General features: G+C 40.8%; 8 protein-coding genes across 17 annotated transcripts in view; 2 read left to right on the forward strand and 6 right to left on the reverse strand.

The window, feature by feature from the left end:
- The window catches only part of obscna (obscurin, cytoskeletal calmodulin and titin-interacting RhoGEF a), a 34,212-nt gene extending 32,806 nt beyond the window's left edge, over window positions 1-1,406 (reverse strand). The window contains exons 1-5 of the mRNA XM_019880156.1: window positions 1,148-1,406; window positions 784-1,050; window positions 451-714; window positions 85-351; window positions 1-9 (exon numbers count right to left, since the gene is read on the reverse strand). The exon at window positions 1-9 is cut by the window's left edge and continues 261 nt beyond it. Of these exons, the coding sequence (XP_019735715.1) occupies window positions 1-9; window positions 85-351; window positions 451-714; window positions 784-1,050; window positions 1,148-1,391 (1,051 nt within the window). The 5' untranslated portion in view covers window positions 1,392-1,406. The remainder of the gene's footprint in view (window positions 10-84; window positions 352-450; window positions 715-783; window positions 1,051-1,147) is intronic.
- On the reverse strand, window positions 1,406-2,555 carry LOC109521997 (obscurin-like). The gene is made up of 4 exons (XM_019880151.1): window positions 2,315-2,555; window positions 2,112-2,216; window positions 1,600-1,886; window positions 1,406-1,417 (listed from the first exon to the last, which is right to left on the reverse strand). The coding sequence occupies exons 1-4, from the start codon at window positions 2,508-2,510 to the stop codon at window positions 1,406-1,408; spliced, it is 600 nt and encodes a 199-aa protein (XP_019735710.1). The 5' UTR covers window positions 2,511-2,555.
- Window positions 2,517-3,706, reverse strand: LOC109522025 (obscurin-like protein 1). The gene is made up of 2 exons (XM_019880206.1): window positions 3,012-3,706; window positions 2,517-2,934 (listed from the first exon to the last, which is right to left on the reverse strand). Exons 1-2 carry the CDS (start codon window positions 3,049-3,051, stop codon window positions 2,570-2,572), a joined length of 405 nt encoding a protein of 134 aa, XP_019735765.1. The 5' UTR covers window positions 3,052-3,706; the 3' UTR covers window positions 2,517-2,569.
- Window positions 3,707-6,758: 3,052 nt separating this feature from the next.
- Window positions 6,759-15,099, reverse strand: LOC109522009 (IQ and AAA domain-containing protein 1). 4 transcript variants are annotated; one of them, XM_019880171.1, is made up of 20 exons: window positions 15,037-15,099; window positions 13,740-13,806; window positions 12,538-12,865; window positions 12,337-12,456; window positions 11,675-11,854; window positions 11,519-11,590; window positions 11,151-11,356; window positions 10,990-11,074; window positions 10,826-10,924; window positions 10,679-10,754; window positions 10,474-10,580; window positions 10,281-10,358; window positions 10,120-10,181; window positions 9,024-9,106; window positions 8,342-8,449; window positions 8,074-8,273; window positions 7,639-7,725; window positions 7,384-7,561; window positions 7,057-7,295; window positions 6,759-6,972 (listed from the first exon to the last, which is right to left on the reverse strand). In XM_019880171.1, exons 2-20 carry the CDS (start codon window positions 13,748-13,750, stop codon window positions 6,856-6,858), a joined length of 2,436 nt encoding a protein of 811 aa, XP_019735730.1. In that variant the 5' UTR covers window positions 13,751-13,806; window positions 15,037-15,099; the 3' UTR covers window positions 6,759-6,855. The 4 variants fall into 4 exon arrangements, with proteins under 4 accessions (XP_019735730.1, XP_019735729.1, XP_019735731.1 ...); XM_019880170.1 differs by lacking the exon at window positions 15,037-15,099 and adding an exon at window positions 14,558-15,030; XM_019880172.1 differs by lacking the exons at window positions 6,759-6,972; window positions 7,057-7,295; window positions 15,037-15,099 and adding an exon at window positions 14,558-15,030 and having other exon boundaries at window positions 7,437-7,557.
- Window positions 15,100-15,749: 650 nt separating this feature from the next.
- On the forward strand, window positions 15,750-28,497 carry alkal1 (ALK and LTK ligand 1). 3 transcript variants are annotated; one of them, XM_019880204.1, is made up of 7 exons: window positions 15,750-16,354; window positions 16,685-16,818; window positions 17,017-17,289; window positions 23,751-23,804; window positions 24,371-24,454; window positions 25,977-26,050; window positions 27,991-28,497. In XM_019880204.1, exons 3-6 carry the CDS (start codon window positions 17,019-17,021, stop codon window positions 26,039-26,041), a joined length of 474 nt encoding a protein of 157 aa, XP_019735763.1. In that variant the 5' UTR covers window positions 15,750-16,354; window positions 16,685-16,818; window positions 17,017-17,018; the 3' UTR covers window positions 26,042-26,050; window positions 27,991-28,497. The 3 variants fall into 3 exon arrangements, with proteins under 3 accessions (XP_019735763.1, XP_019735762.1, XP_019735764.1); XM_019880203.1 differs by having other exon boundaries at window positions 15,750-16,818; XM_019880205.1 differs by having other exon boundaries at window positions 15,750-16,818; window positions 24,374-24,454.
- Window positions 28,498-36,420: 7,923 nt separating this feature from the next.
- On the reverse strand, window positions 36,421-47,091 carry mindy4 (MINDY lysine 48 deubiquitinase 4). Its single transcript, XM_019880178.1, has 18 exons — window positions 46,779-47,091; window positions 45,865-45,984; window positions 44,786-45,015; window positions 44,443-44,710; window positions 44,161-44,360; window positions 44,036-44,088; window positions 43,415-43,521; window positions 43,221-43,337; window positions 43,043-43,134; window positions 42,777-42,878; window positions 42,578-42,641; window positions 42,311-42,376; window positions 40,907-40,974; window positions 40,730-40,793; window positions 39,711-39,872; window positions 39,117-39,300; window positions 38,328-38,400; window positions 36,421-37,399 (listed from the first exon to the last, which is right to left on the reverse strand). Exons 1-18 carry the CDS (start codon window positions 46,836-46,838, stop codon window positions 37,351-37,353), a joined length of 2,079 nt encoding a protein of 692 aa, XP_019735737.1. The 5' UTR covers window positions 46,839-47,091; the 3' UTR covers window positions 36,421-37,350.
- Window positions 47,092-48,662: 1,571 nt separating this feature from the next.
- nexn (nexilin (F actin binding protein)) lies at window positions 48,663-59,999 on the reverse strand. 4 transcript variants are annotated; one of them, XM_019880163.1, is made up of 15 exons: window positions 59,866-59,999; window positions 58,491-58,820; window positions 58,206-58,403; window positions 56,685-56,769; window positions 56,462-56,610; window positions 53,982-54,182; window positions 53,725-53,895; window positions 52,656-52,847; window positions 52,121-52,312; window positions 51,367-51,411; window positions 50,495-50,689; window positions 50,109-50,330; window positions 49,345-49,533; window positions 48,908-49,265; window positions 48,663-48,769 (listed from the first exon to the last, which is right to left on the reverse strand). In XM_019880163.1, exons 2-15 carry the CDS (start codon window positions 58,782-58,784, stop codon window positions 48,756-48,758), a joined length of 2,505 nt encoding a protein of 834 aa, XP_019735722.1. In that variant the 5' UTR covers window positions 58,785-58,820; window positions 59,866-59,999; the 3' UTR covers window positions 48,663-48,755. The 4 variants fall into 4 exon arrangements, with proteins under 4 accessions (XP_019735722.1, XP_019735721.1, XP_019735720.1 ...); XM_019880162.1 differs by having other exon boundaries at window positions 53,725-53,898; XM_019880161.1 differs by lacking the exon at window positions 48,663-48,769 and having other exon boundaries at window positions 48,888-49,265; window positions 53,725-53,898.
- A 6,298-nt stretch (window positions 60,000-66,297) lies between these two features.
- The window catches only part of tab3 (TGF-beta activated kinase 1 (MAP3K7) binding protein 3), a 9,122-nt gene continuing 6,390 nt past the window's right edge, over window positions 66,298-69,029 (forward strand). The window contains exons 1-3 of one of the 2 annotated variants that reach the window (XM_019880186.1): window positions 66,298-66,489; window positions 67,086-67,277; window positions 68,389-69,029. The exon at window positions 68,389-69,029 is cut by the window's right edge and continues 605 nt beyond it. In XM_019880186.1, coding sequence (XP_019735745.1) covers window positions 67,176-67,277; window positions 68,389-69,029 — 743 coding nt within the window. In that variant the 5' untranslated portion in view covers window positions 66,298-66,489; window positions 67,086-67,175. Of the gene's footprint in view, window positions 66,490-66,595; window positions 66,877-67,085; window positions 67,278-68,388 lie in introns of those variants that run through there. The other variant, XM_019880188.1, reaches the window with a different exon arrangement.

Raw genomic sequence — 69,029 nt, forward strand, 5'->3', positions numbered from 1 at the left:
TATGTAAATCTGTAAATGGATCAAATAAAGGTCATTGAAATGACGACCGCCCAGGTATTTTATTTGTACTGCTTTTCAACCCACCATGTACAGTAACTTTAGCCTTGGTTTGGCTGGTGCCCAGATCACAGGTGTACTGCCCAGCATCATCTTTGCTCAAGCAATGAATAATCAGTGCCAGGGACCTTCCGTACTGGCACAGCTCATGCTTTTCATCAGGTGTCAGAACAATACTATTCTTCCTCCAGACTGGGATCACAGACACTTTGGAGACTTCACACTGAAGGCAGACCTCCCCTTGTTCTTCCCCAACTGCATCCTCCAGAGGTCTTAGAAATACCGCAGGGCGCTCTAAAGACAATGGATGCGGTAACACAAAACATAATTTTAGCGTTGGTGGGAATATTTGTCAGAAATAAAAAGTAGAAGAAAACTGTTATTTTGGCTAACCTTTGACCTTTAAAGTTGTCGTCTCCGAAAGAAGGCCAGCTCTAAAGGTGACCCGGCTGTGCTGCGGTCTCAGCTTCTTAATGAAAAGGCTGTGCATGGTGCCCATGTGTTGGATCCTGTTTGTGGCGCTGGAATACAGGCGGACATTGTTGAGGAGCCACTCGACGTTGGCAACCACATAGTTGAGTTCACAAGCAAAACTGGCGACGCTGTCTTCTTCAAGTTCCACTGGTTCAAGGTGTCTGACCAGCTTCAGCTTTCGCACTATGACATAAAAAAATACAGATCAGCTCTCGGCTCAATAAATAAAGAAATCATATTTAACCGACATACCTTCGACTTCCACGTGTGCTATGCTCTGCGAACCCCCCGCCATGCAGCGATACTGCCCTCCATCCATCCCTACCAAGCCATGGATTGTCAGCTCTGCACGTTTCCGATCTCTCCTCATGCTGTACTTGTTTGAAGCCTTCAAAGCTGTACGACCTTTAAACCACCTCACCACCCTGGGGGAGGGGGCAAACTCGCAGCTCAGAGTGACAGAGCTGTTCTCCTTGGCTTCCACATCTTCCAAATTGCGGACAACTTGGAGGGGCCGCTCTACAGGGAGAGACTTACTTTACCAAATGAAATCGATACCTTCACCCTTCTACTGATCACAGGGAGGATGTACTTGGGGGAGGGCTGGTCCACCCACCTTTTACCGTAAGTTCAGCAGAAGAACGGCTCTTGCCAGCGACAAAAACCACAGGCCCCGACATGGAGCTGTCTGTGGAAGTGAGGCAGAGGCTGTGGATGGTACCCTCCCTGTACATATCCACCACTTCGCTGGGCTCCAACACTTTCCCATTCAGGGTCCATCTCGGCGGCCTTCCTGACTTCAGGCTTGTCTCCACTTGGAAGAGCGCTGGCTCTGGTTCTGTCACTTCCATTGAGCTCATGCCCCGAACAATGCTCATAGCCTGCTCTGCATGGACAGTCACAACAAACAGCACACATCTGTTATTGACATACACTGTATATTCTGAATAATGATCTCTTTTTTTTTCCTATAAGAAAAAAAAATGTTTGAAATGAAATCAAAACATCTACTATGTCTTTCAATCTTAGTGATTCAACTGCATCTCCATACGTGTGACATGTGTATACAGTGTCCACATATATCTCACCCTCAACTAGAAGCTGACAACTGGTTTTGTCATCTCCTGTGTCACAGGTGTAGGTGTCTTCATCCGAGGAGCAGACGTCATCGATAGTGAGCTGCCTGTAAACGTCTTGGCTGACAAGTTGGTACTTTTTGCTGGACACAAGCTCCTTTTTGTTCTTGTACCACTTGACTTGAGCGTTGGCTCGAGATACTTGGCACTCCAGCAAGCCTCTGTGGTGATACATGGCTATCTTGACTCTCAGTGGACGCACTATTTGGACTGGCAGCTCTGATGAATAGAACAGCAGGTTGAGTCAGGTACACGTAGCAAAAAGCAGCACCATATCTGTGGTGTGTCAAGATTGAATTTGCACTGTCCTTTCTTTGATGTAGTGGCACATACAGTATATTGCACTGACAAAGTTTTATATTCGATGCACTATACATTTTGTGTGAGTTCCTATAAAATTCAGATGACCCAATGGGACAGCTTTTGAGCCACCGACAGACTCACCTTTGACTGTAAGTGTTGCGTAAGATGAGACGCGTTCCGCAGTGAATCGGATTTCTCCAGCGTGCTCCGGCCGGACCGACTTAAAAGACAGTGTGTGGGTTTTACCTGAAACCATTTCAGAACAAAAGGAAAACCATTATGCCTTATTTGAGGGGATTTTTTAAAAAACAGATTCACATGACATGAATTAATGGGTCATTTACCCTGATGTCTAATCTTAATGTTGTCACCAGGTCGGATTCTACAGTCATCTCTGTACCACCGACCATCCACATCCACTTGGTTTACTTCACACAAGAAGCTGACGGATTGACGTTCCATAGTATCAACATCCTGAAGTTCCTGGACAATGTGGATGTCCCGAGCTGGTCGGAAATTAAAGAAACAAGTCGTAATCATAATAAAATTCCTGAAAACATTGACGTTTTCATGAATGGTTCATATTAAAGCCATTCAGTTTAATCTCTATTCGGCAGTACTAATGAAATCTGAATCTTGAACTTGATCCTGTCATTGTTTTGGACTGTATTGGTGTCAGTCGGTTGTCCAAGCCTACCTCTAACAGTGAGTCTGCCGGAGGTCTGAACGCCATTTGCCTGGAAAGAGATCAAGCCCACATCTGCCAACGCCACTCTATTTAATATGAGCGAATGCGTCTTCCCGTGTGTGCTGATGCGACAGTTGGGCTTGGACTTGAGCCGCATGCCATCCCTGGTCCACACTCCCTCGATGTATGACAAGTTCAGGGTCACCTCAAAGGAGCAGCTCTCGCACTCGGACACTTCTACATCCTCCAAGCCTCTCATCACCTGTAGACGGTTCTCTGAACCATGAAAACAAACATGTTTGTGTATGCACGCAATGATCCGCGTGGGCAATTGAATTCAATGAAGAACTTACTTGCGGCTGCTACTATTCCTCCAGGTATATTGTCTGCCATACTTCTTACAATCTAAATGGTTTTGTTCTGATTGATTGAAACCTTTCAGCCTGGCACTGGAAACACATGTGAGGTACAGGTTAGTCTCTGGATAATGGAGCTACTACTGTATGTTGTATTTTTGCTTTTAGCTAAATTAGCTAGCATTCTTCAGTAATTATAGAACCCTGAATTGCTCTATATTATGGCAACGCTTTCCAGAGGTCACTCCTTGATAATAATGAAGAACTGACTTACAGAATCTACATTGACGAGATCCAATACAGGACCTGTATCAAAATTCTGTCACGACAAAACTAATTGTGCCTTATTGACATTGTTAGAAAGTTTGATAGATCCACTCAACCACATCTCGATAGAGTTCACCAGACTTAAGACGGAAGCCCGTTCAGTTGCAAGAAGATTACGTCATGATCTCAGATGAGTGACCCACTAAAGTTATATATGGGGGTTTTTTTTTTGTTTGTTTGTTTGTAGGTTGCAGTTGTAAAACTGTAATGCTACACACTGAAGGGTGTTTCTACAATGTATTTCAGTTACCTTACTCAAGTACACAAGAGGAGGCAAAGAGGAGGCATCTTGCACGACACCCACACCAATAAAAACTTTGTCATGTGAAATATGAACCACCAATATATTCAGCTTGCAAAAATCAGATGCCATGGTTTGAGAACTCTACTGCTCTGTAGATCTTGACCAGTTGCCGCTAATGTTGATTTCATATCTGCACAATTGGCTTTGAGAGTTTTAGCCAGTAAAAGTCTCAAAGGAAGCTTATGGTGATATTGACATTTTTACGATTGTTACAAAATCCAAGAGAGCCACATAAAAGTCAGTGCACATGGCATTACTACCGCGCGGTGGATCCCCGCGGTGGCATGCTCGGCCTTCCCGGTAACGACGAGTAGTTTAATCTCTGTCACCTCGCTTGACTTAGCTCATCACCACCAATATAGACTCAGCTGTGATGCTATCTCCACCAGACTGAATGCCCTCAATTGAAAAAGGGGAGATTAAAAAAAAAAGCAAGAGACCAAATGAGAGTAGACTGAATCAAATTTGAGAAGTTGGAGCTGATACCACTATCAACAAGACCAGGATGTTTACAAGGTTCTCCAAATAGGGCCAGCTGCAGGACAACTCGGGCAGAGTAACGACAAACCACTGGATATAAATTCAAGATAGCTCAACTTAACGTCTTGGCCTAACATCGCTAGACAAATATCATATTCCAAAAAGTGTCTTTATAAATCACAGATAGGCTCCCACAAAACACCAATATGTTCAAATTTCAATTTTAAAATAGAATTCGTCCCTCCCTTCTGGTGTGGAATTTTGTCAAGACACATGCCAAGAAACAAAACACCAGCAGTGATGTACGCACCTTTGACTCAGATGTATTCTAAGGGAAATCCATCCTCACACTGGCTGGACAAAACAAAATATCTTTGTCTGAGAAGAATAGATGTATATAAAACACCATCACAACAAAAACGCAAACATCTTTTTCAACAAAGCCTACTATGTAAACAAGTGAGCATGCATACATTCGCACTCTCCGATGTGACAGGCTTCGGTACTTTTTTCCCCTTGCTGGTGTGATAGAGCGATTTAGTGAACAGCTGACACATCCCACCCCACATACTGACCTCCAAATAGCTCTCTGTCAGTATGCAGGCAAAGATAGCTTCAATCGTGTGAAGCAAAATGTGACTGGGATCAATAGGATCAGCACAATCAACCAAAATGTATAATATTGGTGAGATAGCAGGCAGAAAAGCTCATGATGAAATTGTGCTTACCGTGTTCACATACCTGGGTAGTGTTATGATGATGATTTGCATACCTCCTCAATTAATTTCTTCCAGTTCATTTTGTATTTGTACCTATGTTCGAGTAGTTTGACATGGGGGGGCGGGGGGTTAAGTGGGAGGATATTAGAGTATCAAACACAAACACAGGTGGAACATGCAAATTCAACACAGAAAGGCCTGAGCCTAGATTTGAACCCAGAACCTTTGACTGTGAGGCATTTGGGCCAAAAGTTTGTACTTTGCCGCCTTTCATTTAGTTTTTCTTTGGAATTTCACTGACACTGTTTTTTAATTTCAAAAGGAATGACGATTTCTACTGTAAACTAATATGAATGAGGAAGAACACTTTGTTTCATGCAACTTGTTATTGCAAACAAATATTGATCACGTTTGCTGGAGAATGTTGCAGGTATAAATCTGAGCTCAGGAAAGGCAGCAGCATGCGCCACTATAGCAAAGCCAACGTTCAAAAATGACGTGCGAATAATTGCAGTCTCCTTTGTTTGTGTTCGAGCAATCTGTCAGTGTCCTTAATGTTCATGTTTGACAGCTCAAAACGCATGCCACCGATGAGGGAACCACCTCCACCGTCACAGTTCAAAGGTTATGAAGAAATTAAGCAATAATGGGCTCACATTTCACTGGGTCACCACAGAAAACACTTAAACATGCTATGGTCATTCTACATTCTGTCCATAGGATAGATATTCTTATCTCTGTATGATGTCCAAGATAAAGATAAGAGTACCACAACAGACATCCAATTAAAAAAAAAAAGTGAGATTTACACCCGATGTAAATACACGTTTCCTCATTTAGACAAGCAGACAGAACACAAACATAGGACAGCCCAGCATTGTGTTTGCTCGGTTTGATCGACAGCTCCATGTGGTACTGAGTACCCCTTAATCCAGTGAAACTCTATCGACGCGGTAATCTCCACAGTCCTGCTGTGGCACAAAAAAAAAATAACTTGTCGTCAGCAAGGGTAGAATGGTGGCCTACAAACCACTCTGCGTTTCCAAAGTTCCACCAGACCATTCATCACAAATGTTTGTTTTGTAAATAAAACGGAGGTTTGTTTTGTAAATGTTTTTTTCCCCTTCTAAATATGATCCAGAAAGAAGATGTCTCAAATTATGAAACAGAGCAAACCGGGAATATATCGCAGTTGACTGATGGTGCCCATTGGCTAAAGAAAAAAAGAACCCCGAGGCAAAGTCAAAATGTGTCCAGTGAATTTAGATGTAAACAAAACAGCAAAAGACTCCATTTAAAACTCAAGTGTCACGTTTCCTTCAACAATCATAGTAGCGACTGTAACATCATCAGAAAACATATTTTAGTGTAAAAAAAATGTTGCATTTTAATTGTTATTCCCGACAAACTGACCTAAAAGTCATTTCCTTGTTGGTGGGTGTAATAACGTACTTTGGTGTGCCATATCCAGGCAGCTGCATCATGCAGAATAACATTAGATGTCCTTGACTTAGGCCTTGTCAACAGTCCTGCATGTCTAATTACAGCACAGCCTACAAACTGACAGCTACTTAAAAACCTAACCATTCATTTAACCTCGCTAAACACTACGTCGTTTGTTCTCAGGCAGCCCACAGTCTAATTTTTTTTTCATGAATTTCAACTATATTAGTGGTGAGAGCAAGTATCATTGCTATGTATACTTAACTTTTGGGAAATTTATTAATGCAATGCCCAACCGTGTTCTAAGCGCAACCAAAATAAAAAAGCGTTCACTGCAGCTACAAGAGTTCTGCCGCCCTCTTGGGGCAAAAGAAGTAAACTGCACCTTTCAGGAAACTAACACAAGTCAAGTCAAGTACACATGACTGTTGTGGCTAAACCTGGAAACATTCAACGGGGTACACCCTGAGCTGGTTGCTAACCAATTTTAACCAAGTTTATTTAATGTAAAATAGTACATGTATAATCAGAGTTACACATGTTTGAATACATTTTTTTCCAATGCACATTATTTCTTTCCTTTCTTCGCGGGACCTTTCGCTTTAGCTTGCGCCTGCAGTTTCTCTTCCCTTTCTGCAGCAGCCTTAATCCGCTTCTTTCCCAGGGGAGTCTTTGCATACCATTTCTGGACACACAACACAAAAGAAGTTGCTTTATATTTTACCAAATGTCACAATGAGCGTTCCATTAAACAGAACCAAACAAGTACTTTTAATGCCTCTTCCTCCTCCTGAAACACGGGGCTGAACTTGGCTAATGGAGCCACAAACTCAATAGCAGTCAAAGGCCTCTTTTCTTGTAGAAGGATTCGTCTCTTGGTAATAACTTGCTGGATTGCCTGGATCATGTGACCTGGGGTATAGCCATCTGAAATTTTGGTCAAGGAGCTGAGGTCCAACGCTGAAGTTATCTTGCCTCCATGTTTTTCGATCAGGTGCTTCCACAAAACTGAAATGATTTCATGTTAATACAACCATTGGAAATGAAGATTGATGCACTTTGCTCGATTTTTAGCATTAAGTATGTCGTTTCCTACCATATCTGGAGCCGTAGTCGGGCCTTGGAATGAGGATGACTTTTGTATACATCTTACACAATGACTTGATATCCGTATTAATGGGATCTCTACATGTTCCGATGATGAGAACGCGATCCTCTTCTTTGATCAGCTTGAGTGATTTGGGCAAATCTTTCTTCAAGCGTTTAGGTTCTATCTGGACATGTGTGGAGCGTTTTTAGTTTGAAATGCAAGACAAATTAATTACTATGAGCTACTATTCATCAGACATACCGCTCTTTCTTCCTTGGGAACTTTCTTGTAGAACATTTTCTCTGCGCCACCAATCCATATCACTGAAGGCTGCATCAATCTCGCGACCTGTGTGGAAATGATCATGTTAGGAATTGCTTTATTGTCACAACATAAAAAAGACCTTTTAAAATAATGTTTGTCTTTAGATATTATGTGTGAGCTGTGACAGATAAACTCCAGGACTGGTGTCACAAAAGATATACCTGTACGTCAAATCCAAAATTGCATACCAACAGTTTTTATTTTCTAAGTTGCACTGTATAGATACGTTAAAAAAAATCTCTTTAATACAGTAAAAGTATTTATACTGTGCTACTTCCCACCACTGATAAGTTATGTTGATACGTGGGTATTGATTTAAAAAAAAAAAAAACGGAAATTGGGAAGCAACTCAAGTTTGTTTCTGTGCGTTACCTTAAAGACCAAATGGAGCATCATAGCGAGGCCACTCTTGCCTGGATACTTTCCAGCAATGTTGAAAGGAGAAAGGTCAAACAGGGTTGCGCCAGTCTCCTGGCAGATTGCGTGGACCAACATCTTCTTACCAACCCCTGCTGGCCCAACTAGTAGAATGGCTTTTGTAAGGGGAGCCTTCTCGTGAACCACATGAGAGCCTGTAAAACACCCACACAACTTCATGGGCACCCTTAACAAGTTCTTATTGTACGTGTCAATCATATACCTAAAGGTAGAATTCCATAGAGAGAGATAAGTTGCCGCACATCTGCCAAGGAAGGCATGGGTTCAATGTCATTCTGTCTCAGTGTGGTTCCAAGATAGTTGAAGTCACCTTCGAAACAAAGGGAAATGGCTCGCTAAGTAACTAAAGAGTGAAGTGTGCTGATTATGACATAATATCAGAAATTGGTCGGCATGATCTTGGCGTTATTAAGTTTCACACCAGAAGAGGGCAGCACATTGCTGTTAAATTAAAAAAAAAATAAACAATCATGAGTCGCAACGTTTGGCACACTGCAGGGGCCACTACAAGACCTACAAGATAAAAAATTATGGATTTATTAATGGTGAGTTTTGGTGAACACTGTCATAAGTTTGTCAGTGCGAAAGTATGTCTGAATTTCTAATATTTTGCCCTTCACAGGTGGCTAAACAAGTAAACTACATTCTTACAGATACCCCTCAATACATTGAAGTGCAAACACTACACTGCAAAGTACAAGCGCATAGATTTTAATCCATAAGGTTGCACCAGTATACTTGATGTTACATCATTGTGGCGGGGTGGGGTTAATTTTAACCGTAAAAACACTTTGTTGCATAGGAAAGATGCTTTATAGATAAAGTTTGGTTGATTTATGAAAGATACTTTGCCAGTTTGGGACAAATTTGAAGGGATGACTTACCCAGGTAGTCCTGCATTTGCACACTACTTGCCTGCTTCAACAAACCCTCCTCCACCATCTCCTGACAGAGAGACTCAAGAGTCCTAGAAGGCATGAACCACTTTATTACAGTGGGTATAAAAAGTCTGCACACCCCTGTGCAAAGGCCAGGTTTGTGCAATATAAAAAATTAAATAAATAAAAGACCAACATTAATTTTTTTGTAATCCACTATTAATGTGACCCATTACTTATATAATTGCATTGTCTTATGAAGGGAATGTGGTTATGCTTAGAATTCACCAATCACATTCAAAATGTTAAACGAGAGTCAGCACACATCTTACATCATTTGATGTGCCCTCATTTAGTCGCCGAGACATTTCAGGTGTTTTAGTAGGCTTTTGATTTTGATTTTTTGCTTTCTAGTAGAGGCCTGAAGGTTTTATGCTAACACTGAGTGCTATTTAGAACTGTTCATAATTCCCTCCAACTTGATTGAGGTGCGTGCCAGTTTTATGTGCTTTTGGGAGATTTTGTTGTTTTCTAGTAAAACCAAGGTTGAACATATTGGTCGTAATTTCAAATGATATGTTTGTCGCAAGCACAACACTGATCATGACATAAAGAACACGATTTGGAATTATGAACAGTCCAAAACAGTAGCCGGTGTGAGCACATAACCTTCAGGCTTCTGCTAGCAAGCAAAAATAAAATCAGGAAAAGCCTACAAGAACAGCTGAAATTTATTTTTGGGTTATTTACACACTTTGAATGGCGGCAGGCACGTGCTGACTCTCGGTTTGAATGTGGTTGTTAATTTCGACTACATCCCATTATTATGAGAGGGTGTGAAAAGTTGTGCAGCTACATTATCTCTGTTGTTTATTTTTACTTTACTTATTGAAAAGATGTTTTTAAATCAATTGATTTGTACGGGTTCTCGATCATATTAATCATGTAAAAGGCTTTGAAATGATTTATCTTGGTCTAATTTTTTTTTTTTTTTTTAATCTCACAAACACCTGACATTTGAACAGCGGTGTGGAGGCTTTTTATATTCACAGTGTTCCACTACTTGACTTCTACGCCAAAAAACATTGTAAGTGCGTCTCACCGATCAGCTGTCAAATCTTTCTCCCCCTTTTTCTTCTTCTTATCGCCCTTGCCTGCTTTTTTCTGCAAATACAGTGACACAGTTGGTGCGGAATCCAAGCAGAGTGGCCAAGTATGACATAAGATGACACATGGACTTCTGTCTTTACTAGATATAGACACCTTGGCATAAACTTTGGCTGGGGTTTTTTCAACAGCAAGCCTCCAGTCTGCCAGTTCCTGTCTCATCTGCTCGTCCACCTGAGGAAGGCACAACAGTGTTGATGTTGGCATACTTCTCCAGTGATTGTGAAAGTGAGCAAATGTAATCATTGTTATTATTTCGCCCATGTTTTGCACAGTCCGAAATATTCACCTTCACCCGAATCTCAGACTCAATGTCCACCCTCTTCTCCTCCTTGATCAGCTCCACTTCATGCCGCTGGTTGAAATTTCGAGACTCTGTGCGGGTTTCCCAGAAATCTGTGGGGACATTCACATTTTTCGGGGGGGGAATAAGTGATTAATTCGCCTTTTCCAAATAAAGCTGAATGACTGCAAAGCAGCTCAATTTGAGTTACCAACAAATGTTTTGTTGCACGTTTCCAAGTCTGCCAAAAAAGCTGACGGTAACATCACCAAGCCCTCTTCTTCTTCCTGTGGTTCGGTATGAATTTATTTTGAGTTTCATTTGAATTGAGACTATTATGAATGAAGTCAGCCATTACCCCATCCTTCCCCTTAGACTTTTTTGCGTCTTTTTTCTCCTCTTCCTTTCCTTTTTTATTTTTGCCATCATCTTCCAATGCCGCCATTTCTGCCAATAACTACGAAAAAAAAGCCAGTTAACATCATGCGTGCAAATCTTCTTTTGACTGAAATTGTGTCTTACTTCCTCATAATCCTTTTCAGCAAAAAGGATAGCCGAGCCTCCCTCATCATCATCTGGGAAGTCTGGGAATACCCCTGTTAGATTACTGAAAAAAGAAAGAAAGCGACTACCTTGAACAAGTTCCTCAACTATTTAAACACAAATCTTTGTTTCCAACTGACCGGCATTCAAGAAACCACTGCCTGATTTGTTCTTTCATGTTGTTGGCTATGTCTTGACCCTCCACCTCGAGCAGGTGGTTTGCGATTTCCGTCACAGCTTTTTGGTAGTCATCCTCATGTTCCCTCTGCTTGTTTCGTATGGCCGTTTCGTTGGCGTCGGCAGTGATGATGGCCTCACATGGTGCCTGATATTTTGGATGCGGAGTCTGACACAGAAATGGGTACACAATGAAATAACAGACAGTTCTGTGAAAGCAGTTTGGCTGACTCCACGGAATAGGAAAGGCAAAACTTGCCGATCTTCTGACTAAAAAGCACATTTATATCTGCAACATGGGCATCAGGATGGCCTATAGCATTTTGCTTACCATTCCCAGGAAAGTCATATCTTCTATGCGAACTGCCTTTGCCTTCTTCCTCTCTACATAGCCCCTCCAAAACTGCAAATTGAAATGAACACAATCTTCCAGCAAAAAGTCTGTGAAACCACAAAAAAAAATAAAATAAAATTGACAACAAAGAACCTTCTGGATGCGGACTGCAGCTCGGTCCATGTCGCTGGGTTTTGGCTCCTCAGCCATGGGTATCTTGCTCAATCTCCTGCTAGCTTCATTCAAGGCTGCCCTTAGGCGTCCTTGGCGTGCCCTCTCTGCGACTTGAATGATTCGGATGGCCTCGTCTTGACTCATGCTCTTTGTCACACGCTAACGTACGAGTGGAAAAAGACACAAATGATAAACTTACTTTCACTTGAAACATCATTCGGTACACTTGTGCAATCTATGATTCAACTGAGTGCAACACAATTTTGGGGACAATATAATGAAGTTTTGAATCATTATAGATCGGGTGGTGGGGTTCCAGACCAATAACAGTATTCTTAGTATTCTATGAGTACTCACAATACCAAGTACCAATACCTGTTGTGATGTCAAAATTTTATTTTGCACGTTGACAAAAAATTGTGAAAAAAGACCATTCTTTCTGATGCAGAGTGTGACTTACTGATGTGTCAAATTGCCACAGCATAGTGCCAACTCCTATCGAAGAGGATTTTTTTTTTTTGTCTTTAGTATCGATGGCTGGTATCGGCAGCCTCCAGGAGGACCCGATACCTTAAATTAAGGTTGGTTTGGATACCTGGTACCGGTACTCGCCCATCCCTAATGTAGGATGTCTCACTGACTTTTTGCATTCCAGTAGACTCCATCGTTTGCAGGATATTTCTGAGCATCGTCGTTCGCTCTCGGTTGTCTTTGCTGCGTTCACTCAAAAAATAGTGAGGGATGGCAATCTCAAGGTCAGCCTGGTGAGATAATGTTCATTGGTGGCAGCAGTCAAATCAATTGGATTTTCATTAAATCTAGCAGTCAGCAATCAAACTTACAGGTGTGAGTTTTAAGTCATGTAGGACATCATCCATGTAGTGGTACTCGCAGAGCTCTTTATCCACCATTTCATTCTTCAGCTCTAAGATTCGACCCATCACACCTTCAAGGGTATGCAGAACAAGCCGTCGCTTCTGCGGATGCACAACCTGGTCGTAGACCTTCTCTAGTTGTCTGAAGACCTGCAAATAGCGCACGTACAGCATGGCCACTGTCTGGAAGAACGCCGCACGGTCCTTTTGTGGCAGAATTGGCTCTTCAGGAAGCTCCTCAACTAACAGACGGCTCAACTCCACCTGGGCCTCTGCCCACAGCTCGTTGTATGTCCTAGGATGGAAAGTCAGCCAGTGGTGAGTAAAATACTTCCAAAGCAAAGGCAATGGGTTCACCGTTGTAAATACGATACAGTATTGTGTTTTGACAAAATCACCAGCACCACACATTTTAAGTGTGCCCTACTGCCCAGTACATCCTTTTTATTTATTTTTGTATTTATTAGTATGATTCAGAGTCAGCCAATGTGAGGAATGAATGAAAATATGACTCTCCTGCAACTTTTTTTCCAGGTAGATTTTTTTATGATTTCAGGTTATGTTGGCAATCAGGGCTAGAAGAAAGACATGATAGAAGTCACAAAAAGAATAAAGAAAGGTAGGAAGTTGTTTTACACAGTGTGTGTAAAACTGGTAGCGGTTTGCGCTAATCAGTAGCCAAGAATTAGCTCTCAGTTTCAGAAAAGGTTTCTGACCACTTCTCTATTGCTACTCAAAGAAAATCACTGCCTTCAGTTCACTTGTATTGCTATTTGGCTTTTAGATTCAATATATCTAGATTAATCTTGCTGGTTTTAAGCATATATACAGATTTTATGTACCGGTACAAACATTTTAATTGAATATTGTTAAGCACAAACTTTTTCATTCTCCAATACTTAAGTGAGGTATTAATGTTCAAACTGCTTATAATGTTAGTGTCTGGCAATAATCTTAAAAAAAAAAATGGTGATGAAATCTGTCTTGTAATTTAATGAACATTTGGGCCAACTACGCTACTGTATTTTAATGTCGGTCATGATGTTGGTCGTTAAGGCTAAATGATTTTTTTAGATGGAACTTCTCGTAAAATATTTGAGGGCCACAACAGAATTGGCTTGAAATGACTAATATGTCAGCCCATCTACTGTGGCTGCTGGGAACTTTACCTTTGTGACATTTCTTTTCTGGAACAGAGGTGGGATAACTCTTAGTCAAGTCTCCTGTGGGCGGGAGCTGCAAAAAGGCAATTAAAAACTGTGATCACAGGAAGAATACAACAACATTTAATTGTTCCCCAGAGGGGCAATCAGATTTACACTCTTTTTTAGATATATGAATAATATATAACAATAGATAATATGATATAGCCTATTATGATTCGACATTAACACAGGCCACATTTTCATGTAGGCAGTAGGCAGCTGCGTCACACTCATTTATAGTGCAGGATACATTGAAGTTATGGTTTTCCTCAGAGGGCCGTGACTCAAACCATATAAATGTATAACCGCACCATCACATTATTACAAATACACAACAGACTGATGGATAATTGATGTTGAAATCCAAAGTCAAAGAAATTACTTTGTTCAACTATTTTTCATTTTAAATCGGTGTTTGGTATATATTTTTTTTAAAAACCATACGCCAAGATTTTGGTAGATGAACAAAAGGACGTAGACACATGATTTGATTTAGCAGGCCACATGTGGCCCCTTTTCTGGCCGTGGGCCTTGAGTTTGAAGAACATGATGGGTCCATCCAAAACAGGTTAGGCGATTCAGTGCCATGCTCAAGAGCATTTTCGCAGTACTCTGAGAATAATCCTTTACCCTTTGACTTGCAAGCCAAGTAATTTACACTTTGGCCTTTCCAAATTGAGAGCATACTACCTTAGCCCGATCTACAAAATGTATCTCAGTATACTGTATACAAAAAAAGAACAGAAAACATCTTTCATGATTTACTGTCAATGCAACCTCACCTCTATGTTTTGCACTGTAGTGAATCAAACGCTCGCCCCATAATCAATATCTTATGTCATATATTTCTTTCGCCATGTTTTTGACTTGAGAATCAGCAAAATTGTCGAAAGTGCGGGAAAAAGACTCATTAATTTTGACGCCTTCTCCCCCTCCCCCCACGCCTTCGATTAAGTCGAACTGTTATCATGACGTATCCACAATGAGCTTAAATTTTACGGCGTAAACAGCTAATGACGTAAGTTTTATACAATTTACACCATGACTGCTGCTAAATTACACCGAATGACCACGCTGTTTAATTAACACTGAAAACGATTTCAAAGGCCAGTTTCTCCAAAGTAAACACCCGCAATTGATGCTTAATTTATTAATCAAAGTGAAAGGTGAAAATGACGAGAAGAGTCATTTCAACCTTGGGTCATACAATTAACCAATCATAATAACGTTGCTTTGTAACGTCAATATTTGGAACCCCTACCTCGAGCTGAAGTTGTCATGGAAACGGCAAACAACGTGACTTCATCTGGTAGGTTTTGCAACTAGCATAAATACGTCACACTGCCATCTACTGACCTGGAGTGTAACGTAGTACAATAGTTCCTCTGACGAAACGCATTCAATCAACGTTTAGAATGCTAATCCATGATAATGCATCGTGATCACGTTGTAAAATGTACTTCAGTAAATCCTTCCAAAAAGGATGTAGCAAATTTAAATAAATTTTGGTTGATTGAGTAGCGAATTTTAAATAAAAATTGGATTGATTGATTGATGAATTGATGATCGATTGATTGACTGATTGATCGAACATAATTTGATCCAAGATATAAAAATAAAAAACTGAAATCGATATACATACATAGGCTTCCCATAAACACGTACCATACATGTACATGCAGGCATTTACTTTCATATGCCTACAGTGTCATTTAAAACCCGTGTAACATTTGTACATACTTTCGCTCCACTCAAGCCAACACGTGGAAAAGTTCTAACATTTATGCGGTTTTTCCTGTTTATACGTGATATACAGGTAGTTTAGCACTATTTCGAAACCTCTTTTTGAACACGATGATTCACACATTTTCAACTCTTTCGTAATTATTCTACAAATCAACACCTGTAACCGAAACACATATTTGCCCCACGGGGATGAATAAAGTTTTCTGAATCTGAATATTTGCTTATTAGTTTGTGTCTTTGATTTAAAAAAAACAAACCAACAATAACAACCCTCAAGCCAACAACCCTCTCTGATTTAGAGCAGCGTCTGGTGACTACGTTGAAGTAGAACTAACTATACGAAGTAAATGTGTTGTTTTATTTTACAAGCAACAAAATTGTATAATTAACCCACGGATCGTTTTGAAATCCAACAGTACATTTCGCTCTGAAATAATGAAATGTATGTTTTAAAAAAAAAAAATCAACCTCCCCCAAATGTTCGAATTTGTGATTCTGACTATTCATTCCGACACTATGCAGCAGATCGCTCGCTCGCACCTTTATCCTTAAATTGTGTGGCGCTATTGTAACGCGAGTAAGCAACAGGTGAGACGGCAACTTTCCGCAGACAGTACAATTAGGAAGTGAAAAAAAGTGAGGAGGACGCTTTCCTCATTCACATCATGTTTGGATTTACAATAGAACGCGGGTTAAAAGAGAAGGGCATGGACACATCACGAACTTATTTCAGTGTTTACCGTGTATTTCTTGAAAACGATAAATCAGAAACACGTCGCTGCTATGCCGTCGGGAGAAAGGCACGGGTGTGCAAACATCCTACACGTTGACAGGTCAGTGAAGCATTACGCGTACGGCTGTCAGGACGTAACTTATCCAACTTTCTTCCTTTACGGGGGGGAGAAAAAAACAACAACTTGTCTTTGCGGGTATTGGCACCGCGTTGCTTATTTTCTCGAGTTAAAATAATAGTGGAGTGGTGTTGTAAAGTGTTCATGCGCGGAGATGCTCTTAAAATTGTTGAGCGTGAGTTTTTGGAGTTGTGATGTACGCAAAGGAGGGGCGCAGCGTGCCAAAGTGAGCCAACGCCGCGGGATGAAACGGCACCAAAGATGTCAACCTTGCTTTGCCACCCACACGAAATCGATTGTATTACCCCCAAGAAGCCGGCTGCTCCACATATAAATAGAGACGGGAGAATATTGCTCCAAAGACGGTGTTGAACAAGGAGAGCTCGCTGCGACCAGGACCAAGATTTAAACCATTTGAGGAAGTCAGCTGTGTCCACTCGACAATAGTAAGTCTGCAGTGACACTTGTTTAACTTTGCCACATCCTACACTAACAAACATGCACTTTTTGCACTAAATTCACTTATTTTCAGCAAGTCAACATTTTCTGGATTCAATCATGATGGTGATGATACAAATTGGTCTGTTTGCGTTTGAGATTCAATGTAGTGATGACTTGTTTCTGTTGGTTTGTTTGCACCCCAGTCATGCAGGTGGAGAGGAAATGGCACATACTCCTGACTTTCCTCCTTCTGCTCATCACCTCCGGCCAATGTGTGGACAACAAGGAGGTCAAGCAGAAGGCGAGAGGAACCCTGTTGGATTTAATCGTACAGGTGATCAAAGACAGCCAGCAATGGGACAAACACATTTCCAGACGCTGCAGTGGGGGACTCTTCACGTCTCTTCAAGACCTGAAGTTGTCCTCCCGTGAAAAGCCTATGTACATTCCTCGGCTGGATAACAGTAAACTCATAGGTAAGCTGATAAGATTTATTTTTAGCATGTGATGATCAAAGCATAATCCGTCATTTTAGAGTGGGAGACAGCTGTCATTGTCGCCGTCTGAACTGTCCAACTTAGTTTTAAAAGCCTGAGTTAGTTTGGCTGCATTGGAAGCTTGTAGTACTGTATACGGATGATAACATCCCTTTTGCATATATGGTACACTACAGTGTTTTCTTTGCCTGGAGTAAACCAAATTATCATAATTATCAATTTAAGCGATGTAAGAATGGATATGTTGAACTTGAAGGCAAACGGATGTTTTTGTTTGCGATATTCCCAAATTTAAGTGGAAAATTTCTGCCTCATTCCAACTGTGCTTTAGTGATAGATGGAGAGAGCAAAGATAGAAAGCATAAATTCACCAAGGAGAAGCGTCACTGTTCCAAACGTGAATGACTCACTCACTGATTCATTGAGAAACCCTTAAGCATGAATGGCTGCCGTTGCTGTGTTTACACTGGGTTATATTCAATAATGACAACAACAAAAAAAGTAAGAAGAGACTTGAGTTTCCTCAAAAAATTGCAAAAAAGCAGAATGATGAAAAGTCTCCCTTGAAATCCATGAAACAACAGTCTCAAAAATAATGATTTTATAGTGTTCGTTTACAGCTTTGAAACATACCTGTACATTTTTCATCCATCCATTTTCAATAGTACTTAACTTGATTAAGGGTCATGAATGAAATGGAGTCCATCCCACGCTTTGGGTTACAGGTGGCGTTCCACCCTGGGCTGGATGCCAGCCAATCACAGGGCACATGTAGAAACAAATATTTACTCTCACATTCACACCGGTAGACAATTTAGAGTCTCGAATGAACCTAACGCACATGATTGATACCGACACGAGCTGAGCCGAGATTCGAAACCCAAACCAACTGTGAGGCAGAGATGCTACAACGACCTTGAATATTTCACTCGTTTTCTAAGTCCGTAATCATAGCCTCCATGGTGGCGAATAAGATACACTTATGCCAAGTATCGTTCTCAAAGAGGCATTAAGAAGAGTAATTGACAGAAGGAAAATGGAGACGTCATGCTAATTGCTAAGCTAACCGAATGTTATCATGAAACACAGGGATTTATACGTGCTTGGGTGATCCTGTACACTTTTCGCAGAAGTCGCGTTACAGCGCACATGATTGATACCGACACGAGCTGAGCCGAGATTCGAAACCCAAACCAACTGTGAGGCAGAGATGCTACAACGACCTTGAATATTTCACTCGTTTTCTAAGTCCGTAATCATAGCCTCCATGGTGGCGAATAAGATACACTTATGCCAAGTATCATTCTCAAAGAGGCATTAAGAAGAGTAATTAACAGAAGGAAAATGGAGACGCCATGCTAATGGCTAAGCTAACCCAATTTTATCATGAAACAGGGATTTATACGTGCTTGGGCGATCCTGTACACTTTTCGCAGAAGTCGCGTTACAGCAAAGCGTATGAACCTTTGAACAGCAAAATACCAAGCAATTTCATTCGTGTCTGGAGAAAATGTTATACAAAATAAGACTACACACGTAACGAAACAGGACGTCCCTTCCCACGTCATCTATTACAGTTCGGCACATGGCTGCCATTGTTCACACAGACAAAGCGAATTTTGGTGCCCGTATGTCTCTGATATCAGAAGTGTGAATGAATTTTGACTTTGATTTTTGAGATCTGCATAAAAAAACGTTCTCAAAAGTAGATCTCGAGTCTTTTTTTTTTTACGTTCGGCAGGTGACTGCCGTTGTTCACACCGACAAAGCGAATTTTGGTACCCGTAAGTCTCTGATATCAGAAGTGTGAATGAATTTTGACTTTGATTTTTGAGATCTGCATAAAAAACTTTCTCAAAAGTAGCTCTCGAGTCATATTTTTTTTCTGTTTTTTTTTTTAAACAATTTGTGTCTTAAGCATTTTTAGATGGCCCTTATTTAGGTTGACATCTACATTTTCCAAAATGATTTATAATCTTAACTAGCAGCACTACTTGATGCATTTCTCATTCAATACTGGTCTGTTTATTTTTTCTTCAAAATAAAGTGAGAAAAAGAAAGCAGTCATAGTGTGGTGTAGATTTTTTTTTTGTAGAATAACTGAAAATATCCATTTCGTGTTAAATCGTTGTGAAATGGCGTACATCGTGATTGAAGAATTTTTGTTTCAATATATTACCCAACTCTACAATAAATCAAATATCATACACATCCCTAGTCTCATTTTTGTTTTGAGTTGTATGTGGTTGCCTTTTAGTTTGTTTGTTTTAATATAGATTTAACAGGAAACTTTGTTACTGGTATTCATGTCCTTACTTTCATATCTGGACATTTCAGTAGTTAATCTTCTCTCATATAATGAAACATGAATTAAACATCAATTCAGAGTCCCTCGGCGGAGTTCCTCATTGGTAAAATATGTGCAGTAGGACTTAATTAAATGGAAATAATGCACTTTGCCTGCTGTTGAGATTCCCTCCAATATGCCAGTGAGTCTGCTCGTGTTGGAGAGGTGTTGCTCAGGCATACGGCTCAGTCTCACATCAGCCCGTGCAATTGGAAAAGCACCTTTCTCAGACCAGTGGGTTGATGGAATTTATCTTTTGAGGATACAAAATAAGGCATACCAGCAAATGATGCGTGTGACGCTACCAAAGCGCGGCGGTCACGCAATGATAGATGTTTTGAACGCAACGAGAGAGCGAGGAGAAATCTAACAGTAATGTGACCGATTAGATGAAGTTGTGCTGCTTGATTGTGTTGCTTTTAGGATCTATCAAGGGTTTGTAGTAGTATGTGGCTGGAGACACCAATATCAGTTTCAATATTTATTCAAAAGTCTATACACCCCAAGTTTTTGTTCATCCATCTTCCGCTCATTCAGGTTCGGGTCACGGGGGCAGCAGTTTAAGCAGGGAAGCAGAGACTCCCCTCTATCCAGCCACTTTGTCAGTCGAGCTCATCTAAGGGGACCTTGAGGCATTCCTAGGCCAGTCGGCATGCATAGTCTCTCCAGCCTGGCCTGGCTCATTCGCCACCTGCTTGGACCTGCCCGTACTGACTCTAGGCCAGTCGGCATGCATAGTCTCTCCAGCCTGGCCTGGCTCATTCGCCACCTGCTTGGACCTGCCCGTAATGACTCACCAGCGAGGTGTCAAGGAGGCATCTTGATCAGAAGCCCAAACCACCGCATCTGGCCCCTTTCTCAATGCAGAGGAGCAGCGGCTCTGTTCCGAGCCCCTCCCTGAGTGTCTCTAAGGGACAACCCAGACACCCTACGACCATCGGTAAGGGTAGGAATGGATATAGACCAGTAAATCGAAAGCGTCACCCTTTGGCTCAGCTCCGTCTTTACCATGGAAGACCGATACATAGTCCGCATCATGACAGACACTGCGCCGATCCACCTGTTGAGTTCCCACACCATTCTTCCCTCACTTATTCCAAGAAACTGAAACTCCTCTTCATGTGGTAGGAGCTCATCCCCAATGGAGAGGGCACTCTCCTCTTTTCCGACTGAGTAATATGGTCCAAAATTTCAAGGTGCTGATTTTCATCACAATCGCTTCACTGTTGCGAACCGCCCCGATTGGAGTTGAAGATCGCATCTTCATGAGGCCAACAGAACATCATCTGCAAAAAAAATAGAGATGTTATACTGAGGTCACCAAAATGGACACCCTCAATGCTTTGGCTGCATCTAAAAATTCTGTCCATCAAGTTACGAATAAGATCGGTTACAAAGGGTAGCCTTGGCCAAGTGCAACCCTCACTCGAAACTAATCCAACTTCTAAGATTAGAACTTCCCAAGAGACCCTCCTCTCCAGCACCCCTGAATATAGACCTGATCAAAGGAGGCTGAGGAGTGTGTTCCAAAATTTGGAACACACATGACTTCTTGAATTATACCCAAAAAGTTCAACCTTGGTTTCCTCGGACGATAACATGTGGGGGAGATCTCAAGTGTGTTTCTGAATAATATATTCAGGGTCGTGTGGGTTTTGGATGTTCTTGCCACCTTACCCCATGGCCAGACATATCAATATGATGGAACATCCCAAGTTACAAGAGTGTGTGCGCACATTCTCACCCCCCGCTTGTAATCTTTTTTATAATTGACTTATACAGGTTATGGATCACATTAATGGTGAGAAACATTTTTGAAAATATTTATCTAAGTCTCATGTTTCCTATCACATAAACGTAGAATTTAAACAGCCATGTGTAGAGTCTTTATAACCACTGTATTTGACAATATATCACTTTCACACTTTGTATTACCAGTAGTTTATTTATTTATTTATTTATTTATTTTAATCATGCCCCTTCTCTTTATTACATAAATCAAGTGCTGTGGACTCCATTCCAACAGCCTTGATGTCATTCGGAAATTTTTAGAAAGAAGATGCCTCTTCAGCCGCACAAAATTGGTTTAAGCCATGACTGGCGCATGCAAGACCTCAGATTAGCAGTCTTATCTTCTGTTCTTCCTTCTGCTTTTTATGAATTTTTAGTTTTAGGTCATGTGGGTAAAGTCTGTGCATTCTAGGACTCAGGTTACTTTGTGTCATCCATTAAAGTGATGTCTGGGTAAGTGAATATATTCAGTGAACCCGCTGAGTCTGCTGTGTCTCTGGTGAGTCCACAAATTCAAATCCATGAACAGATTCAGCAATTCATCGGATTCCACGGTGTTTGTTTGTTTTTTTTTTTTTTTGTTTTTTAATGACTCACCTTGTGTACTTAAATACATCCAGCCAGAGTATTCAGAGGATCCGGGCTACTGGGGACACAGATTCAGATTCAAGAGTACTGAGTAGCCAAAGATTTAATTCATTAACCCTGGGTGAAGATTGAAGCAATGCAGATAAACAAAATAGCCCACGTTTGTTTTCCTAGACCCGTAACATTTGCATGACTCCATACAAGAATGCAGAATTGTTTTTCGGCTTTAATTTACTGTACAGTATCTACATTTGACATTTTTGCTTGTATGACATTTCACAATCCAATTTCATTTACAACATTGCCTTTACAGTTATTTCATGTTTTTCTGATAGTGACAGATTGACTCAGCAGCAGATTATTTCGAGTTACATAATTGAATGGGGAAAAACTTTTTTTTTTTTTTTTTCGAAATACTAACAAATCAGCCATCAAATGTTGACCATAATCCTGGACCTGATTGGCTTCAACCTTAAAGGTTCAACTGCATGCAAATGTTTTTTTTTTTAACATTATAAAAAGTCTGGATCAAATTTACCAACATATAAAAAGTATTTGTCCATGGTGACCATAACTATAATCCACTCTCGCGTACAACGTGTTCCTGAGTCTGGGGCTCATGTACGTTAGACCTCATGCCTACTTGAACAGACTTATTCTGATGAGCATTAAATTCCCCATACAGTAAGCTCTTTAGCCTGTTAGCATGCACTGTGAGAGAGACCTGCTTTTATACAGGAGGTCGTAGTGTTGACTCTTAATGTGATGCTAATTTGGGAATTTTTTTTCCACCAATTTATCTTTTATTAGATCTCCACATTGAGTAATGTAAGCATCATTCCGCAATCTTTATTTCGACCTTTCTGTCCTTATCCTCAAATTTCAAAGCACCCGAGATGAAGCGTTTGCACCCTCCCTGATGAATGTGAGTGACCCTTGGCCAAAATCCAGACACACTCCGGGTCAGCGAGGAGTCACGGGCAACTCATGAAATGTTATGGATTACTGTACTCTGAAAAGTCCATGACCAAGTGGGAATTTAACAAGACCGATCAGGCAACGTAAATGTTTGAGTGGCACCATGAGTGTTTTTAGCCCATTTTTGGCGTGCTGACTCACCTACACCGAGCAATACGCACACAGAGTAATATGTAGGCTTCCAGTGATAGCATGTAGGCTATCCATCTTAACCCAGGATATGTGGCACATTTTTTAACAACCACTTTACACCAACACACTATTATTATGAAGTACAAGTCGCCATTCTTTGTTACATTTTATCATGTATATAGCTCACTTTTTACGTTATACAGGAGTCTGCTCTTTAAAGTGAACTACCGGAGCCGGCTCCTGGCTGGAAGCCGATTTGTTGGTTTCTCTTGTCTTTTTTTTTTTTCTTTAATTAAAGCTGCATGTGATTGGTCAAAGCGGCATCTTTGTGTCCACATTAAGCAGAAGGGGGAATTGGGAGGTTTCTCACTGCAGAGGGAGAACACAAACCAGAGGGAGAAACAAGGTCGCAAGAGAGAACTGCTATATTGTGAGAGACAACATGCAGTGAGGGCGAATCAAAAAAATAACATGCATACATTTTAAAGTTGTCTCACCTACCATACTTGCCTGTTATCCCCGATGGTGTATTTAAGGTGTGGTTCACCTAACACATATATACTATTTCAAAAATGAACTAACAAATGTTCATTTTCTTTTCCAGAAATTGCTCCTCGAGATCTAAACATGAAACACAAGTTCATTCAGCACTTCACAGGTAAGAGAACGAGACCAAAGATTGAAGACTGATTGAAGCTCACTTCTGCCTTTAAAACTATTGTAAGACAATTTTGTTTAGCACACAGATCAAGTGGCACTTGAATGGCCCTTTTCTCACGCAAAAAGGGCCTGGAGTATTTAAGATTTGATCTATATTCCTCACAGCTAACTTACAATATGATTAAGGCCCAAAAAAAATTTGACCCGCTGAGTGTTTGAGGCTTATAAGGCAGCAATGTAGAGAAACGGCACATGGTTTGAAGCTGAGAGATTTAAGTGAACAACGACACGAGGTTAAGCTGATTACTTGTCTCAAGACCTGGAAACACTTCATTATTGGTGTGAAAATCCGCAAGCTTAAATGAAATGTGGATTCCCAATTACGATTTGATTGTTCTATTTACCAAATCTATTAGAACCATCAACATGTTGGTTTGCCATTTTTTTTCTATGCAAAAAAGTTGCTCCAGGCCTGATTGTGATTTGCTTAATTTTTGTATTAAGAAGGAATAATGTGGACCAGAAGCTTGATTGATTTTTGTCTGATGAGACCTTTTCATGAAGCAGGACCAGTCAAGTTTTCATCGGAATGCAGAACACACTTTGACAGACTTTATCACAACACAAGAGATTGCTCAAGACCAGCATGTATGTATTCCATCCGTTTTTTTTTCACCAGCTCAAAAAAAATGTGATGTTTCAGTGAAAAATCTTTTTTTTTTTTTTTTTAAACGATAACCACAGGTAACAATCTAAATCAACACAGACGATCACATCTTAATTAATGAATGAAATAATTCCTAATCTTATTAAAATAAAATATGATTAATATCATAGATCATTGATGACGGATAAATATTTGTTCCAGCAATTATTGCAATTATTTTTTTGAGTGTGGTCAGTTTCCTTACCATTTGTTGTATTTCAGCGAATATTGCTCTGTAGAAGTCTACTTCGATGTACTTTGACTGAATTCGTCATAGCTGACATCATAATTGTGTTCTTGGTGTTCAATTTATACAAATTCAATTATTTGTATTAACTGCACCAACTGCACTAACAACCGATATTGAACGTTTATGCAACAGGCTATAATTCACCATCAAATTAAGCTGTGAAATTTCCATAACATTAGGTACAGGTACAGTATTAGATGCACAATCTCATGATATTCAGAGCGACACTGCATTATAATGAGATCTGTTTTAAAAATATTACTGAACTTTGTTAGCCATATGAGAGGACCAAAATAAGATTTGTATTATATTGCTGCTAAATATGTCTTTATTTAGAAGATAACTCAGATTTCTCCCACAGCCGTATTCCTCAGGTTGGCGACCACTGCTATCCAAATACCTTAATTGGAATTTGCAGAATTAGTCTTTTTTTGTCTTAGTTGTTTGCACTTGGAGGTAGGCAGTGACATCTGAAAATAATTGTGGATTATTATTTTTTTTTAATATGAAAGCATCATGACAAAGTTGTTGGAAGGGGAGCAGTTTATAGACTCATGATGTAGGATGGAGGTCAACCCAAGGTCTTTTTTTTTTTTTTTTTTTTAATGAAAGGCGCATCGTACTTTTCTTAAGCAAATTATTCCTGATCATAAAAATTAAGGACAATTTGTGCTCAAAGTGTCATACTTTTACTTGAATGAAACATATGCATGCGGTCTTCCATGTCGGAAGGACTGGAGACCATCCATGAAATTGGCTCGTGCAAAGTACATTTTAAAGGACCTGCAGGAGGATCCCCACTCGCAAATGATGTAAATTTGGTCACTGTGGAGTGGGGACTTGGAGACCGCCTTCTACCACTGATGTGTATGTACATGGGTGACACATACCGCCAACCCCAAACATAGTTGTGCAGTGGTTCGAGGATTGCGTTTAAAGATTTATTTAAGATGATAATAATTATAATTGGTCAATAAATAGATTTCACACTCTGTTGTGATTTTTCTGAATGAAAGACGATGACAACCACCGCACATGTCTGCGGAGCTCAGAATCTGTCTATATATATATATATATATATATATATATGCAACATACAGCACAGATGAAATTACTTTCCTCTCTCAACCACAGTGCAAACATGCAGTGCATTGAATATAGCTGTAAATTTTATGTGCTCTTTACCAATGACTTTTGTACCTTTTCTCTTTCAGATTATAAGAGATGTGCCAGATTGCTGACACGATTAGCAATGAGTCCACTCTGCACACAATCATAGAGATCTTATGTAAGTTTTTTAACTGTCAAGTGAAAAAAATATATTTATGTATTTTTCTTCAGGAATGAAGTCAATTAGAAGAGAGTCGCCAAGTGCTACTAACGGCATGTCCATATCTGTATACGTTTCGATCGCAACTTTTTAGGCCCCCAAAAAAAACACATTTTGTTGTTGCCTTTCCATGTGAGCAGATGTAGAGGTACACACATATTGATTTTAACAGAGAGAGAGAGAGAGAGAGAGAGAGAGAGAGAGAGAGAGAGAGAGAATTTTTTTTAAATATCCATTTTTACCAGCCTGCACAAGCGTATCATGTTGATGGAACTACTGTCTAACTGAGAAGCCATTGTTCCCCATGGCAGTCATGGTTCCATTAAGTAACAGTCACACCTGTCCAGAAACAACACACAACACATCCACCACACACATAGTCCAAGTTACAAGCAAGGTTTTGCTGCGCTTAATTTACTACATTATGCCTTTTTCTTTGCACTAATGTGCATTTGCTGGCTACCAGCCGATTAGAGTGACTGTCTCAGATGCACTTTGCGTACTGAGATTGGTGGTTTATTCATTCAAATCATATCTAAAAAGCTTCATGACACAAATATCTCTTAATTATTCTTGATTCTAAACACTGCTTTTTAGTTAAGTTTTGTTCCCATTTGCACCATGAATGTTTACCGTGCCTCATCAGATGAGGGCTGCCCCGTGGCAATTGCAGTTTATGTGATTGTTTAGGGCCACAACTGCGAGGGATGGGCCTATAAATTCCTGTATTGCAATGTTTTGAATAGCGTGGCTCCATTCCCGATCATGACTTTATAAGACGCTTCCAGCGATACCAGGCATACTTTCAGCCTAGCACAAATTCCAAAACGGTCACTTAAAAAAAAAAAAAGGGAATATGTAAGTGTTCTCTGGATTGAAGACCTCTGCCAAGGCTTAAACAGACAGCCTTCCACCCATCCGTTTTCTGTCGCACTCTCCCTCATTCAGGTTGTCAAGTGAAGCCTATTCCAACTGACTTTGGGCAAGCGGCGGGGTACACCCTGGACTAGTCGTCACAGGGCACTGATAGACAAACAACCATTCACATTCAATCTATATGTCTGGACTGCTGGCAGGCCAGTCTAGTACTCTTTTACGACAAAGCCATGCTATTGTAACACATGCACAAAATGGCTTGGTATTGTCTTGCTGAAATAACCAGGGGCGTCCATGAAAAAGACGTTGCTTGGATGGCAGCATATGTTGCCCCAAAACCTGTCTGTTCCTTTCAGCATTCATGATAGACATTTTGGATTCAACTCTAATGCTATCTAAATACATGTGAACACATAGCATATCATGTCAACATTTTACAAGAGCCATTTTACGCTAAAGGCAAAAGTTTGGTAGCAAGACGAATAGTTCAGAATGTGATTGGTTCTTTTTTTGAAGCCATGTGTGATGACAGGGGGTTAGATTCACATTCACTGCAGTCTGGTCCTCAATCCATCGTGACTCAATTAAGCGAGCTCTGAGGATGCAATTAAGAGCCACTGGTGAGTGATTGCTGCAATAGAGTTCATCTACGTAGTACTTCATTTCTTTTTATGTGATTTTTTTTTGGGGGGGGTAATATTTCTCCTCTGTGGTATTTGGTGGAAGTGTGATGAGGAAATTGACAGGGCTGACACATCTTCAAGTGACTCACATAATGTGGTGGGCACCACATTATGTGAGTCCACTTTCTTCTGTACAAATCTGTCAAAGGTATGTCGCACTTGAAGGGTTCTTTCAAGTGATGTGTGGTTGACTCACGGTTTGTGAATGAGATTAGCAATAACTGTCCAGTAATGACCCTCTTTGCTCAGACAACATAATCGGAGAAACAAATGATAAAATGTATGAGACTTATGCCTACTCTGACGTGCTTCAATTCGTTTCATGTTTTTCTCCGACAGGTCCCATTACGATGGAGGAACGTTTCTCTAAGGAAGTGCCTTCCAAAAAAAAAAAAAATTATATATCTTAACACAAACATTGTTGCATTCAATAATGTTTTATTTTGTTACTCTTCTTGACATAAATGCTCTTGGACAGTTTAATTATTTTCACATGGATTTATCCTCAGTATTTCATATAGCACATTGACTGTAATGTTACTTGTAATGTGTGGTATTAATTTAATGTTTTAATGTTAGGAAAATGTGTGCAGTCTATACTATTTCCACCAGCGTTGGATTGTTTTGCTTTTGATGATGAAGGGAAAGGTTTTCCCTTCCTGTTTATGATTGAAGTCTTCTATTGTTATGAAACCATAAGCCTGCCTTGCATTGGACCATTTGTCGTGGTCTTGTCTTCATCACCTTTTATTTGGCACTTGAGTGATTGCTCACTACGAGAACACGCAGAATGACAACAGAATTGATGATGGTGCACTATTGAACAATAAAGACTATTGAAGCAGAGCATAAACAGTGCATTGAGATTCTTGCAAATGAAATCCAAGTGAGATTACAAATGGAACTCAGGGCAGTTAATTACGTATTATCAGGGACAAAAAAAAATCCTAAAGTCCAACACTGTCAGAACCAGGCTTGGACACGGGACAAGCTTGCAGGGTTCAAATCAAAAGATTTATTTATTTGAGGATCAGCGACTCAACAACTCAAAATGGCAAGACTGTGGAAACAAGGCAAGGACTGCTCAGAACTGTGGCGAGAGGCTGGAGTGTACGCACAAGGACAAAATCCAGTGGCACAGGACAAAGGGAGACAAAGACCATTTAGGGCTGACAATCAGACTCGCACAGGAGGAAGGGTAAGTGACCTGAAACGAGAGGAGGGTCAGTCTTTCAAAATAAAACAGCAATTGACCAGACAAAATCAAACAACCCTCACCGCGGTGTGACAAACACACATTTTTGTAATGTTTTTTTTTTTTTTAATGTGACTCACTAATCTGGAAAATCTGTAATACAATTTGACATTTTTAACCGAGAGGATAAAGAATATATGCCTGCAAGTATTGTTATACTGCCTGTCGACATGTGTTGATGAACCATTTGTGTTCAAATATACATTCCTTAAAGCGTTCTCAACACACCAACAATTGAAATTTGTGCTACGTCAGGGGCACTCTACTGCAGAAGTTCTGCATGCATTTGAAGCCATTTACATTGGTCCCAACAAGGGATGGATGCTGCGCTCAATGGTGCAACTTTCAAAATGACCTGAATACAATTTTTGCTTGCTGTGTCTCTGCAGCTTTCTGGTAACCTGGCTGAGCAGTGAGCAGGCATTACCCAAAACAGAACCACTCACTTTCCTCATTGCAGATGTGTGTGGTTATTTTCTTTGGCAGAGGTCAATATTAAACATTAGCCGCATCGAAACTGTTGACTGATGCAGGAGGAGGTTGAGCAATTTGGGTTATGCAGAACGTCAGGTGAGCAAGCTCTCTGAAAAAGAGCACAGACATGTTATTGGCATGATCTAAAGTATTAGGACACACATCTTTATCAATAAATCAACGGCTTGGCTGGATACCTTTTCCCTGACTTGACCACCAAGATAAACATTAGATATAAAGTCTACGACACACCCATGTTCAAATGCCTGTTTTTTTTTTTAACTAAAAATATACCAAGAAAAATCATCTCTTTCCAAAATTAATGTAATCATAGTATGAACAACCCAATTGAATTTTTTTTTTGGAGTGAATGCAAACAACAGAAATTGTGGTTGCGCAAGTATGTGCGGCGTTTGTGGCTGGCTCTGAGTCAACCAATCACAACCATACAACCATTTCAAGTGCTTCTTAACTAATTAATTAATCAGAAGAGGAGTTTGGAGTGATTAAAAAAAACAAAAAACTTTGTCAGATATGTTAACACTGTCTGTATGCCTAACAGAAAAATATTATTAAAGCATAGTGGGGGGGGGGGTATCATCCCTGGCCCAATCTTATGCCTGAAATGTATTTTATCATGATTATTTCTTAACTTATCACGGCGTGAATAAGACGAACCAATCAGAAAAATAGAGACAGAAAGCTTGACAGAGGGATGCATCAATCATTTGCTCAGGCCCAGTGCCGCTATCAGAGGCTCATGGAGACAGAGAGGCTCTCGTAAAGGAAAACAGTATAGTTTCTTGGCTGGTTATTTAATTCCAGTTTACAATAAAAATTATAAATAGGGACCTTTGACCTTTGTGTGACCTTTCATGTAAATTGAGTGACTTTCTTAAATGATTGTACAGTCTTGGGATGTGGGTGGGTGGGGTGGGGGGGGGGGTCCTTTGTGCAGTGAAACGAGGCGGTAAGAATGAAGTGAGGCTACATTCAAGTTTTGCTTGCAGCTTCAAGACTGCATACTCCAGCTTTAATTTCTAAAAGTTTGTATGAAAAATTGTTGAGTTTATTCACATTTTATTTATTGAAAATAAATGTACCCTAATGGAAAAAAAAAACATACATTTAAATTCCCTAATTTTAGGTGTTTGTCAGGGAGGGCTTTGCCCACCTTTTATCTTTGGCTATTTTGTGTTGCCACTCCAGCAGGCTATTTGAAAAAAGTATGATGATAACCATAGAACAGAAAATATAATTTATTTTGTGACAGAGGCAAGCGATGTCTGTCCTGGCTGCTGGGTCCAATATGGCTAAAGTGACAATAGGTCAATGTCTGTGATTTAAAAAAAAAGAAAAAGCCAGTTTAAACAAAAAATAAAGTCAGCAGCTTTATGGGAAGAGACCCGCTTATCAGATACACACAATAATCACCTTTACTCTTTGGGTCTGTCGTTTGTAAATCAAGGTTAATTCTAAGTACAAACAAATGGTGAGCATTTTGTTGTTTTCTTCCACTGGTGCACTGAAGCATTCTTGTTTTTACTGTTGTATGACAGTTAAGAATGTTACTTAACACATCGCTTGTGCAACACATGAAGGTTTTAAGATAGTTTGATTCAGTTTACTTATTTCCTACCAGGTAAAATATTTTGAAACAACAAACCGAGGCGAACCAGCGTCCTGAAGCATTGTGTTTGATTCTAACACTACTGTGGTCTGTTTAGTGTATGTCCTCCAGATATTCCACTCCATGATGATGAAAAGGTTGAACATTTTTATTCTCACTCATCTGAATCCTTGCAATTATTGGCCCTTGTCTCGCATTACACATCTTTCAATGCGTGCCTACAGAAATCTGGAAGTGAATCTATCAAATTTGGGCCAAGTGTAAAAAGTACTTGTTTTCACTCATCAAAAATCCTGCATTTCTGCCTTCAAAGCTTCCCAACATTTGACCAGACTGCATGTACAATCCAAACGGTAGAAAGGCCGAGTTTAGATGACGGCCACACAGTATCTCAGTGTTAAAAAAAGTTGACATTAACAAAGAAAACATGTTCTGCTGTTCTTCGTAATCCCGCCCATCTGTCTTGTGCTAAGATCCGCGCCTTGGGAACAGTTACAGTGGCTATCTGCTGTTTTTGTAGGGTGAGGTGAGGGGGTGAAAAATGTTTTCGAGACAAACATTAGAAAACTGACAGAAAAGTTGAAAACGCAGGCTCAGCCAAAGATTACACGGCTCAGTTCTCACGTCGGTGTGTCTTGATGGTCTTTGCAGGGACGATTTATTGATAATGTAGACATTTCTATATAGTGCCCTGTCCTCGTAGGGTGACGGGTGAGCCTATCAGAACTGACTTTGGGCAAGCAATGGGGAGAAAATGCAAAATGTACAGAGGAAGAACAGAGCCAAGATTTTAACCCAGAACCTCAGAACGAGGCAAACATGCTCATCACCAATCCACCATGCTGCCATTTATTGCCAGGAAGTCGCATTAAAGGGGGACTGTGTTGACTATATTTTAGGGGTTGCCACAACCACTGACTTAGTAGCACCCTATGGAAAGTGATGAGGCCCCGACATCGGTTTTACCAACAAAATTTGTTGCGCTTATCACAATAGGACATGCATAAAAACGTTTCATGCGATAAATGGAAGAGGAAGTCAGCCATTTTGGGCAAACTCCTGGGCTCATACTCAGATTTGAGAATCCAGCCAAAATGAGCCCCAATTACAAGCAGATCTCGTAGGCCAGTGATTCTCAAAATCATATTTGGACTCCGTCTAGTGGTATCTGAAAGAATCACAGGCTAACTACAGTTCTGTTGTATTTAACTTTTAATTTCAATACATTTGCATTCAATCTTAGACTGCTGTTTTTTTTTTAAATAATTTCTTAAGGAACAATTTTTATGAAACCTTGATGTGTATGCATGTTAAACAAACTATTTTTTATGAAGACCTACATTTTTCTCTCCTTTAGTTAAGCACAGTCTTTATGTTCAAACTGTGCATAATGTTACTGTAGCTTACAGCAATATTCAATCTCTTTTATGATCATCACTCAGGCCTAAAACACCGCTGTAGTGGAATGTCGGTCATGATGGTGGAATTTTGAGTTGCATTGTTGAAGACATATGGGTGATACTAATTTGACCTTTTGGGGGTTTTTTTGCCCCTGTCCTCGACTGTAAGTGGAACTTAGCAGTTTGGTGATCTTTTTGAAGAAATATTACTTTACCACCATTTCCCAATGTTAAGCTCCATCAAAGCTGTTCTCTGACACATGATAATTGCAAGGGACCATCGGCAGGCAGCAGCAGTGGCTTCCGCTCCAGCTATAAAAGGATTAGACAGCTAAAAATACAGCTCGCTCCTCAAGGGGACACACTCGGGCTCCCTTTCCCCTCTGGGTGGCCGGGGCACGGATGCACGATGGTAATCTGAGGAGGATATCGCTTATCTGGAGACAAACAGCCCAGATTGGGAGAGGAGACAGAAGACGCGCTGGGGACAGCATGTGGGAGGGTTGTAACACAATTACACACAAGCACCAAACCTTCTCTGGTACCGCTGAGAAATACCACCGCAATAAATAGTTCACAGAAACCATTTCCTTCCTGTCAGCCTGCACCGTGTAGCACCAAATCTTCATCCCCCAGCGCACCTCCATCACCAACCGCCGCGTTTTTCATTCATTCATTCATTCATTCATTTTGCTCTCTGTATTTCCACCCACATTCCAAAAACATGCATGTTGTTTGATTCGGATTCGTGGGAGCCCTTCTGCAATTGTTTTTTTTTTTCAATGTTTCCCTTTCAGAAGCTCTCCAAATGACGTTTTTTAACTCAATTTTGCTAGCTTGTGGCTTTGCTTTGGGATTTCGGTTTGACATGTTTACTAAGGGACAGTTGGATGCACCTGATTTTCAAAATAAAACTTCTTTCAGACGCATGACGGTGATCGCTGAAATCATTTTTGTTCAGTCTCTCTCTCTGTATGGCCCGGTATCAATTATTTCACTGGCAGGTACTAGTCCAACGTGTACCCCGCCTCTTGCGTGTACCCCGCCACCTTTTGTTGGGATTGGTGAGTGTGTGACGATTTCAGTTTGTGAAAGCATCTCCTCACATGAATTAAGCCTCGCAGTAAAACGGCTTCCAAAGCATACAAATAGTTGTAACTTGGTTAACCTTTTTGGCTCTCACTGAAACACTTCCCACGCCAACGTTTCTGGCGAGATTATGACAAACATGTGACCTCAGACCTAAACATGGCTCCTCATCACATATATATTCCACTCCCTGCAATGTGCGCCACAAAATCTGAGGCAAAACTAAACACTTTAATCCAATTTAATAGTGCCCAAGGCCTCCTTTGAGCATGTCACTTTTATTTATAGCAGTCACGTTACAGCTTTGCTGGCTGTAAAGTTGTTGTCGCGCCTTCATTGATAGACAGCATTTCTCAGCCACTCCAAGCAGAATGAATGTCAGTGCCTCTCACTAACGATTTACGATCATTTAATATTACATCAGTTTTAATTAAGAGCAATGACTTTTTTTAAATGAAAATAGATGAGCAGCACCTTTTGTCATTTCAAATGTACTAATAAAGTTCATTTACTGAGGAAAAAAAAAACATGCATGTATGTGCCAGCCGCACTGTCTTTGATCCCCTGAGCTGGAGGTGTTGGCACAATGTCTTCTCACCACCCCCTCTGTGTGCCCCACCATGACACATATAGCCAGCATCTGTGCATAGGAAATTGATTCTCTTTTCGGAAACAGGCAATTCTCCAAAATGTTGTGAATGACTTGACAGGAGCCCCTTATCATTCATGTACCGTCTAATGAGAGCCAATGTAAGAGTTCTGTCAAATATATTGCATTTTTAAAGATAATAATGCTCAGAGTGTTCAATGTTTATTAATGTGAATGTGGAGAAAAGAGCCTTTTAATCCATATTCATCGATGCCCTTCATGTGATTTTTATCTGAGCAGTAGATTTTAATGAATGATCATTAACTGGGGTTCATAGCCGTTTGTACCACATTTGCCGTATTTCGCAGTTTTTATCCACGTCTCGGATACATATAATGTAGCAGGTCTCCTTTTAATTAAATTGGAGTTGAGTCCTATTTCAGTTTGCTGTTGTTAATGTTTTCCCCATCATGTGCTTTTGGAAAAGAGAAAATGCAGCCTTGCCTTACATGTCCTTACCTTGACATATGCATCAGGACTCAATCGGATTCCAGCTGCATCTTCCCCGAAAAGGCAACAGAATGTTCAGAATGGTAAAGGAGGATTTTATTTTCCAACCTACCGGAATCAAATGCTGCAGCAGTTGAGAGAGACTGCGCCAGTTCGGTAACAGCAAAGTGTAAGTTGTCCAGTTGGGTCCATAATCCCAATGGATTCTTCTTTTTCCCTTAGGCAGTTGTTGTCGTTACCCAGGCTATATAGTAACTAATACAAACAACAATGGGGAGAGGAGGCAACCCCTGCGAAAGGGTTAGTTAATTGGCATACACGTATGATCCTTCCTCAAGGCCTAAGAAATGATTTATTTAAGGTCAGGCTAACTTTTGAGCCTTCAACGTCTCTCTGTGGACCTCTTGATGGGGATCAATTCACTAAATTTCTTCAACGCAGGCTCTCACATTCTCCAAATTGTCATCCTTTTTGCAAAGAAGCTCATGAATCGCATCCAGTCTGCGATTGACTCACTCGTCATCTGAGTCTGAGCCAAGGGGTGACGGTCACCCGGTGACCTGTGACAATGTACGGTACAGTCCACAATGCTCTAGTTTTCTTTGTTTAACTACGAAGTGGAATAAGAGCTGATCATTTGGTCCACTGAACTGCTTCAAACTTTAAAGTTGAAACAAAGGCCGACGAAATGCTTCAGATTCATTTAAGTGGTGCAGAACCATTTGGGCGGCAAAAAACCTGGAGAACACAGAAAAAGAGTTTCACTTATTTAACCGGAGGAAAATATTTGTATTGCGTGCGTATACACAAATGAGCAAACCTCTGGTTCCTGGGATCTGGAAGGTACAGTGAGGACGGTGGCGATTAGCAGTTCTGATACGTAAGCGGACAAGATTGCATATGTATTAAGAAGTAAAATTAGCGATTCATTCTGTGAGTTGGCCGTCCCTATAAGAAAGACAGCAGAAAAGATTTGTGCGCCATTTCGATCTTTAAGACAAACCCTTGCATTCAAAATAAAACCAGATAATTCAAAGAAGATTGCATCCAGAAATTTCTTCATTATCCTCCATCTTCATTCTGACAACTCCTGCAATTGTCAGCATGATTCCACCTCAAAGATCATTCATTAAATTGAGATCATGACACGTAACTGACAGCTTTGCCAATTTCGATAGTGTTGCCAGTGTCTTTTGAAATTTGCGATAAAGCAGGAAACTGCCAACTCGAAACAGCAGAACACCCGTTCACAGAATTCCAATTGTGTCTGTATTGGGTTTGTATACCCGGCTGCACGTGCCAGCTCCCCCTTTCCCGATCTGCTTGTCAAAAAAAAAAAAAGTGGTCGATTGCGTTGACAGACCAGCTGATCAATTTCATCGTTTGGATTTTCAGAGGACAATGCAGCAGGATGATAGTTTGAGACAAAAAGACACTGCGAGACAAAGCCAGCAAGCAGGAAAAATAGAGGAAGTGAGGGAGCACAGTAAAGAAGAGTCTCCCTCCGTCAAGAGCCTCGAAGAAAAGTATAATCTGTATAATAGACTGTGCCTGATACTCTGCAGAAAAGTAAATAAACAAAAGGTATTGTGCCCTCTCTGACTGTGTCAAGACTGAGCATTCTTAACATTTGTGAAGACAGAATTCTTGATACAGATCTTCACATCACATTACCTCATGGGGGTACCTGCAGGTTGGTGTACATTGCTATGATTTTGAACAACAGTGACTCATATATATATATATATATATATATATATATATAGCGATTACTGGGTGTGAATCAATCTCGTTGAAGAATTATTTGTCAATTGCAACAGGGTATTGTTTTTGTTTTTTTTAAGTTCATTATTTTTGGAGACAGTGCAAGGATGGAAATGCGTAATCAACATTACGTGATGAAATCATTTTATTGCAAATATGCACTCCAGATGAGCGAAGTGAAAATAAAGACAAGTCAGACCATCGTCATACAAGAACAATTCAAGTGGGTTTTTTTCATCTCTCGTTCTCTCTCCTTGATTCAGTACATATGGTCAGTCAGTCTGTTGTACATACATCAAGACGAGGTGACAATTATTTCACATGAAGACAAGATGTGAATATATATCAAATTTTTTCCCAACTATTCCTAAGAGATGGCATGTATTGAACTTATCTTACAGAAAAATATAAACAACTGTCTGTGCGTAATAAAGGCCTCTGTAAAATATTTTACAAGCTGCTACGGAACTTCCCAAAAACACAATGTAGTTTTACACAATGCACTTATATTTGGGTAAAATTTGAGACAAAAATGTCCAACATTTTACATCCGTCACAAAAACCCACTGATTTTTTTAATATATACATAGATTTTTACATTACATTATCAATACAAATGTGTAAGTTCTTCCTTATGACACAACAGGTCATTTATGTCATGTTTTAAAAAATATATACTATGCGTATTCATATCTATATATTCCAGTACATTAAAAATATGAGTTTATGAATATGCACTTGTATCCATTTAATGTTAATAGAACTTGGGAAATAAACAGTTTTTGTTAGGTCTTCAAATCAACCACGTCATTCAAGGATTTATGAGATGAGTTTTATGTTAATGTGGTGACTCATAAACACAACGTTGAGTGAAGGGCAAAACTACAGGCACCGATGAGTCAAACTTATAAAACACGCTGAGGAAAAAATAAATGAGTGAACTGATATCTGATCATTATAGAAAAGTCACATGAAATCATCTACTCATTCAGAGAATAGGCTCTGTGTCGTTCCAACTCACAAATGCATCCTTCCACCTGAAAAACACAAGATTACAGCAAGTTAGATCAAGTTGTGACATCAGACAACACATTCCGCCAACAGCTTTACGATCTACTGTTTTGCAGGTTGCAATGATTCCACGAGAACTAAACTGAGGTGAAGAAGACCTGCTTCATTACTACGGTCGTGTATTTTTTTTTTTTTTTTTTATCGATATCCGTTCAATCATTAGCAACTTCAATTCAGTGGACTGAACTCATGTAGGGATTGAGGATGTCAGCCAGTAGAAGCCACCATTACTGGCAGTGTGACAAAAGATTGGACGAGACAAACTGATAATTGGGCCGAATTTGAGTATGACTGTCACTTCCAAACACTGCCAGCAAAGGCCCAATCATCAAATGTCTCAGAAAGATGATCCTCTAGTGGGGGTGGTTTCACATTTAAATGTGCAAATCCGTATTTGTGTTCTGAACACAGAGTGCTGCCAATCCACAGACTCCATGACTGAGATGTGAAAAGGAACAATAGTCAATGAATAAGCTTCTGCTGTTACCTGACGCAAACAACAACTGGTTGTCTTGAGTCTTCATATAATGTGCCTCACAAGTCATTTACCACAATAGCGATGACAAGGATACCGCATTATGGTTAACACGTGATCTAAAAGTTAACCTAGCTTCTAGCTTCTACAACTCTTTCTTGTATTTTTGGGCAGTGTCGATGCCCTGTGGCACCGTGCTCCATTTCACACGTAAGTCCTGGTGCTACGATAGACATCGTTATGCTTGAGGTGTGCTATGTTAGTCGTCTCAAGTGCACAGCACACATTATCACAGCAGTAAGCACACATCTGGCAATTTTTTTCCTTTGTCATTGGTCGGGTCTCACTTAAAAAAAAAAAAAAAACAGAAAAAAATGGTATGTGTGTGTACCTTGCTTTAAATGTAAAGAGAGGCTCACCTTGTTCGAATGCAGAGCTCCAGAGGAGGAATTAGATCGGCGTCTTGACAACTCAAAGCTGATTTGCCGACAGCTAAAAATAAAAAGAAATAAAAATAATGTATTGAATTATTTTTACCCCAAAAATTGGAAACAACACAGCATATTATTTACACCAAGAATTGAGGTTGTGTTTCAAGAAAAATGGATAGAAATATTTTATTAAATGGCCCATTAAGGTGCCCTTGTTTGAGTTTGGAATAGAATTACCAAACTGAAGAGCCCTTGCCTCTCTCATGACCTCACAAACGGACAACAATTCCCTCCCATGGACACATGCCGAAATCTTCCAAGAGGAAAAGATCTTTTAGTTTCAATATCCATCCACCCATTTTCTAATCTGCTTATCCTCACGAGGGGCGCGACCGTGCTGGAGCCTATCTTAGCTGTCTTCAGCAGTAGGCGGGGTACTGGTTGAACGGTTTGCCAGCCAATCGCAGGGCACACATAGACAAACAACCATTCACGCTCACGATCACACCAAGGGACAATTTAGAGTGATAAATGAACCTACCATGCATGTTTTTGGAATGTGGGAGAAAACCGGAGTACCCGGAGAAAACCCACACAGGCACCGGAGAACACGCAAACCCCACACAGAAAGCCTGGGGCCCGGAATCGAACCCATGACCTTTTCACTGTGAGGCGCGTATGCTAACCAGTCTCTCTATCTATCGATCTATACATATCTATATCTATATCTATAGATAGATATATAGATATAAAATAAAATAAAAGTTATGTACTCACAACAGACAGTGAGACGGATCTCTTCCTGCTGATTGGCCAAGCCGTCATAATAGTACAGGTCAAACTCTTCACCCTTGTCCTGATTTGTTAACAGCTCCTCCTGCAGGCCAAACAGCACACTGAAGTGGCTTTCACTGCACACAACCCAAATTGGAAGAAGGGGGTTCTTGAGATAGTCTCCAACCTGAAAGAAATGAAAGAAAATAGACAGACACACAGACCGATAAGAGATAAAGAGGCGCATTTCAAAAGTGTTTGACAAGCGCTGCCCTTAGGAAGCCTTTTATGCGAACATTACAGCAATCACAGACTTGATTACAGTAATTGAATTATCTGAAGTTATCTCAAACTGCATTCTGGCATCATTCAGTGCTTGATTACGGCGAGCCAAGGATAACAGGCACATTTTTCTTTGGAGACGATTGTGATAGGGAAAATGCTCTGAAGTTTATAAGTGAATCTGAAAAAAGCCAAAGCGGTGAGATTTATGCTTTTCAAATGTCAAGGGAACATGTCTCCACATAACGTTTGTACAGTTTTTTATAGTGTTTGTACATGATTGTGAAAGGTGGTAGTTGAGGGCATGTGGCTCACCTTGAAGATGTTATAATGTTCAAACAGTGACAGAAGGCCAATATTACAGGGAGCTTTGATTCCCTTGAGCAGCGTAGAGTTGCCGTTGCCGGAGTCCAGCTCCACATCACCGTCAAAGGCGTTAGAAACCGCTCGTCCCACAAGCAGCAGGTTCACAAGCTCCTGGCCAACATAAACACCAAAAGGTAAATAGACAAACTACACATACTGTATAAGAAGACTTCAATTATCCCTCGCGGGCCAATGCATCTATTACAGCAACTAGTTAGGAAAAGTATCTCGATGATACTATAGTATATAGTATGATATACTTTATCATTGATGAAAATGGTTTTGTTATAGGAGACTTTCAAAATGCATGTGTGACCCAAATATAGTTTGGAAATAATTATTTGATCCCATGGTGAATTTGGGAGTTAATTGACCTAAAAGGACATGACCTGTGTCTCAAATTTTAATAGCCGTTTATCTATTATGACAATAGAGAGAATAACAGTCATCATTAAAATGTATAAAACGGTGCGCACATGTACCGGCCCGCCTTAAGTTTGTCGGTGAACCGTGAAGTGAGTCAGAGCAGCCTTGGGAGAAAGTATTGTGGTCAGACGAAACCAAAGTTGTGATTTGGCATCAAGCCGATCCATCGTGTTTGAAGGTTAAGGATGAACAAAATCAGAGTATGACCCAAAGAACACCCTCTCCAAGTCAAGCAGGGAGGTGGAAACACATTTTTTGGGTCTTGTTTCTGGAAAGGTCGCTGGGCGACTTGAACAAATTGACAAGCCCATGTACGGAGAGACATGTCCGATAAAATCTTGGACTACTCATTTCAGTCAGGAAACTTTCCTAAACCCCTGAAAGTAGCCGCTGTAATGGCATTATCAAGTATTGGTCCTAGGTCTTGGCGCGCACTCAAACGTAAGTACTCAAACCGTATTTGCTTTTAACAAAGGTGTATTGGTGGAGCCCTAATTTAGAATTATATATAAATTTGGTCAGCCATTGACTAGTTTTCATACCTGAGTGCAGTAGCCATGAGCTCCAATGAGTGCGGTGGTGGCCACATCCATATCTTCTTTCAATCTGACAAAAAAAATATGTATTATTTACTTTATTATATGATTTCATTATAAAAACGTTTGGGGTGTTTTTTTTAGTATATCTTTTATACTCGATCTATGTCAACCTTTCCATACTTATCAATAGATCGAGACAGGACGGCAGATATGGTCAGGAGTAGGCATCCCAGCTCCCCTGTCTCAAACTGTATGAATGATACAGAGCAACGATAGATTAATATGCAGTATTTGAAAGGGACGCATTATGGACAATTGACCTTTTAATGACATTTTTTAAATTTTTTTTTTGTTGTTTTTTTTTACCCACAGGTACAGATGACGAAATTTTTTTTTGTTGTTGTTTTTTTTTACCCACAGGTACAGATGACGACTGACGGACCCCTTTCTTTTAATGACAACCAAGTGAATTGTCTTTGACTTGCCTATTTCTGAAAACGTGGGTAATTTGGCTCCTCTCTCTGCCATTGTCGAGCGACAACCGCATGTGCTTTATTCCAATCAAATATTGCTCAAAGACCAAACAAAAACTTTTCTTACATGACATAACATCCACTCCTATCGAACACTTTTTGGAGCAGCTGTTTGTAATTGCTGACATTTCAACATTCGCCTGCATGTTTTTCGAACAGTCTTGCCACACATTTCACTGAAATGAAGCCTGCAACATGGGGAATTTCCATACTTTCAGAAAACTCTGGCAGGAAAACAGCAGCCATGCGTTATTTGCTGTAAGCCTGTTTCAGTTTACTTCTGTTTTTACCATCACATGTACAGAAAGTCCTGTCGAAAGTTGATGCTAATGGCAGGATAAAGCAGCTAGCCAAAGGAGCCCGTGGGCTCGTGTGTGTTTGGGAGTGAGGAGGGCTGTGCGGGCTCCTGCCTTGTGGCTTCTTGACGCCAAGTGTGGCTGGATCCCACCAGAGGCAGAGTTGGGGCTTGAGAAACTTGGTGCTTGGGGGACAGGCCACCTTCATCGATGCCAGTGCAGACTGCATTTGCAGTCTGCATTGGTTTCATCATATGGGTTGACCTTAAAAGTATTTCCATACAGCGGACGTGGCTTCTTCTCCAACTGCCCAGAAGGTACTATACTGTATATGTCAGGCTGGTACAGTAGTATCGCTGTTGTAGTTTCAGCAGATTTTTTCTTTTTTTACGAGTATGAGGACAAGCACAGACGGGCACTATCGGCACCGCGGCAACAAAGTCACAAAGTTGGCAATACTGAGAAATTGTTCGCTTCATCCAACGCCCTATTTCTGTCCCCGTTGTCATGGTAATGAAAGCTGTACTTGGCATTCCCCATGAAAACTGCCCCCCAAAACTGCGTGATTTGAACCAGAGTGTGACAAGTGGATATTATGTTTGTGATAATCTTTATACTTTTTGACAGAATAATGTCAGAGACCTCCTACTTTTAATAAGAAACCTGGGTTTTAAATTCTGGCGAAAAAATGCATTTACTTGCTTTAATTCAAGAGGTGAACTCAATGAAGGGAGACAACACATGAAATCTCTCACCTGCTCAATGTTTTGCTCCAGTAGCAACTGCAGGTCTTCAATACTGTCCACTGTAAAACAGCTTATCTAAAAATGTATAGAAAGAAAGAAGGAAAGAGCGTTTAGGCACCTCTACGATAGTCGTTCTTTTTGTTTCAAACTGACCCCGGCCCTGTCAGAGAAGGGAAAAGTGATTTGGCCCTCACAGAAAAAAGTCTGGGGACCCCTGCTGTAAAGCTTCCACTGTACTGTATGTAGTTCATAAGATGCCCCCAAACATGTTTATACCTTTTCAAGCACTCCTTCAGATGTGTAGTGTCCACTTGGGGTGAAAAGCATTCTTCCCGAGTTTCTGTTTTAGGACAAAACAGGGTGTAAAGTTAATGCACAAGTTAAGATGGTGGTCCACCATTAGGACCACTCTACAGTCTGCATTAGAACGACTGTAAAGTAGGTACATGAAGACATTTCAAAAGTAGGCTCTTACATTGCTACCGTAGCTTGTTTTTCCTCGCTGGCCCTCCACAGGACTTCTGCCACAGCTAGGACCAGACATTTTCTTCTGGTTGCGTTTGTTGGCCTTAAACGCCTGAGAACAAGGTGGCGCATGAGTGAAAAACAAGCTTTTCTGACTCAATGCAATGTTGATACCCAAGTGGCTCCAAAGCGGAGCAGCACCGAAAGACCTGATTTAAGCGTAATGTGATTCAAAATATTGACTAATGCAACATAAGGAAGGGAAGTACAACATACTGAAGTCTTGTATTACTACTGTCCATATTTTCAAAGAGAAGCTTCTTTAAAACAAAAGCTTGGATGGAAGCCAGAACCCCACAAGGACCGCCCTAGAAAATAAACAAGTCAACTTCTTAAGAACACAGCACAGAACGAGTACATTTTGTGACAATTCGAAATAAGCCATGGCTTATACCTTTTTCTGCACCATTCCATATCTCAGGTCATGCGTTTCGGAGAAGGTGAAACCCTGATTTCTCCACTCGACGGTGAAACATTTGAGACTTGAGCCGAGGAGAACTGACTTCAATTCCTGGGTAGAACAAAAGCAATCACTAAATAATATAGCTCCCACCTTGATCTGAAAATCTCCTGGTGTAAATGAACAACCGAGGCGGTGTGCTGGTCCATTGGGCGGACTGTGTGGCTGCTCGCTGCAGTTGCAGTGTTTTCGATGGACATTTTGGAGAATTCTGGTAGCTCATCATCAACGTCATCTGAACATAAGAGAAATAAATGCGTCATCAGCTATGGTGGATCAAAAAGTGTTTTAAAAAGATGTATCCATCCAGCCAGGCAATTTCTATAGCACTTGATCTCATTTAGGGTGTGGGTGGGCTGGAGCCTATCCCAGCTAACACTCACATCTGTGGAGAAGTTAGAGTCTTCATAAACTTAATGTGCATTTTTTTCAAATGTGGGAGGAAGGTGAAGGTTTTGTAGATTTGGTTTTTTTGGGGAGGCTGGAACGGATTAAAGGTATTTCCGTTCATTTCGCGAGGGAAAGATGATTTAAGGTACAAGTCTTTTGAGTTACAAGCATAAGCACAAATATTAAACTCAAGGCACCACAGTACTGGAGAAAAACCACAAAAGCTTGAGTATATCAAATAAATTCCACACAGAAGGCCATAGCCAAGATTTGAACCCAGAATTTCTCATCTGTGAGGCAGATGTGCTAACCATTACTCCAATGTGCTGCCCCAGAAAAACATTTAGACAAAAACTTACCTAAAACCAACACAGACAAATCTCTCACATTTGGCTGCGTCTTGGACTTAACTCTGGGAGAGAGGACATAGAATTGTGAGCACAAAAAGACTTTGACAACATGTAACTCAAAAGAAGAGCTTTACATTTTTCTGTAATTTCTGCTTTGTCCTTCCCTCTCCAAGCTCTTCACTCTTTCTGTCGCATCACTTAGGCATTTTTCAAAGACTTTTTGCTCTAAACTGCTCCCTGACAGTCCATCCCGAGACTTCCTGTGCTCCTCTTGTTTTCTGAGCAGCAGTTGAGGCGTGACCACTTTTTGAGTCTGCCTTTGTTTGGTTGACGCCTGAATCACAACAGTAACAGACGATCATAATCAAAGTGTCTCTGTTAGAAAAGCAGACCACGGTCGAATAAGTGAACGCTACCTGAAGTGTGCTGGCTATCGGTCCAGCCATCATACCGCGTCTAATCCGACTGGGTCGGCTCCTTTGAATGACTTCATTGACGGGAGGCTTTTTTTCAGATTCACTCATCGTAAGGCGATTGTTATCATGCCGAGACGCCATCTTCGACTGGCCGTTTTCATCTGCTGGGGCATTTAACCATGACCCAGTTTCACTGTGCTTCATGAATCTCTCTCCATCAAGTGACAATAACACCCTTGCATTGGGGGATGCTCCCTTGTCCTGTGGCCTGTGAGTGAAATTCCATTTAATTTTCGGTCAAACAAAACACGAGAACTTAATCGAAAACTTGCTTAATGACTACCTTAATTTGATGTGGTCACCAGAAACAAAGGACACTGTGCTGTGTTCTGAGTTAATTTCGTTCATTGGCGACGGCGTTCCCGCAGGAGAAAGACTAACTGAGCTGATAATTGAAGCCGACTGCAGGGAATCACTTTCCTCACCTTCACAGGCCATCATGACATCTTTGTGACCTTCAATGCGATGCTTGACAATGATCTCCAGCAAAGTCCTCAGAGGTGAACTCTGAACCTTTAGTAAAACAAATGTCATTAGATGATTAAAAATGGTACAATAACACGAATAAACTATTCTGTAATAGCAGAAAGAGAAGCAATTAGGGGCATCACATAAGTGCATTTCTGTAGACCTCGTGCCAAAAAAATTGAAAGTCAATGGGCAGCCATTACTTCAAATGTGAATTCATTAAATTTTCTATTAATTAGTCATTTGTGAAATGTGAATCAATCCATTCTAAGCCTATTACAGTTAACATGGGGCAAAAAGAAGACAAAATGCTGGATCGGTTGCTCTCACTGAATGGGAACTGAACTCATGCTGCCTGCATGAAAGTCTGTCACGTGAACCTCTACGCCATCAATGATTTTTAATCCAGAAGTGCCAGAGAAAATAGGTGGATGGAAGCTTTCTGTGCCAAAATTAAAATCAATGTGAACTACTTCATTTTAATGTAATTCCAATTCATTTAATTGTACCGTACTCAGTGATGAGGGTTTTTTCGGATCGTGTTTCATGACAACAATGTATCAGACGGATGCAAACAATGGCCCATTTCAACAATTCAATTTTTATTATTGATTCCATCAAACATCTGATTCAAACCCAAAAAATAAATTAACCATCGTGTTTCATGACAACAATATATCAGACGGATGCAAACAATGGCCCATTTCAATAATTCAGTTATTATTATTGATTCCAATCAAACATCTGATTCAAACCCAAAAAATAAATTAATATTACACTTTGCAAAAACTTTGGTAAATATATTCATGAATGGCAAATTTACAATATGTAGCATGTGCTACTTGTGCGTAAATGTGCCATATATGCTGTGAGGCAAATGTTGAAGGTCTTTACCTTATTTGCTCTGTACAAATCCTCAATGTGCAAAACTTGTCTCAAATGGGATCTGTTGTTGATGCTGGACTGAGTGCGTGGATGCTCTTCATCCATGCAGGCGATCGTCCTCTTGAGTCCCTGCACATTGGTTATATAGTATATGAATATCGCTAGAGTTGAAAATCTGCATATTGAATTTTTATTATTATTTTATTATTATTAATGTAGCCTGCAATGATGTGTGCCTTTTGACAGTTGTTTGTCAACTGTAAATTTCTGGAAATTTTGTTTGACATTAGTAGCATGCAAGTGTAGGCCGAATTAAAAAAAAACATTTTTAAAAACTACGAAGCCTTGGATTAATGCGATGGAGCTCTGGATATCTGCTCTTGAGTGACAGCTGCCAACTGCGGATGTACTCTTACAATACATATGAACATTTAAGCACTTGAATGGCGTGAGGGTAAAATATGCTTTGTAAGAAACATCTTGGAGCTTTTACAACTCAGACTTACAGAGAGTTGTTCCTCAATTCCTAAGGGCAAATGCTATGAGAAACATCTTGGAGCTTTTACAACTCAGACTTACTGTACTGAGAGTTGTTCCTCAATTCCTAAGGGCAAATGCTATATATTCTGTATCAACTTTGTGTCTAACTATTCATGCCCAGATGCCATACCGGGTAAGAAAATGTGTGAGTTAATTGAGACCAGCTCACCATGATTTCAGGATAGCGTAATTACCTTTGAAACGAAAATCTGCCATTAACTTTGAGTAAATCAATTCATTTTAATTGGCAGTGCTGATACTAGTGCATTCTCCCACGGGATAAGCGAACGCTGACTGTTTAGCATGGCTAACGTTCGTGGCTACAGGAGATGTAGAAGTGTCTTTATTTTATTTATTTAATCTCCCGGAGGCATCCAACGTACCTTTCTGCTCAGATATTCCCGCACGAGGGACGCGGACACCTCCTCCACACAAATGACCATCGCTGTGGGGAAAACTGAGCCAGATTTGCTACGATACAGCACACGGGAAGCGGCCGACTCGCTTGGCGTTCAGTGCACAGGACTGTGATATGCTAAACGCACATGCAGAATTTACTTAACGTACTGTATTTTACAAAAACAGAAAAAAACATCTCTAATAAAACTCCGTAAAAGAAAGACAGGCATACATTTCGACGAGACGTCCAGTGGGCGGGGTTTTGCCGTGACGCATAACGTTTTGCGTCACAGCACTTGCGCGTTCTTGTCTGCTCCTACCCGGTCCCATATCGTCTTTTTATGATCCGGAAAACTAAAAATGTTTCAGGTTATGTTCATACGTATAATAATTACACTACTATGTATTCAAGAGAACAAAATGTTGCTTATAAGCAAGCGCGTTCAGCTCCGTCCTTCTAAAGCGCGCCCCCGTACGTTACCATGGCGATGACACAAATATGGCAGCGGCCATATCTCGTAAATGAAAATGAATGTGCACTTTCATTCATACACGATGACCTTCCTGAATGGAGTTTGCATGTTTTCCCCATGCTTGCACGGATTTTCTCTCTACCCTGACTTCCTCCCGCATTCCCCAAAACAAGCATGCTTCGGTTAATACTCAAAATTGCCCATCGGTGTGAATGTGAGCATGAATGGTTGTTTATTTGTCTATACAGTATATGCTTTCTTGGTGACTAGACTCATGCAGGGTTGACCACACCTCTTACCAAATTCGGCTGGCATAGGCTCATGTTACTCGCATTAATGACAGAAAAGATTGATTGGATAGACTTTCATTGGGTCTTCTTATTTTCACAACATTAAATGTGTGAAATACTGTAGATCACTGTACATGCGGCATTGTGGGCAGATATAAGAAATACAGACTTTCAGAAGTGATGCAAACATTTCTTGGGGTGTATTAATTTAAATTCAGCACTGTAAATAACAATAGTGGATCTCTTGTGTCAGTCAAAAGTGTTCCATGGTAAAGTAAGTGTGTGCATCCAGTGTGTGCATTTACACGAGATTCTTGCAGGTCTCGTCGGTATAATAAAGGGACACCAAGTTTTGCATGTGTTCGGAATTTTATTACAACATTTCTCTTATAATGTATGACAAATAAGAATGTGAGCCGAGGTTTGCTTTATTGTCAAACCGTGAACTAGTTACCTACCGTTCAGCACAACTGCATATCAAATTTTACAAGAGAATTACAAGTAAAAATAATTTAAAATGACAAAAGGGCATCACAGAGGATATAATTGAAGCATTTTACTTAACTCATTCACTCCCAAAAGACATATTTATATGTCTTTTCACACGCCACACGTTCAACCCCAGATACTTTTTTTTTTTTCAATTTTTCCAAGACTTAGGGTAAAAAAAAGGGAAAAAATTGGGTCTAGAATTGGCTGGTACTGAATGAGTTTTAATAAATGATCATACTCACATTTTTTTTTCTACAATATGCTTGTCGATGTTATCATATCCGCATGAAGAGACTCACTGCTGTGGATTTATAATTTGTGTCATGACTACCATATCAAGGTCATTTCAAGTGAGCATCAAAACATTTTGTGGTATGCTTAAAAAGACACAACCACATCATTGATGAAATGATTTGGGATTATGACAGAACATTAAAGTAATATGGCAAACCTATGAGAATACTGACTTATACAAAAATTTTGTCGGTGTTTTGGCACAGGTCATACCCTATATTTATAGAGAGTGCAGCTTTACAACCGATTAACAAGTAAACACTCTGCATTTTTGTGATTTTGTGTATGCCTCCCTCAGGAATGCCAAGAACACAGCCACTTGCTTCCCTCTGTTGTATGAGCGTGAGGGACAAATACGTTTTATTTTTTTAAAGAGAGACAACAAGGAAAGTTTCCAGCGGGTGGAAGGGCCTCAGTAGTCATAAGCTGTGAAACAGAAACAGAGGCGCTGTTACCTGTGGCTCATGAAACAAAGAAGAGGAGCATGCAGTCCACTTCGAAATGAGACAGGACCGCCGGTAGGATTTTTCATGCAGGCATGCAGTCACACCAGGGTGGCCTTACTTTCTATCGTGAGGATACAGGTGCTCGCCGCAGTGCCTCGGCTGTTCACCGCCTTGCACATGTATTCGCCCTCGTCCTCAGGGAAGGTCTCTGGCAGGTAGAGGCAATACGTCTCCCCTCTCTCGATGTACTGATAGTCTTCACAGTCTTGGAGCATCTCTCCCTCAAACCACCAGGTCACCTCCGGCTTGGGCTCTCCGGTGATCTTGACGGTGAAGCGGACGGGCTCCGAGTCCACCACAGACTGGTTTTTGAGCGGTTTCTTGAACCACGGGGCGCCCGACCTGGCGTGGTCTTCGTCGTCCTCATAGGAGCCATTGACGATGCTCGCCTCATCCTCGACGTCATCCTCCTTTTTCTGCAAGTGGATGAAACAAACAATTACCAACCGTCAAAGCATTTATGATCAACAGATCTCCTGCGTGTGAAAATGGTACCTTTTGGAGGGCAGCATCGATCTCCTGTTGTTCGAACTGCATTCTCTGTAGCTTCTGCTCTTCTATCCTCCTTTTCTCCTCATCCTCTCTGGCTTTGGCCATTTGTTCAAACCTGGCTCGCATGTCCACCTTCTGTTTGAATGGCGTCTCCTCACCTCGCGGCGAAGTCATTTGGCTGACGTCTTCCTCCTACAAAACAGCAAAATAGGGACACTTGCTGAACCCCTTTTTTACTGCTGTACGACTAATATAGACACCCTTCGATTCCACACTGAGACAGTCAATTTGTAAGCAGGGACCAGATCATCATTTCAGTGTTCATTCTTTTTGTGTCATTTTTGTTTGGTGTGGTATGAGAAATTTCAAACATCAAATGAGTGTCTGCGGTTGGCAAAGGTTGGGAAATATTGGTCTGCATTTTGCCGCAGCTGTCCATTTTCTTGATTCCATTTGTCCCTTCTTGGAGAATATTCATCTCCAATTGTGACAAGAAGTAAAACATTGTATTGGAGATACTCATCCTCAAGTTATAAGTCTCACTTGATCTGATGTATGATTGAATGTGGGACTATTTATAACAGGGTAAAACAACCGCTGCTAAGCAAGGTAAACTGCGCTTATTTGAGTCGTTTGTGCAGGAGTGCATGCGAAATCGATTTAGAACATGGGCGTGTCCACGTCTCCATACAATGTTTGTGAAATGACCTCACACATACGTTATTTGTAGCAAGCTAACGTACGATAGATCTTGTATGCGTTCATACCTCCAAGAACCGTTCAGCTTCTCTCTCTTTAATTTCATCATCGGCAGCCTTCCTTCGAGCTCGCTCCATGTCAATCTTTTTCTGAATCTCTTCTTCAGTCAGCTGCTTGATCTTTTCAAACTTGGACTTCAGGTTCTTGGCCTGGATAGAGCCCGTCCTCTTTAGCTTGGTCAGCTCTTCGTACTCACTATTTACAACATAGGCGCTTTCATTCACTTCTTCCTGTGAAATCCAGAATGAATATTCATTAGCGTTCCTTCTACAGTACCTTATGTTTGGACAAAAGTATTGGGGCAACCAGCTATTCCAGCTGCAGAAAACGTATTGAAAATGGGAAAAAATATTGAATTTGTAGGTGTATATTTTTGACTTTGATTGAGGCTAACCTCGCCCATCTCTTGTCGGAGTTGTTCAAACTCCTGCTTCTCCTTCTCCAGTTTCTGTTTGCGCTCCTCTGCCTTGCGTCTCCTTTCAGCCTCCTCCTTCTCCTTCAGCAGCTCCTCAAAGTTCATCTCCAGTTTTCCTGGGTGTAGCGCCTCCTGCGATTCTGTCCTCTCTAATTCATCCTCGTCATCTAGAACCTACACACATGAATAAAATAGACAAAGTCAGACATTCTAAAGCAGAGCACCTGCATTGGATTTTGTTCATTTTTTCTGCCAGAAAATACATAGACATAGCTTTGAAACAAGAATAACAGCAAGCACATCGTTAAGTCAACCAGTACAGGTGCATCTCAATAAATTTGAATATCCTAGAAAATGTTATTTCAGTAATTCAATTCAAAGAGTGAAACTCATACACAGTATGATACATTTTCACTCAACACAGAGTAAAGTATTTCTACTACTGAAAAAATAAAACAACTACAATATTTGACTTTACTGAGATGCGCCCGTATTGTGCAATTTATTTTAAAATGCTCTCATAACAATGGCATCATCAGCAGTGCATCAACTAATACGCATTACTTATTTCCCGTCTTTTGTGAGCCACATAAAATAATGTGGCAGTAGAAGTAACAAAAAAGCATATTTGAGTAAATTGCTGCATAGGTCAATGATGAAACTATAATCATCATTTAAATCATGAACTTCAAGCAGTGTAAACCTTCTAGTCATCCTTCTGTCACTGTGTAAAAATGTATTGTATGCTGTTAAGTAAACTGGTTTGTTTGTTTATTTGATTTTGATAAAAAAAAATTCATTTCTGTTCATTTGGGGTAGAATGTATTCGAAGTTTGGTAGAAATATCTTACTGTTTCATCTCCAAATGCAGAGTTCTCCTCATCCAGGCTGGGGCTCTTAAAGAAATAATTTGGACAAGGGAACAGCAATCCAAAATCGACCATATGAGCCCATCAGAATAAAACACAATAGTTAGTGGGAAATGTTGAAACAGGTGTTAGTTTGAAGTACATTGATTTGAAGCATGTTGACATGACTTTGGAGTGTTGAATTTGGCCATATACAACCATTAGTACGAAATGAAAGAAGTCTTTCTGCTCGTTTCCAGAAAATGGTTGTAGTTTAGAAAGCGAAGCTGTTTTCTGAATCCCTCCCTAGCCGCAAACTAGTGCCCTGTATACAGTAGTAAGGAAGCCATTTTGTGGTACTGTTCAGATATGTAGGGATTATCACCTAAGGTGCTCTCAATGTATTTGACAATGCACTTTTGAAAATAAACACTCAATGTAGTGGAACACATCACAAGGATGGATGGACACGAAGTGCTTTGTCTGTATTCATTTTGTAAAATACACTCATCTTAAAACAATAGAATTCATTTATTACAGAAAGTAAACTAGATGACGTTGATCTGGTATGTTGTAATTATGAGAAAGCAAGGACAAATTTAACAACGCGCTTGAGTAGTGTTTGAAAGTAGTTCATTTGAGTGATGAATGAATTATATAGTCCACAATATAGAAAATTCCTTTATAGTGATACAGGAGAAGGGAATAAGAGACTCATTCCAAACACAGAAAATAATTTTTGGTCGTGAGGACTCACCATGCTTTTGCGTGCCTCGGCAAAGAGCCTCTTCTCCTCTTCCAATCTCTTCTTGGCCTCCTCCTCTGCCTTCTTCTGCTCTTCCTCTCTTCTCTGGCGCTCCAGCTCCTCAAAACTGGCACAGATCTTTCCAGGTTCACTGCCCTCCAAGTTCAGTAAGGCCATCAGAGCTTCGTCATCCTCGTCGACAAGCTGTGTGACAATGCAAATGAAATTTAAGAAAAGAACACCAAGACATATTTGGCTTACACATACTTAGAACTATGGTGAAGAAAAGGTTTAAACAAAACTAATGCAAAGAGTACGGAAAAAAACGGAGATGAGATGTTGCTACCGGCTCGCCTTGTCTGTTCTAAATCATTCCAAAGGTGTTTGATGGTCAGATTCTTTATGAAACATTTGTGCACTAGGACAAGAAAGGGGCTCTTCCCAAAAAGAAGTATAAACACGGAGGCAAAGGTGTGCGATGATACCAGAGAGAATCAATATCACTTTGATAATACTTTAGTTGTCATCAGTTGCAATACATTTTTACCATGCTCTTTCTGGCTTCAGCAAAAGCTCTTCTCTCCTCCTCCATCCGTCTCTTGGCTTCTTCCTCGGCCTTCTTGCGCTCCTCTTCGACTCGTTGCCTCTCAAGTTCTTCAAAGCTCAATCTTAGTTTTCCAGGTCGGAAATCTTCTTTGTCATCCGGAGATGGTGCCTGAGTGCCTTCCTCATCTTCTTCCTGGAAAGACGTAAACAGGCTGCAAGCATGAGTTGACCAGGTAGAAGATATACACTCACTGGGGATAACATTAGAAACAGCCACTTTATGAGATCTTGACCAAAACTTTTGAACTGTGGTAATAGTTTGCTCTTCCCATCATCCATCCATTTTCCGATCCGTTTTATCCTCACAACTGTTCTGGAGCCTATCCCAGCTGTCTTCGGGCAGTAGGCGGGGGACACCCTGAACCGGTTGCCAGCCAATCGCAGGGCACACATAGACGAACAACAAATCGGCATTCACAATCACATCTAAAGACAATTTGGAGTGTTCTATTAACCTGCCATGAATGGTTTTGGAATGTGGAAGGAAACCAGAGTACCTGGAGAAAACACACACAGGCACAGGGGAGAACATGCAAACTTCACACAGGGAGGCCGGAGCTGGAATTGTACCCAGTACCTCTGCACTGTGAGGTCGACGCGCTAACCACTGGACCACCGGGCCGCCTGCTAATCCCAAAATGTTAAATAAAATAATCAAATCTGTGTGCGTGTGTCTGTGTGCATATGCGTGTGTGTGTGTGCGTGTGTGTGTGTGTGTGTGTGTGTGTGTGTGGGTGTGGTGCGTGCGTGCGTGCGTGCGTGCGTGCGTGCGTGCGTGCATGCGTGTGTGCGTGCGTGTGTGTGTGTGTGTGTGTGTGTGTGTGGGGTGCGGTTGTACGCCAAACTATAGCCACATTAGCCTTTTCTTTAATGTATTTTTAGTTTGAAGGCAAAGTGATGGACATTTGATAACAAAAGATTTTGCACAAGGTCATTTTGTCAGGCCTGCTGGGGAAAAAAATCCAAACAACAACAAAAAAAAGACAGTTAATTGCTTTGGGAATATTTACCAATCCCAGGCGGGCCTCCTCAAAAGCTTTCTTTTCCTGTTGGAGGCGCCATTTGGCTTCCTCCTCTGCTTGCTTTCTTCTCTGTTCCTGCCTTTCCCTCTCCAGCTCTTCAAATGTCATCTTTAACTTTCCCGGAGACACCTGTACCTTCTCCGCGGGCTTATCCTCTTCCTCCTCAAAAGAAAAAGGTGAGAAGGAAGGTTTGAAACTTGCTGTACCAGCAAAGCTTGAATATTAATTTGTGTTTGCGTTCCAACCTCTGGGACAACCGAGCGCCGCTTGGCCTCGCGGAAAGAGCGTCTGTTTTCATCGTAGCGTCTCTTCTTCTCTTCCTCTGCTGACTTCTTCAGCTCCTCTTCTCGACTCTTCTCCATGTCCTCAAAGTTCATTTTGATTTTGCCTGGAGCTCGTGATGACTTCGTGGGGACAACATGGATCAGGATGGTGTCATCTCCTTCCTGTAATTCACCGATTTTATCATCAACCGAACATGGCACCTGAAATATTGTCTTTAATACATTTCCTCAAATTCCATAAGACGAACTACGCGAAATCACCCCATAGTTCATTTTGAGCATGCTAGGTGGATTATATGTAAACAGATGAATTTGGCACATGCAGTGTAATTGATCAAATCAAAGCTAAATTGCGATGGCTGATTTTGTGACTTAACAGGTGCAAACGGCAACGCAGTGTGTAACCCTGACAAGGAGGCATCTGCAAAATGAGGCAATGAGGAGAATTGATCATTTCAGATCATGTTGAATGTTTTGAAATGCCCAAAAATTTATCACAATGCATCACATATTCAGCAATGCAATTTTGGTGCTCCTGCATGATCCAAGATATGGCTGGAGCCAGTCAGCTATGAAAACAAAACTGGGGACTGCCTCTCTCTAAGCATTTTTTTACACAATGTCATGCAGGACGGACTCTCTGGAAGAGTTAAATCCAACAAACCATGGCTTTTATGCAGTCGGTGGCTTCACCAAACTTGTTGGGGTAATCGATGTAACTCAGAAATATGTTCGTCTTCCACTTATTCTAAACTAAGCTTTTCAATTCAATCTCTTTTATAATAACAATAATAATACATTTAATTTATAAGCGCCTTTCAAAACACTCAAGGACACTTTACAATCAAAACAAGAACAATAAAACCACAGAATTGCGGGTGAGCAGCGGCAGCTTTTGCACATTTTGCACTTGCAGTGCTCTCCCAAATGTTCTGTGGTGAAAACCATTTGCACCAGTTCAAACGCAGAACCCTCTTTTAAATAAATGTCCACCACTTTTCCACCTCTTGCATGTGCAATCTCTTGCGAACACAGAGTTGAGCACCCTCTAGTTGGGATCTTGCTAAAAGTTCGCAACCATGGTTTTGTGGCACCCAAAACCATACCTCTATATAAACAGTACCTGTCGCTGCACATTTATCGAGTTCTGTACCAAAATCTAATGGTTGAATTCCTTAGCTCATGCTCGAAACCTCCAAGAAGCCTTTTGGAACTAAATATCCTGTTTTCGCATAATACTGGTAACTAACTAAATACTGATGCTTAAAACAATACCTCAACAACAACAAAAATGTTTTGTCCAGATTTGCACCAAAATCGAATGGTTTCTTCAGCAGCATATGCTTTTTTACCCACCACCGACTTTTCCTGATGTGGTCATTTGCAGTGTCTCAGCATGAGTGCCAGTCAAAGATAAGAGTCTAATTTCGGTCACACAGTAAGGAGGTCTACAGCCACCAGGAGGTGTGAGAAACAGTTGCCAGTCATATGCTGTCTACACCTGGCAGCTCTGCGAGAGTGCTGCTCCACTTGTTTCTCAATGACCAGGTCAACTCTAAGCAGGACACACATGAGACAATAATAGTTTAAGCTAAAATTGGATGTACAAAACAGTCCTTGTGTGTGAAGACTCATGAAAGCAGTCTGAAGCATTTCTTTTTGCATCATAAAAATGAGTTTGTTTGGGCGACTTAAAAAAAAAAAAAAAAGCAAGAAAATTGAGTGGTGACAAGAAGGAAGAGTAGGTAGGCTCAATGGTTCTGTTTGTTAAATAAAACCTCTCTTCTTGTTATTACCTCTAAAAAGGCAGTTGTTTGAACAGTTTCTGCCTGCGCGATGAAACAACAAAAACTTAACGGTTGGATTGTCAAGTTGGTCACTTTACAAGCCATTTTTTCTATGGTAAAAACACATTTTTTTAACGATAGAACCTACTGTCGCTATTCTCATGAACGTGTTTGCGATATTGTGTACAGCTGTAATCTAAGACAATGTGTTGCTGAACTATAATGAGGTCAAAGGATGTTTATGGCATGTAATCACCTGTCTGGCACCATGACATAACCATTGCAGACTGTCTGAAGGTACAAAAACCCACAAACATATGATCTGCTTTTGCTGAGAATTAATTTGCTTTTTACGATGCATCTACTGTTTAAAAAGTATGTCGAGAGAGCCATTTTTTGTTTGAATCTTAAAAGTGATTTTAAAGACATAGAAAAAAATGGTGTGTTAAATTTACTCTATTTTATTTCGTCAAGTGGTTGCACGAAATAAAATCATCTGGGTCCAGACACATTTTTTTAAGGAGACATCGACTTAAAAAATGTAAAATTAGATTTTTTTTTCATTGTAGCTCATCCAAGTAACAGCAGAGGGTTATGTGAATCCTTTTCTGCTTCCCAGCTTGTAAAAGCTCCACTTTCTCAATGTGTGCTTACCTCAGCTGCCTTCTTCGCCAATTCCCTTTTGATTTTGTCTTTTTCCATGTTGTCTTGGGTTTCCCTCCTTTTTCTCTCACATTCCATCTTCTTCCTCTCCCCCTCTTGCCTTTGTTTTTCCATTTCGGCAAACTTTCCCTTCACACTACCTGAGGATTCAAGAAAACAAACTCACATCTTAAAACTTCCAGGTCCCGCTTCTTTTGGCAACCGAGTGTCTCACCTGTTATTTTGGGGACGTAGGATTTCTCCACCTTTGCCGGCTTCACTTCTTCCTCCTCATCGCTGGAAGCAAGAAGTTCTTTTATCTGCCGAGGATCAGTTGGAGATGGAGTGAGTGTTTACACTTTAGACGGGATCATCTCCACGATTGCTCGGGAGCCATGCTGCTCTCTGCAAGAACAGAAGCCTAATCCCTGATAATAAGCGGGTCATGTGACCTGCAGGTGGGTTTTCGATTGGGCTGTTGCGCGGCGAGCAGATGAGCATACTGTGTGTGTCCAGTCAGGCCAGTTATGATGGGCACAGGACATGGATGTTTGTTCTGCTCGAGTATCGCTGATAATCTGCTCTCACCCCAGTGCATTAACGCTTTTATTTCACCACCGTCCGTCTCATCTCCTTGTCGTGGTTGACAATTTGAAACGGTCCTTGATACAGTACGTTGGGTGCAAAATAATTCAAGGAGAGCTTGATTTGAAAGTGGAACAATTCGATACGGTTCGACTGAGAAGGATTATGATTCGATTTGACATGGTAGGCTCAGTTAGAGAGTGTATGATGCAATGACTTTTTTCTGTTGTGATTTTACAGACATTTGAATGAACGGGCCAGAATTGTAGATGCGGCATTTCTTTCCAAGACATAATTTGGATATGCATCTTAATATATTTAAATTGATTTGATGTGCTTGCATCTTGTTCATCAAAAATCGATTTTCTGATGGCTATTTTCATTTTTCAAATAGTAACACTTACCAAATTACTCGTGAGCTATTTTCAAAACAGGCCCTTGGGCGACTAATGTGGTCACTGGGGTGCCAACAAGCACATTCAACAAATCTTAGCTTTGGCCATCCACACAGTAAAAATTGGAGCTGAGAGTTTACATGTTCAAGTTTTGTGTGGCTTTTCTCCAGCTACTCTGGCTTCTTCCCACATTCCCAAAGCATGTATGTTACGTTCATTGAAGGCTCTACACAAGCTTTATGGCCATCGCACTGCTCCTTGTGCAGAATAACATCACGTTTGCATGATCCATGTAAAATTTTTCAGCACATGATCTGTTACTGTTCCTGCAGGCCTGCTACAACAACCGTTGAACACACCAAACTCCTAAAGCCAGGCAAAGTTTGTCTGGAGGGCTGCACTGGAACTTAGCGCCAACAAAAATTGCTGTCAGCTGGACAACCATGGGAAAGGGAATACTAAGATAACAAAAACTGCAAAGCCTATGCTGTCAAATGCTACTGATGGACTCAAGTCTGTCCGAATGACACCTAAAATAAGACAAGAAAGAAAAAGTGGAGGGGACAGTGACTTTGGGGATATCCTATGGAATTACAATCATTAAAATAAGGGTCTGATTTCAACTCAGGCATATGAGAATGTATCACCAAAACATGTTAACAGAGAGCAAAGAATGTGTGTTATAAGGTATGTTGCGGCCTGGTTTGCGAGCCGTGCCTCTTCCATCATACCATGCTTGTCACACTTGCAGGTTAGTGGGCTTATCGGGCTTTGACCTGCTGCTTCCTGCGGTTCCATTCCCTCTCCTTGATGAACTGCTCCTTCCTCTTTTGCTGTTCGTCCCTGTTCCTCTGCCTGCTGCGCTCCTCCCTGGCCTTCTGCATGGCCTCAAACTTTCCCGTCACATCGCCCTTGTCTTTGTTCATGTTGGGCACATAGCTTCTGGCCACAGGTTTTCGGGATCGGAGCAGTTTCTGTAGTTTAATAACGGAGGGGTAAGAAACTTGTGAAGCTGAGCGATTGGTTCACGTGAATGGTAATAACTTCTATAGATGTCTTACCTCTTTTTTAAGCATAACATCAGAAATGTTATTTTCTTCAGTTGTGTCAGGTGGCGCTTCCTCCTCCTCCACTTTAGCGGTTTTCTTTCTTCTATTCTTATCACAACTAGCCTTGTCCTTTCCCCTGTGTTCCGTGCCGTTCACATGTGCCTCGCCAGCCTTTTTCTTCTGTGCGTCTGGCGTCTCGCTCTTCTTCTTCTCATCCTTCTGGCTATCTGAATTGCTCACGTATTCCTTTTTACGTGGGACATCTTCCTTCTTGACCACGGCCTTGACCTGCGCCACCTCAGCCATGTTTGGATCACAGTGACAAGGTGGTTTTAATGTAAGCTGCATAAAGAAAGGAGGATGACACAAAAAGTGAAGACTTACTCGAGTAATTGTATTTGGTGCATCAGGTGAGAAAAGTACCGTTTTTTTTTCTTTTCTACAGGTTCGTTTGTGGAGCATGATTTTTCAGTAAAACACCACCGTTTCACCAAAGAGAACTGCCCCATCCCCCAGTATGTTGGGGGAAGACTTCAATAGTAGCATGGTGCTGGCTGCTATTTATAGCTCATTTTTAGGGCTGCGCAGGACGTGTGATCATGGCTATTTCAGATGAGTGATAGGCAGTTGCACAGAGCTCACAATGGCACCCACATGTCGCCCCACAGGCCCTTGACAAAATGGCCAGACAAGATGACCAAAGACTGTCGGTCAGCAATCACTAGAACCGCCGCTGTTTATCGGTGTCCTTAAATACCTTGTGCCCAAGTATGAGGATCATTGTGTGGTGAGATTGCTCATAAAAAAAAAAAATACTATTTTTCTGAAGTTAGGCCCTAATATTTTAAAGCATTATTGCATACCTTCCATGCTGTGGGCAGGTTTATAAATATAAATAAATCCGATTTTTAAACTGACTATTATTGATTGGTTAGGATCATTCGTGTGACTTTCCATATAGCGAGGCCTATGGAATCCATTCAGGAGCTACCAAATCTGATTTATTGCTCTATTTAGGGTCAAATATAATGCCTTCGTATAACCTACAACCAAATATATTAACTATGTAGAATCAGAACAGTATCGTTTCTAAATGGAAACATAATTTGTTGTAGAAGAACACATCCTTACAAAAGCGAAAATAAAACACAAGTACAACAATAAGCTACAATTTTTTCCACCATGAAGGCCTGCTTATGGATAGCTGCTCTTTAAATTCAATTTTACACAATTTTAACCTTTTATTCCCCTCAGTAATAAAACAAAACTGTAACTGCATAACACGTATATTCCACTCAAGTGTTAAATTTGAGTTTTGTAGTTTTCCTTTGCCACAGAAACATGTAACCTGCGATACACCCGGAATAAGATGAAATAAGGGAATTACCTCTTCGTGGGTGTTTTTTTGTTTTGTTTTTTCCCCCCCAAGAAGAAAATAAATAAATAATCCTCAGAACTCGTTCGTTTGGAGCCAAAGGCGTCCAGTCCGGTGGTGCACAGAGGAGTGGAGTGGTCGCTGTTAATGACGTGCACTTTCCATAAAAAAGTTGGTGACTTCTCGTGGACACGCATTCCACGCTCGTTCGCGCTTCAGCTGTTGCCTCGCGCGCGTGCACGCCGATGGGCTGCAGTCGCAGCTGCAAAAATACGTGGACCCTAAAATACAAAATACACCTAACTGCGCCCTCGGATTGTATGTTGTTCATATAAATAATGACATTATTATTATTATTATTATTACTTGGTCTAAAGTTAATGAGCTAAATATTGTATATGATGCACAGAAAGACCCCAAACCATCAATAAACATATGAAACGAATTTATTTCTGACAGAGTCACTCAAATGAGTCATCATTATCTTTAGCTAAAAAGACTTTACTATGTAACTCTTGGATAGGATTCCATCGATTCATGCAAATGTACACCTAATAAAGCATCTATAACATTGCCTACTTAAGAAGCATTTCTTAGACAACCCTGCTGATGTACCTCATTCAATTCTGCAAATATACCTAAAGTCCATGCATAGACCTTTTTGAGGATTTATTATTATTGTTATAATTGTTATGATTATGATTATGATTATGATTATCCATCCATCCATTTCCTATCCTCACGAAGGTCGCGGGCATGCTGGAGCCTATCCCAGCTGTCTTCGGCAGGAGGCAAAAGAAACCCTGAACTGGTTGCCAGCCAATCGCAAGGCACACATAGACAAACAAGCGTTCACACTCACACTCACACCTAGGGACAAGTTAGAGTTCTCCATTAACCTGCCCCGCATGCTATTGGAATGTGGGAGGATACCGGAGTACCTGGAGAAAACCCACGCAGGCATGGGGAGAACATGCAAACTCTACACAATCGAACCATGCACCTCTGCACTTTCGGGGTGTTGACACGGCACACATTTGCATCGGTGCTGTACCGATGTATTTAGTCGCGATATATCTTACACCGGTGTAAATTTTGTGGAGCGTTCATACGTATAAAGCTGCTTACTAAAGAGAAGCGTGTTAACCCCGGCGCAGCCCCACTTGCGTTCACACGGCAGTTTCTGCGGCCGTGCAATAGGATAGTAATAATACGGAAATAAAACATGCGCATGCGTAAAGTGTACTTCCTTTTCCATGCCTTGTTTGTGACATATCGAAAAACCATGGTTTATACTTCTCCAGACAAATTAACGCTGTGGTCTATCACACACCGTAAAAGGATGAGAGAGAGAAAGGAAAGAAGCGCAAAATACCCAGGATGCAAGTTATGCAATACCCGTATGTAATCAACTCTTCTTACGCGTAGTGAGTCTACCCTTGTAGCATTCACATGTCCCATTTTATATCGATGCTGCCCCCCAAACTAGCATTTACTCCGGAGTAAATTTTTAAAGCAGGGTTAAATTTGCTCCGGTATACCTTTGTATGTGTGAACGCTTTGGGGGGGGGGGCAGCCCTGGTGCGACACCGGAGTAAAAGTTGCCGTGTGAACACCCCTTCTGAGGCGGACTTGCTAGCCAGTTGTCTAACGTGCTGCCCTGTAATTTTTTTAAAAATTATTATTATTATTACTACTACATTTATGAGGCAGTACACATGATGGGGAAAAATAAAATGAAATTGCCATGTATGTTCCTGATGTGCGTGGTATACAGTAGCTACTTGACATGCCCAACGCGGTACACCACACACATAACAATATCGCCACTGACAATAAGGAGTCTTTATCCAATTTAGATGTCTGTCGTCTTACCAAGAGTCACCTGTGAGAAGAAAGAAGTAAAAATGCTAACTCTTAGCTTATCTGGTAACTAGAGCACCTTGTGGTGGTTTCTATTTTCGTCAGTGACTTGACCATGTTATAAAATCACCCAACACAACCAGATGTGTCTATTTAGGTTCAAATCAGAGCTCCGGCCTCCCTGCGTTGGGTTTTCCCAGGTACTCTAGCATCTCCCATATTCCCAAATCAGGCATGTTTGGTTCATTGAAGGCTCTAAATGGCCAAGTCAAGTTCACTCATTTAGCTTTTAATCACGAAAGAGTATCAAAGGGCTTAACAGATGACTAGGCTGCAATGGATACTGAGTGGGCAACACTAACTACACTAACAAGAACAGCATGAGAACTATAAGGTATATTGATGAACCATTCATCCACTGGTGCTGCCCAGCCAAACAATATAAAATATAATCTAATAATATGGTCACATCCTGCCAGAAACCTAGCCATCTGATAGGTGATTATGACAGTGGGTTCAGGCAGTCAGTGAATTAATTTGGCATGGATACCTAATGGTGTACTCTAAAATATGGTTTGTATTATTCAGGGTGAATTCACTGGATTGAATGTTGTTTCTTGGGGAAACCCCAAGCAGGTCAAAGCTCCAGCTAATGTGTACTTTGGGAAATTTGAGAGGCGCGACAGTGAGAACATGAATTTATATCTACAGTATGCGTGATTGTATTATTAAATGTTATGATTTAAATTTGGTGTACTGCCTAACAGCCAGAAAGTTGTTTTTTTTTCACACCTCTTGAGGTTTTCCCCTAGTGTATTTGAAAGTTCATGCCTGGCTCTGTCTTGCACTCTTTCGGGTCCAGTGGGGCATAGGGGATTACAAGGCTGCGGCTTTAAATAGTACCACAGCTGTGGAAACTAATCAACACTGTAAGGACAGCTAAACTGAGTCACACTGGGCTCTTCCTCTCAGCTGTTGGAGCACAACACCAATAGGACTCACATTTTCTTCTTGTAGTGGTACAACCCACCCACCCACACACACACACACACACACACACACACACACACACACACACACACACACACACACAAACTCAGTTGGTCAGGAGTTTACAGGAGGCTCTTAAGGATGGACACACCAGGTGTTTCAATAAATATCCGCGCCTGTCACAGTTAGGATGAGTTATCAAACACCGTAAACTGTAAAAATGGAGGGGGTGGGGGGGTTGACACATAATCGCTCAGTCATAATATCCACCTTTTCTCATGCTAACACCATATTCAGTATGTTACAATATTCAGAACGATGCAATATTCAGAAATACCTCTTTGGTCAATAGAAAGTAGGGGGGTGGGGATGTGTTCCAGAGTCAAACAGTCACCATCATAGAACTTCTATTCACTGAAGAAGTGATAATTTCAGTAACATTTGGTATGTGTAAAGATGTTTACCACAGGATTAAAAAAAAAAATTGGCACATATTTATTTGTGCCCTGCGATTGGCTGGCAACCGGTTCAGGGTGTCCCCCTCCTACTGCCCGAAGATGGCTGAGATAGGCTCCAGCACCCCCCGCGACCCTTGTGAGGATAAAGCGGATCGGAAAATGGATGGATGGATATTTATTTGTGATCTATCTACAGGTAAGTGTAATGATGGCCATATAACCAGAAATGGAACATTCAACATTATTAAGGATGTGGTTTATTTCAATGTACACACAGTGGTGTCATTAGATACAAGTTCAATTCATTCAATGACCTTGCTTGCAACTCAAAGCATTCATCACCTTTTATCGTTGAAATGAATCGAAATGCTGTTCCAGCCAGAAAAAAGAAAACAAAGTTTGTCATGTGGTTTTGAACAAGAAATATAGCACTCTACAATATGGTACTTCATGAAAACATAGGATAATGACATAATTACATAAAATGTAAAGAAATGAAACAGTTTTGGCCACTTTTATTTTTTTTGCTTCACTTCACTGGACATTGTGACCACCTTGGCCATGGAGCCGGTCTTAGCTCCTCTGTAAGCTGCAGTAATAATAGTCATGTTTTTTGCAGAGGATAAAGAGTATACATGTGTGATTATTGCTATACAGTATTATCTGTTCACATGCTGCTCCACTTTTTATGACGCAGATGCTATTTGTAGCTCATGTATTGTGTTTCTCATTGTGTTAGCATCAAGCTAGCCGCCTTTAACGCAGAGTTATATGGTTGTTTTAGATACACATGTAATTCTTTTTTTTTTACATTTTTTAGTTGGACAGTAAACTACTTTTTTGACAATGAGACGCTTTTTTTGAAAAAAAAAATAAAAAATACAAATAATAATTCCAGACTGTCAAACTCGTGCTTGTTTTGCAGTGAAATGACTTCATGGCCAATTTAGAGCACTTGTAAAAATTTTCCTCGCAGGTCAAAGGAAAAATCAGCCGAACGACAACTCGTACGTAGTTTGTAAAACTTAACGTAAGTCTGGTGAAAGCACCACTGTACTGTGTACTGTACTGTACTGTAAACATAGATCTCAGAAAAACATTACTTTCCCCACTGTATGACAAATGAAAATTAAACATTAAAAGTTAAAATCCTAGATAGGTTGATATACATTACAACAATAATATCCTCAATTATCCAAATGTTTTTTAACTATACTGTGGGCTAAGTCTTTGAAGACATTCCACTACCAATAAATATCCAGAGAGTTGTGCCAACAGTGATTTATTAGGCAAATTCTTGACAAAGGAACATTTTACAACCAAACTGTGTTCCTTATTTGTGCTGCCAAACTACTAGCGATAAGTAACTTTTTTTTTTGTACTTCAGTGAGCGTTGCCATGCAGCAGTGCCACCCATGAGCTGCACAAGTTGAAAGAAATGTCATTATTCAGCTCAGCTCAACCTCAGCTGTCACAAGAGACAGAACAGTTCAGTTGCTCAACAGGTGTCACCGAAACTCACGGCAAACTCTTGCCAAATATAATTATGCTCACGCAGCATACGCATAACTGATTTTTTTTAAATGACATTCTGCTTCATGTCGTCTTTACAGAACCAGAATCATCTTGATTGGCCAAGTATGTAAAACACTCAAGGAATTTGTCACCGGGTGTAAAAGCAACACTCGCATTACAGTAACAAGCAACTATAACAAGACGAACATTTAGGACATGACATATAAGTAAAGAGTCTTTACATAATGCAAGGCAACAACAAGTGCTGCTGTACCAAACAATAGCAGCTGTGCAAATGACGCAGGGAGTCATCAAGCAAAAATAAAGGGACCAGTAACGCAACATTTTAAAACGATAGTAGTTGTGTAAATAATTCAGTGACTAGTAATGCAGTGATTCTGATACAACAATGAATGTGCAATTATGCATTAAGTCCTTCCACACTTTAAAGTGTCCAGTGGTGTTGAATAATGATCAACAAAAGTTTTACAAATATGTAGAGCTGAAGCTACAAAAATCAATATTGTATTACTGTCACACAAGGACGTGCAAAATTGAAAAACATTTAAAACAATGCCATGATAGAATTTTGAGTCAACCGTTTAGGGAGTTAATGACAAGAGAGAAGAAGCAGACGAATGCATTGCCCTGCTTGTTTGGTGTTATGTCGGTGTGTGGGTCACAAACACTTCAGGGAAAGTCAACTCTTTATTGAACATACATCATTTAAATGGGGCTGACGCTGCATAACAGACATTTGAGCACATACATCCTGATAGTTAAATACCTACAGTGCTTTGCCTTCCAACATATGATGCTAATTTGACGCACAAAAAGTACATTGCACTTGGGAATTGAAGTCACATCGCTGAGCTGAATTGTAAATGGCATCTGGGTAAAATGCATGTGTCCTGTAGGCACAGCTACAGTAGCTAGCTTTGGTTCCTGCATGCTTGAGTGGTGGTGGAGTGGTAGGAGCACAAGGCCAAGCAATTATAACTAATTACCTGGCAATTGCGCCATGTAACCACAGATGCAAACAAAGGCATTCATGCATTCAAGTTCTTAGTGCATGATAGAGGGGTGACTCGTGCCTGAGGCCCAAGTCCATCTCTGAGCTCCCTGTTCGCAACAGCCCAAAAAATCCAGAAAACTGAAATGGTGGGAAAACATTTTAATGCACTCTTTATGCAATACAGTAATGCATACTTAGCAGATCCCTCCAAACGTGTATAATTTAGAAACTAATCTCTGAATTAAAGTCACAGGGTCTCTAAATCAGTCAAAACAAAACTCAAAACAATGCATGGACTTGCAGCACAGTAACCGCCGCCGTGTCCAGCCAGTGCGTGACGTCACAATAAAACTAGTGGTTAAAACGTTTGAAAATAAGTAATTCATAATTGGAATTTCCTATGGACTTCGAGGGCTGCACATGGTACTTACTAGTTATGTTTAATTGACGGTAGGATTATTAAGTGGGCCCGCGAAAATATCTTTCTCCTGTAAGGGGATCCTGGACGCAAAGAATTTGAGAACCACAAATTGTGGGTAAAGAATGTCACGCATGCGCGTATTTGACAACGAGGATTTTGAACAACTTCCTGGTCCGGGAAAATCAATTATCGCGAGATGACGTTGTCCTCGCGTGCAATGCAGTCCAGTGGCAGGGGCCTAGTGGAATGTGAAACTACAAGTTGTATTGCCTCCTCCAATTTTTGACAACACCCGCTGCTCTTTTTTCGAGACAGCAGAACTAAACACGGAACTCTGCCATGTTTCGACACAATAGGGAAGCTCTTTCAAAATGGTAAGTTTCACAATGTAGTCACAAGCTCATGCTCGCTACTATTAGCATGTAGCTTAGCTAGTTTATCAACAAGCCAAGCATTTGACAGCTGAGCAACACACCGAGTTGGCGTTAGCATTCGGGGCGTTAGCACGAAACATGTAGAAGTGGGCTAATCCCATTCGACTTGCTTATACGATTGAGGAAAAACGTCACAGTTCACGTCTTCGGTTGTTGCAGGAAGTGGTTCACTTGGGGCAGTTTCACATCATATATTTATTTATTTCATGGGATATTTAACGAACGAAGGACAGCTGGTGCTGCTCACTAGCTGGTTGGGCTAGCCGTGACATGTCGTAGTTGCTTGGTGCAACGGTGGAAGTGAAACCATAAACAAACTAATTTGAGGTGCACTTTATTACAATTGTGTGATCACGTGGAAAATTGCTCATTTTAGAGACAAAAATAATTTTATATCAGCTTTCTAAGTTGTTCTCTAATCTTCGAAGTCTCAGCTGACTCACTGACTGTGGCACATTATTTGACATGCAACTCGTCTAATATAATGTCTGCACGCACTCCCAGTGACAGTGTTTGTCTCCTGTTCGCCTTCTCAGCCTCCTTAGGGGATGAGAGGACATCGGCCATTTGAATATCTGCGGCTGTGGGATCGTTGACTCGGTGGATTGGCGGGTGTGTTGGTGAGGATGGCGCAGGGGGGCTCTCAGCTTGATTATCACATCCTGCAGGACCTCAAGCAGCGCTTCCCCGAGATCCCAGAAGGAGTGGTGTCGCAGTGTCTTTTGCAGGTACATGCATAAACCCAAAACGTGTGAATGAGTCATGGGTCTGTGCCTGTTCTTGGTTTATCTTTCTTTTCCTCAACATGAAATTTTACTCGGTTCTCATGTTGACATCATTCTGAGAAGCACGGCTTCATTGAACACTTCATCAGCTATACCTGCACAATATCAGGCCGGAGTCCATTTTTGTGGGCTCGCCTTGACAGGTTGTATTCAGTTTTTGCAATCTTTGCGTTTCTGCTGCACTAGTGTTGGCAGATTTCCAACACTTATCATATTTTTCCCACATTTGGAAGAGGCTCATTCCGACGTGAAGACCTCAGATTTGTGTGTTTTGTTTCTGTTTATATTGTCATGACCCATATATCATTCTCACAAGTGAGCAAAAAACCTGAATTGTCACTTGAGTCACACCGTCTTAATCCAGCCTAAGGTGCCTTTTGTAAAGTTGCTAATGCTCATTTTTGATTGACACTGTCAGAAAAAGACTCTGATAATATATATTAGGGTCATTTGACTGAACAGCTGTGTCGAACTGCACCATATCATACTGAGTGATGTTTCTAAAATATGTGTTGACTTATTTAGCTAAGTGAGAAGGGCAACATACCAGAGACAACTCTCTTTGCAATCTACAGCCAGAATAATACACTTAGAATGTGGTTAAATTAATACCCGCATGAAAGTCTGTCTTTATCTTGAGGAAAGTTGATACAGGATCTCATTAGGTTTTGCAAGTGTACCCAAGTACCGGTAAGTGGCCAGTGAGTGTGCACTGGTTTTATCATTAAAATCACTCTCACAGGAATGATTGGTGATATTAACAAGGATCGTGTTTTATTGTCAAAATGCGGCAGTTAGTCATTTGTTATTGAACATCTGCACTTTTCAAAATACAGACAGGGGTGGAGTTACTTTTGGATAATTATGAACTTTTGGCCATGCCATAATTATTACAGTGACAATGAGTTTCACTTCATCCTTTAGTATTAGTCTCAGCATGGTGAGGCATTTGAGGTGTTACTCTAATGGGTGGAAAGTATTTCATAGTGCATTGCTGTAGTAAACATTGCCATTGACTCACATTTAATGGTTGAAATTGTGTTGTCTTTTTTAGAACAATAACAACCTTGATCTCTGCTGCCACCTTCTGGCCCAGGAGAGTAATCGATACCTCTACGGAGAGTTCCATCATAGTCCCGAGGAGGGGCGCCTGGGTCGAAATCACATGCTGCACATAAGTCTGGGCTACCCGGGCTCGGAAGCAAGCAAGTCGAATGGAGGAGCCGCCGGAGCCGGGCGTGCCCTCGTTCACAGCACAAGTGACAGTCACATTGACCCCCAGAGACCTAGTTATCCTGAGCCACTGTCGGCCCCCGCCACAATGGCCCCCTCCTCGGGTTACAATTCTTATTTCATCAACGATCACAGCCGTTCAGCCAGCACTCCGACTCCTCCACCGACAATTCAGGGTATGTCCCCGACTTTCTCCCCCATCTCGCGGTATACTATGAACCCTATCACAGTCACGCTATCGCAAAGTATACCCAATGCCCCGCAGGCTCTGCAGATAACCCCTGGGCACTATGCTAACAGCAGCAACACCACCCTTTATATTCGACCCTCACCCTCCCAGAGCCCACAGCCGTCACCGTGGTCCTCCTCAGGCACCTCTGTTTATCACCATCAGCAGTCTCCATATAGCACCCCCACTTATGCCTCACCTTACAGCTCCCCCCAGCATCAGCCCCAACCCCA

The sequence above is a fragment of the Hippocampus comes genome, unplaced genomic scaffold (genome assembly GCF_001891065.2).
Source record: "Hippocampus comes isolate QL1 unplaced genomic scaffold, H_comes_QL1_v1.1 scaffold151, whole genome shotgun sequence".
Lineage (NCBI taxonomy): Eukaryota > Metazoa > Chordata > Actinopteri > Syngnathiformes > Syngnathidae > Hippocampus > Hippocampus comes.

Bases quoted from the DNA above. Each gene is read 5' to 3' on its own strand.
- LOC109521997 (XM_019880151.1), bottom strand. From the start codon at position 2,510: ATGATTACGACTTGTTTCTTTAATTTCCGACCAGCTCGGGACATCCAC. The intron at 2,217-2,314 runs GTAAATGACCCA...AAATGGTTTCAG, and splicing joins CATTAAGATTAGACATCAGG to GTAAAACCCACACACTGTCT. The intron at 1,887-2,111 runs GTGAGTCTGTCG...TCTATTCATCAG, and splicing joins CGCAACACTTACAGTCAAAG to AGCTGCCAGTCCAAATAGTG.
- LOC109522025 (XM_019880206.1), bottom strand. From the start codon at position 3,051: ATGGCAGACAATATACCTGGAGGAATAGTAGCAGCCGCAA. The intron at 2,935-3,011 runs GTAAGTTCTTCA...TTCATGGTTCAG, and splicing joins AGGAATAGTAGCAGCCGCAA to AGAACCGTCTACAGGTGATG.
- LOC109522009 (XM_019880171.1), bottom strand. The intron at 11,591-11,674 runs GTTCTTTGTTGT...TTCAATTTGCAG, and splicing joins CTGCAGTCCGCATCCAGAAG to TTTTGGAGGGGCTATGTAGA. The intron at 7,296-7,383 runs GTAGGAAACGAC...AAATCATTTCAG, and splicing joins CGACTACGGCTCCAGATATG to TTTTGTGGAAGCACCTGATC.
- alkal1 (XM_019880203.1), top strand. From the start codon at position 17,019: ATGCAGGTGGAGAGGAAATGGCACATACTCCTGACTTTCCTCCTTCTG. The intron at 23,805-24,370 runs GTAAGAGAACGA...CTTTTCATGAAG, and splicing joins GTTCATTCAGCACTTCACAG to CAGGACCAGTCAAGTTTTCA. The intron at 24,455-25,976 runs GTATGTATTCCA...TTTCTCTTTCAG, and splicing joins AGATTGCTCAAGACCAGCAT to ATTATAAGAGATGTGCCAGA.
- mindy4 (XM_019880178.1), bottom strand. From the start codon at position 46,838: ATGGTCATTTGTGTGGAGGAGGTGTCCGCGTCCCTCGTGCGGGAATAT. The intron at 43,338-43,414 runs GTTGTTCATTTA...TGTTCTACCCAG, and splicing joins TGGACCAGCACACCGCCTCG to GAATTGAAGTCAGTTCTCCT. The intron at 37,400-38,327 runs GTGAGCCTCTCT...TGTGTTTTTCAG, and splicing joins GAGCTCTGCATTCGAACAAG to GTGGAAGGATGCATTTGTGA.
- nexn (XM_019880161.1), bottom strand. From the start codon at position 58,784: ATGGCTGAGGTGGCGCAGGTCAAGGCCGTGGTCAAGAAGGAAGATGTC. The intron at 52,313-52,655 runs GTAAAAATGTAT...ATTGTCACACAG, and splicing joins CTGAAGCCAGAAAGAGCATG to CTTGTCGACGAGGATGACGA. The intron at 50,331-50,494 runs GTTAGCCTCAAT...TGGATTTCACAG, and splicing joins TCCGACAAGAGATGGGCGAG to GAAGAAGTGAATGAAAGCGC.